The sequence below is a fragment of the Natrix helvetica genome, assembly GCF_964273705.1.
Source record: "Natrix helvetica genome assembly, chromosome: 5".
Lineage (NCBI taxonomy): Eukaryota > Metazoa > Chordata > Lepidosauria > Squamata > Natricidae > Natrix > Natrix helvetica.
In genome coordinates, this window is record NC_138551.1 from 142,988,195 (window position 1) to 143,059,633 (window position 71,439).

Below are 71,439 nucleotides of genomic sequence, written 5' to 3' on the forward strand. Positions count from 1 at the left end.
GGTTAGAAGCTAAGAGCGTTGATAAATTAAGACATGGTTGAAAGAGATGATACGACGACGTATCGAGCTGAAGCCAGAAATATTTCTGTTAGGAATTCTACCTGAATTTTATAATAAAGAGAATGTATATTTAATCCTTCGTGTATTAACTGCAGCTAGAATTGTATTTGCACAACATTGGGAAAGTGTAGGGATTCCTATGGATGAGAAGGTGATAAGGAAAATATCTGAATGTGCAGAAATGAACAGATTAACATTCGCAATGAAAGAGAAAGAGCAAAAAGTGAATATTATATGATTTGGGAAGTATTTTACCAATGGTTGGAGAATAAAAAAGGAGTTTGGAAATGAAGAAAGCTAAAGAAATAAGTAGAAAATATATTTAGAGACATAAAGAAGATGAAAACTGTTAGTATGTATGTGTAGGATGAGAATAAAGAGATGCTTAATGTTGATTTGATATTATTACTAGAGGATATTAAGAAGCAAAATGGAGAGTTCCGTAACGTTTAAATGCTCAACATATTATAATACTAAGCTTAGGGAAATCATGTTCATAAGAATGTGAAGGATGTGGCAAACGAGGAACGACGTGGCACAGAGATGTTTGTACCCAGATGACACATTGCATAAGGAAAGAGGGAATGTTTATTTTTGTAACTGAAAAATAATAAAACTCTTTTTAAAAAAAGAAGAAGAAGCTAAGAGCTTTGTTCTAGAGACCTCTGGAATCAATGGGGGGCGAGGGTCGTAACTTTCAGGGTAGGGACTAATGGAAAAAAAGAACTGGAGAGAAAAAGTCGGAAACTTTGTTACTACACATGTTGACAGCAGCCAGACCAGATGTGGTATTCAGCCGGTTCGGTCTGGTTCGGGCGAACCGGTAGCAGAGATCGTGGGTAGGCCTCCCCCCCCCACCCCGACTCTATGCTGTCCTATTTAGCCATGTTTTTGAGGCCTGGCACGTGCACAGAAGGTGCACACACAAAGAAAAGCACAGGCGCAAAAGGCCAGGTGCATGCACAGAAGGTGCGCGTGTGAAGTGAAAACATCAGTGGTGGATTGCAGACGGTACACCCCAGGACGGTCATAACGGAGCCTGCCCAATACCGTTCCGGTACGGTGCTCCAAGCTCCTTACCGGTCTTTTAAGTCTTTGGTGCTTCCGTGCACGGCGCGTACAGCGCCTGCGCGATGCACCGCTGAGCAGCTGGAGTGTCACGGAGGCTTATGGAGGCGCTAAGACGCAGGCGCACACTACACACGTCCATCTGGACGCCACCAGGCCTGTTCCAACTGTACCAATTGGAACAGGATCCGGTGCCGACCACTGGAGCACGCACACGGCAAAACGGTGGTCAACAAATGTGAAGCCCACAATACAATACAATACAATACAATACAATACAATAGCAGAGTTGGAGGGGACCTTGGAGGTCTTCTAGTACAACCCCCTGCCTAGGCAGGAAACCCTATACCGTTTCAGACAGATGGCTATCCACCATCTTCTTAAAGATTTCCAGTGTTGGGGCATTCACAACTTCTGGAGGCAACTTCTGTTCCACTGATTAATTGTTTTCACTGTCAGGAAGTTTCTCCTCAGTTCTAAGTTGCTTCTCTCCTTGATTAGTTTCCACCCATTGCTTCTTCTTCTACCCTCAGGTGCCTTGGAGAATAGTTTGACTCCCTCTTCTTTGTGGCAACCCCTGAGATATTGGAATACTGCTATCATGTCACAATAATTAGAAAGGAACTGGAATTTGTATAATGGAGAAAATGACCCCAGAGTTCAAAGAAAGAGAAGAATTGGATTTCTATAAAATATGGAATAGAATGTATAAGTGGCTAGAAAACAGAAGCCAAAAGAGGAAACAGAAGTTTGTGTTTGTTTTTTTCTAAACGAGCATTGAATAAAAATTAACCAAAGTTACTAATTACTATCAAAACGTAATGTGTTGCCCACAGTGTAAATATAATGGTGATATGAACAATTAATATTATTTGCGATTGTTACTGCACTCTTACAGAGGTTAAAACGACAAACAGGTATGCTGATGCAGAAGGCTGTGTAACTATTTCTATTGTTATGTTTGTCTTATTTTTTTTCTTCTTTCGTTGCATCTCCTCCCTCCCCCCGTTTTTATTTATTTTTTTATAATAATTTTTTATTGTTTTTGTCTTTTTATCACATATTACAATCTTTATATCAACAGTTTGTACAATGTTACATCGTCGTATCTATGTATGTTTTCCTCTCTTTACCATATATTACAATCATTATGTCATCTTATCTATACATTTTTATGATATTTTACATATTTACCTACTTTTATATACAGTTCTATGTTTATTTATGTATATTGTTTTCGGCTTAATTGTTTTTCTTATTTTCCAACCATTCATACCACTTATTCCAAATTTCGTAGTATTCTGATTCTTCTTTGTCCTTTAATTTTAGGGTTAATTTGTCCATCTCTGCACAATCCAAGGTTTTTTTTTATCACTAATTCATCTGGCGGTGTATTATTTTGCTTCCAGCATTGGGCAAAGGCAATTCTAGCTGTGGTTAATATATGTGTTAGTAGATATTTAATTTTTTGTGTGTAGTTCCCTTTAATTATTCCTAGTAAGAAGGTTTCGGGTTTATACTTTATTTGTTTCCCCGTAATTTCTTGTGCCCACTTCCAGATTCTTTTCCAATATTTTTGCGATTCCAGGCAGGTCCACCACATGTGGTAGTAGGTCCCTTGTGTCCCCCCCCCCCCCGTTTTTAAAGGTAAAAATGTTCGATAAAAAACTATTTCTAAAAAAAAAAAAAGCTGAGCAATGCACAAAAATGGGAAGACCCTTCGATACGCACCGCGGAATAATGGCTGCAGAAGTTGATTTGGCTGAAATGGGGGCTGCTCTGATTAAAGAAAAGAAACTCGGTGTGCTTTTGTCGCCGCGTGGAAAAACTGCTTTCTGAATCCCGTGCTTGGCGCGTGGAAAAGAATGCAATGTTGACTTTGGGTTTTATAGATGAGATTGATAGATATTTTGTTTTATAGATTCCGCATTGGCGACAGGAAGAGCAGCCGGCCAGTCACACGCTTGCTCCACTCAGTAGCCCAGACTGAAGGATTATGGGGTCATAAAAAGGAGAGGAGGAGGAGGAGGATGGATAGATTTTTATAGAAAGAACTCGTTCGTATTACTATGGAAAAGCCAAACGCTGTGATCCGATGTAAAATGCCTTATTTTACTACAATAGGGAGAGTCGGAAGTCAATGCTTCTTTTACTCTCATTTTCCCTATCTTTCCTCACTTCTCTTCCCCCTTTCTCTTTCCTCCTCCTTGTTCTTTTTATTTACTTTTGTATTTTATAATACTTAATAACCCAATAAAATTGTTTTAAAAAACAAAACTTTCAGGGTAGGGAGGTTTTCTCCTCTGGTGGTCTGAAGTTCATAGAAAGGACCTTGGAGGTCTTCTAGAGTTCATAGAAAGGACCTTGGAGATCTTCTAGTCTAGATCCCTTTCGGATCTCAGGGACCACTAAATCCATAATTTTAAATCCCACGGACCACTAATACGATCTGCCTAATGACCGGCTGGGTGGGCGTGGCTAGGTGGTCATGTGACTGGGTGGGCATGGCCAACGATGGCACTCACGTCGAGGGGCGCCTTGCCAGTCTCTACTCGCCACTCCTCGCCTGCCCGCCCGGGCTCCTTAGGACCCCAACAGGAAGCAGTTGCTGGAGCTAAGCAGCTACCAGGAGAAAAAGTTGGCAAAACATCTCGGTTCAAATTGGATCTGACCGAGAAGGAGGCTCAGCAGAAGCACCTCACTGAGGACTAGGAGCATAGGCTTTCCAAGCAGAGGGAAGACCTGCGGGAGTGCACAGGTACAGTATAGGTGGTACCTTGCTCAGTAGTAGTAACTGTGAGATGAGTCTTGGAGTCCTAGTGGACAACCATTTAAATATGAGCCATCCGTGTGCAGCAGCTGCCAAAAAAGCTAACACAGTTCTAGGCTGCATCAACAGAGGGATAGAATCAAGATCATGTGAAGTGTTAATACCACTTTATAATGCCTTGGTAAGGCCACACTTGGAATACTGCATCCAGTTCTGGTCACCACGATGTAAAAAAGATGTGGAGACTCTAGAAAGAGTGCAGAGAAGAGCAACAAAGATGATTAGGGGACCGGAGACTAAAACATATGAAGAACGGTTGCAGGAACTGGGTATGTTTAGCTTAAGAGAAAGAATGACTAGGGGAGACATGATAGCAGTGTTCCAATATCTCAGGGGTTGCCACAAAGAAGAGGGACTCAAGCTATTCTCCAAGGCACCTGAGGGTAGAACAAGAAGCAATGGGTGGAAACTAATCAAGGAGAGAAGCAACTTTGAACTGAGGAGAAACTTCCTGACTGTTAGAACAATGAATCAGTGGAACAGCTTGCCTCCAGAAGTTGTGAATGCCCCAACACTGGAAGTCTTTAAGAAGATGTTGGATAGCCATCTGTCTGAAATGTGTAGGGTTTCCTGCCTAGGCAGGGGGTTGGACTAGAGGACCTCCAAGGTCCCTTCCAACTCTACTATTGTATTGTATTGTATAGTGCAAGGCCAGGGACTGGTGCCTGGAGGCTCAGCGGGCTGAGATGGTCAGCCAGTTCCAGGCCATGATGCAGTCCCACTGGAACGAGGCCCTCCGGCTCTTTTGCCACCAGCGGCTCTTCCCTCCAGCCTTCGCCCAAAGCCCCCCACCAGGAGGCCGAAGCAGACCCCAAGTTGGAATTTCTGCCCCCCTCCGACCCACACAAAAAGACCCCGAAGGGGGAGACTCTCTGCAGCAACACAAGCCTTCATTGCACGTATCTGTCCCAGGGGCCGTAGTTTGAGGACCCCTGATTTAGCGCAATATTAAAAATTCGAATAATTTTTTCTGCAGACCCCCAAAATTTTCTCGCAGACCACCAATGGATGACCGCTGTTCTAGTCCAACCCCTTGCACAGAGTAGTAACCATCCTAGACCACTGTCTTCCTGCCATTGCTTGAAAAATTCCAGAGATGGACCCACCCAATACAATCGCAGGACCTCTATGCTCTTCCAAGAGTGCCTCCTAATTTCAAGTTTGAATCTGGAAAGCTTCCATCAATTGATTCTTTTCCCCTGGTCTAGCAAGGTCTGCTGGTTTTTGGATCATCTAAGGCCGTTTTCCCTCCACAGACGAACGGATTTGCTCCCTGAAATTCTCCAAAACGTTGAGCTTATTTTCGACTTTGCCCCAAGCTTTTCCTGAAAACAATGTTCCCATCAAAGACACGATGGATTCTACTGAAGCTGAAAATTTATTTCCCCCAAGTGACAGCAAAAAGAAGAAGAAGAAAAAAAGGGGGGGAGGAAAGGCTCAAAGGGAGGAGGAGGAGAGAAAGAAAAAAAGCATATTTCTGCCTTCATCCTGTATCTTAAATGGGAGAATTTTGCTTTGATTTTTATCAGCCGACGCGAAAAGAGTGCTCCCCTCCCTCGGAGGCCCCCAACTGGGTTCAAATGATGCTTGCTAATAAACGAGAATAAGACCTAAAGATATAATAACTAGCCTCAGAAAACAAGCAGATCAGTAAAGGTCTTTTTAAAAAACAACATGCATAACAGAGTAACAGAGTTGGAAGGGGCCTTGGAGGCCTTCTAGTCCAACCCGCTACTCAAGCAGGAGATGCTACATCATACCAGACAAATGGTTCTCCAACTCCTGGAAGTACAATCTTCTCCACCCTTGGAAACAGAGGCGAAATGTCCAAACTTCCTCGTTTTGGTGAGGAAAGCACGGTTTTAAAAGCGGTGTTTCTCAAATCTTAGCACGGGGAAGATGGGTGGACTTCAACTCCCAGAATCCCATGCTGGCTGCTGGGGAATTCTGGGAGTTGATGCCCGCCACTCTTCAAGGGGCCAACGTGGAGAAGCTGAACTCTGGAAAATGCAGGAAAGCCACTGACGCTCATCTGACACCTGAAGACCAGGTGTCAAATGAGAGCTCTTACTTGAGGTTTACTAGCACTATACAATAATACAATAGTAGAATTGGAAGGGACCTTGGAGGTCTTCTATCCAACCCCCTGCCTAGGCAGGAAACCCTACACCGTTTCAGACAAATAGCTATCCAACATCTTCTTAAAAACTTTCAGTGTTGGGGCATTCACAACTTCTGGAGGCAAGCTGTTCATTGATCATTGGTCAAAGGGCTCCCATTTGACCGGCTGGCCAGCCTTATGGGCACTGTAGTCCTACCTAGCCCACTTGGAATAAAGTCATTTACTCCCCTTGCGAAGAAATTACAAGGGGTCGGCAACCTTAAACACGCAAAGAGCCACAAGGGTCCTAACTGGAAGCCCGCCCCCCCGTTCAATTCTGGAGCCGACCGGAAGTCCAGTTCCGCCCCCCATAGAGTCTCCTCCTAGCACGGCATCCTTTTTCCTCTGCTGACCAGAAGTCTGGTTGCTCCACCATAGAGCCTCCTCCTAGCGCGGCGTCCTTTTTCCTCTACCTGTCCTAACCGAAAGTCCTATCAATTGGGGAGACGACAGGCGAGAGGGAGCCGCAGCAGAGGGATGGAAGGGCCACATGCGGCTCCCGAGCTGCAGTTTGCTGATCCCTGATTTAGGCCTTGAGTTGGGGGGGGCGCCTGGAAGTCAACCTCCCAGTTTTTGGGAGACTCGCCCCATTTCTGGACTGAAATTCATTCAGGGAAATTCAGGCCAGGAATCGTCAGCTTTAAGGCTGCGGCACCCCTGAATCTGACCACCCACTCGCGACCCTAATCCTGAGCTCTTCGGGCCGGGGATGATGGCCGCTTTACGGGGTGCAGCACGCAGCCACGTCGATTTACTCCCTGAGTACCAACAACCTGAAATCTTTTCATTATCCGGTTCTCCTCCTGCTTGCTGCATTCAATCTTTTGGCGCGGGCTGCCCTCCTTGCCGGCTGTTTGAAGATCTCAGCAGAGTTGGGTCCCCTGGGAGCAACTCCAGCAAGTAACTGCCCCCCCCCCAAGTTTTGCTGCCCCCCACCTGCCACAGGCCCCTTGACGCCAGGGTCAGCCCGTGCCCCTTTTGACCTCCTCCGAGGCTTTCGGAAAGCGTGTTAAATGTAGCCCTGGCTGGTTAATTTGAGAACGGTGCCTCTAGCTGCGAGGGCTTCTGGTTTTACGTTCAATCTCCTTCCGCCTCCCCCCCCCCCGCCACTTTGCCCTGTTCCCAACCTTCCTCAACACCGTCTTTTAAATATATATATATAGCCTCTCTTTGCCCTGGCAATTGAGACCTTGCTAAGGTCACCTCTCCAGGGGGAAGAGGGGGGTGGTGCCCCTTGTCCCTTTTAAAAGTGCGAAACACAGGTTACGAGGGTCAGATGTCAAATATCTCCCCCGGGGAATGTTGGGCGGCTTCAGCCAGCCATGAAACAGCTACTGTTCTAGGCAGGAGGAGGAGAAGAAGGATGATGGACTTTCCTTCTCAGTTCTCCAATGCCATCCCTCTGTTTTTTCAATCTGGGAAAAGACCCTTCTCTCTCTCTCTCTCTCTCTCTCTCTCTCTCTCTCTCTCTCTCTCTCTCTCTCTCTCTCTCTCTCTCTCTCTTCTTCTTCTTCTTCTTCTTCTTCTTCTTCTTCTTCTTCTTCTTCTTCTTCTTCTTCTTCTTCTTCTTCTTCTTCTTCTTCTTCTTCTTCTTCTTCTTCTTCTTTAATTTAACCCCCAAAGACACACGGTCTTCTATTTAACAGACACAACCAAGCGCTTTCTGAATTTTCTCTCCTTCCTGATGCGATGGTTGGTGCGATTTTGCTTCTTCAATTTGGGTGGGTGGGACAAAGCTGTCCATGTCGTCTTCCAAGGCAGGTTAAGCCTGGTGTGGCTCCAACCAGGGGGGGGGGGGGGTGAAATTCAGCAGGTTATGACAGGTTCTGGAGAACCGGTAGTAGAATTTTGAGTAGTTCGGAGAACCGATAGTAGAATTTTGAGTAGTTCAGAGAAGAGGTAGTGGAAATTCTGAGTAGTTCAGCGAACAGGTAGCGGAAATTCTGAGTAGTTTGGAAAACAGGTAGTGGAAATTTTGAGTAGTTCAGTGAACAGGTAGCGGAAATTTTGAGTAGTTCGGAGAACTGGTAGTGGAAATTTTGAGTAATTCGGAGAACCGGTAGTGGAAATTTTGAGTAATTTGGAGAACTGGTAGCGGACTTTTGAGTAGTTTGGAGGACAGGTACAGGAAATTTTGAGTAGTTCAGAGAACAGTTAGTGGAAATTTTGAGTAGTTCAGCGAACAGGTAGTGGAAATTTTGAGTAGTTTGGAGAACAGGTAGTGGAAATTTTGAGTAGTTCAGCGAACAGGTAGTGGAAATTTTGAGTAGTTCAGAGAACAGGTAGTGGAAATTTTGAGTAGTTCAGCGAACAGGTAGTGGAAATTTTGAGTAGTTTGGAGAACAGGTAGTGGAAATTTTGAGTAGTTCAGTGAACAGGTAGCGGAAATTTTGAGTAGTTCAGTGAACAGGTAGTGGAAATTTTGAGTAGTTCAGCGAACAGGTAGCAGAAATTTTGAGTAGTTCAGCGAACAGGTAGCAGAAATTTTGAGTAGTTCGGAGAACCAGTAGTGGAAATTTTGAGTAGTTCAGCGAACCGGTAGCGGAAATTTTGAGTAGTTCGGAGAACCAACAAATGCCACCTCTGGCTGGCCCCAGAGTGGGGTGGGAATGGAGATTTTGCAGTATCCTTCCCCTGCCACGCCCACCAAGCCACGCCCACCCAGCCACACTATGCCCACCAAGCCACGCCCACAGAACCGGTAGTAAAAAAAATTGAATTTCACCACTGGCTCCTACCCACTTTGAATGAACTTCGTGAATTAACCAGGACTAGCCGTCCTATCCCCCATCTCCTCCAGAATGGTATCTGGCCCTAGTTTCCTCTAACACGTTTCAAGCCTTCACATTTCAACTATCTATCACATCCTTGAACCCACTTTCAAGCATGGAAGGGGACAATTGCAAACCTCTCTTCGCTGGTTAAAAAAAAAAAACAACGCCCAGAATTTGTTCTGACCGAGGCTTCCCAAAAGCACGAAGCCGACTCCTCGTCCTGATAAAACCCCTTTTATTTAGATCAAAGGGAATTCCTCTCCAGCAAAGTCCCGGCCAACAGTCTTTCAAGAGATTTCACAACTACAGACCTTGATCAGGCTTGGAGAGCTGCCAAGCTGATATCTTCTAAACTCCATGCTGTAGCAGCAATTCCTCGGCAAGTAGTCAGGAACAGATCTTCACTCTAATGAATTGAACTACCGTATTTTTCGGAGTATAAGACGCACCTTTTTCCCTCAAAAAAGAGGCTGAAAAATCTGGGTGCGTCTTATATACTGAATACAGCATTTTGGGGCTCCTGAAGCCCCGCCCCCTTCAACAAAATGGCCGTGCATAGCCTTTAGGAGGCTTTCAGAGAGCTCTTGGGGGCTGGGGAGGGCAGAAATGAGCAAAAACGTGGCTGTTGTTTGCTCAATTTTGCCCCCCCTCCAGCCTCCAGGAACATTCTATAAGCTTCCTAATGCCTTTTTTTTTTTACAAAAAACAGGCCCTTTTTTGCAAAAAATGTGCTGTTTTTTGCTCGTTTTTGGCCCTCCCCCCACCCGAGCACTCTACAAGTCTCCTAAAGGCTATTCATGCCCTTTTTTGGGGGAAAAAATGGGCCTGTTTTTGCGAAAAACAGGCCATTTTTGGCAGGTTTGCAGAGTGCAAAACCTTTTTTTTTTCATTTGCATCTTCAAAAACTTGGTGCGTCTTATACTCCGGTGCGTCTTATACTCCGAAAAATACGGTGATTGTCTCCTGCAAACTCCCCTCCCCTTTCGCTCCTCTTTATTCCCTATGGGAGGGACCATTCACCGTCTACCTGTGCCTTTATTCCCGAGTCGACCCCTGTTCTTTAGCTGTTCCCTTCGACTGGAAACTTTGCGCATGCTCACACTGGGAACAGGCTCCAGCTGTTCCTCTGCCTCACTGATGTCTGACACTGAAGGCAGCTGATAACTGGCATATGGCCCTGGCCCTCTCCCTGCTTCCAACATAGGGCCCTCAGCAGAGCCTTCCCCAGACTCCAGGACTGGCCCATCTTCCTCCCCAACCTCCTCATCTCTGCTCCTTCCGCAAGAAACTCAAGACCCACCTGTTCCAACTAGCCGGCCTGGCTCAACTATAGCTCTATCCTCTAATCCCCCTGGCAATTTTAAATTTTAGGGTATTTTAATGTTTTTTAACTCTATTATTATTGTGTTATTTTATGAATTGTAATAATTGATGTTGTGAGTTTTTTATACCTCCTCCGTGCAACATGCGATATGTATTTTTTATTGTACGCCGCCCCGAGTCCCTTCGAGGAGAAGGAGCGGCTTATAAGCCTAATAAAATAAAAAAATAAAATAAATAAATCACTGTCCGAATCTGCAAGCCACAACAGAATTCTGCAAAAAACAGATTCTCAAGCCTTTCTGTCCGAGACCAGAAACTTATTTGAGGTCTACCTTCTCGGTTGGATTTTCTCGCCTTCTGCTTAGGACCTCGGCGTTTTCAGAGGAAACATACTTTCCTCTGAAACAGACCAGACATACTTGGGTCTTTAACCATGTTGCATCTTCCCACGATTCACTCAATATTTTCAACTGGCTCAACGCTAGCCTTGTTTGGTGTGGTTTCTGAGTTTGCGTGTGGCGCGTTGCATGGCAAGAAGCCACCACAACTGTCTACGTTCCTACGGGGTAGAAGCTCAAACATGAGTTAATTCCACTAACCAGAGTAATTTAATGCCTTCCGAAATGTGGTTAGAATATAGAATAACAGCGTTGGAAGGGACCTTGAGGGTCATCTAGTCCAACTCCCCTGCTTAGGCAGGAAACCCTATACCGTTTCAGACAAATTATGGGGAGTACTAGGTACTCCCATGTGACACCGTTCCTGCGCGAGCTGCACTGGCTTCCTGTGGTCTATCGGGTGCGTTTCAAGGTCTTGATAACTATCTTTAAAGCGCTCCATGGCTTAGGACCTAGTTACTTGCGGGATCGTATTCTGCCCCATACATCCCTGCGACCAATTCTCTCGCACAGAGAGGGGCTCCTCCAGGTGCCGTCCGCTAGACAATGTCGTGGGGCGGCGCCTAGGAGTAGAGCCTTCTCTGTGGCGGGCCCAGCCCTGTGGAATGACCTCCCTCCGGATATTAGGAATACCTCTGACCTCTGCTCCTTCCGTATTAAGCTTAAGACCCACCTATTTCAAGCAGCTGGCCTGGCTCAACTTTGATCTAACCATATCGCTCCTGACGGGTTTTTAACTGGGTATTTTAATTATATTTAATTTCTAGGGGTTTTATATACTGTATTTTAATTGTTTTTATCAATCGTCCTCCTCCTTGTGTATGTTACAGTGTATGTCTTTACTATATGTTTGTTTCGTTTACATATTTATTTCGTATGTTTTGTTGTACGCCGCCCCGAGTCCTTCGGGAGAGGGTGCGGCTAAGAAATAAATATATTATTATTATTATTATTAAATAGCTATCCAACCTCTTCTTAAAGACTTCCAGTGTTGGAACATTCATAACTTCTGGAGGCAAGTTCTTCCGCTGATTAATTGTTCTAACTGTCAGGAAATTCCTCCTTAGTTCTTAGTGCTTCTCTCCTTGATTAGTTTCCACCCATTGCTTCTTGTTCTGCCCTCCGGTGCTTTGGAGAATAGCTTGACTCCCTCTTCTTTGTGGCAGCCCCTGAGATATTGGAAGACTGCTATCATGTCTCCCCTGGTCCTTCTCTTCACTAGACTAGCCATGCCCAGTTCATGCAACCGTTCATCCTATGTTTTAGCCTCCAGTCCCCTCATCATCTTGGTTGCTCTCCAGTCCCCTTGTAAGTCAAGGATTCGTACTTACATAGCTGTTTCATCCTGAAGGCCAGAAGGAATAAGTATGAAATATAACCTTTTATCCTCCCTTTTTTTTTTGAATGTTTCCTCTAAAATATGAAAGCATCAACAGATCTCCACAGGACGTTATGGCACTCTTATCATCTTGAGGAGGTTGAGATATTATCTCGTATTTATTTACTTTTTAAAATCGCACTTATATCTCACTTTCCCCCCGCCCCCAAAAACCCTCCCAAAATAAACCTCTTAAAAACAAATGCAAGATAAAATGAGACGGCAATTTGGTATGAAAAACAGATGTCGGGCAGCCATCCCCATCACGCCCCCAAAGCGAGCTACGGTTGAACAGCTGGAGGGCTTCGTATCAGTTCCTGGAAGAAGTGAAGTATTCGCCATGGAGGTACCAGACATGGTGCTACAGAAAGTTGAAGGGGAGATGTTCCACTTGGTTGGTGGGCCTACTAACTCCGTCAAGGAGTGACTTATGACCATTTTTCACGCAACCATTGCAGCATCTCCGCAGTCACAGGATTGAAATTCAGACGCTTTGTCAACTGGCTCGTATTTACGACGCACGCAGTGTCCCGCAATTCCCCCTTTTGCGCCCTTCTGACCGGCAAAGTCAACGAGGAAATCAGATTCGCTTAACAACCGTTTTGCTAACTTGGCAACCGCAGCGATTCGCTGAACAACGGTGGGCAAGAGAGATCGTAAAATGGGGGGGGAGGGAGGGAGGGAGGGGAATTGACTTCACAGCTGTCTCACTTAGCCACAGAAACGTCAGGCTCAGTCGTCGTCGTAAGTTGAAGAATACGTATGCGTGTTCTTTCTGTATCCACGGCCGCAAAGGTGCCAAGGACGGATGGGCAAAAGGACAGCGTTTCAAATTGCCGTTACCTGTTTTCGCTAAAAATCACAATGAAGTAACCAACTTTCCTTCCATCCCATTTCCAAAACAGAGAGCTGAGGTGGCGCAGCGGTTAGAGTGAGGTACCGCAGGCTACTTCTGCTGACTGCCAGCTGACTGCAATTTGGCAGTGAGAATCTCACCAGGCTCAAGGTTGATTCAGCCTCCCATCCTTCCAAGTTGGGCATAATGAGGACTCAGGTTGTAGTTGGGGAGGGGGGGGGAGAAGATGCTGACTCTATAAACCACTTAGAGAGGGCTGTGAAGCACTGTGAAGTGGTTATATAAGTCTAAGTGCCCTTCCTTCCTTCCTTCCTTCCTTCCTTCCTTCCTTCCTTCTCTTCCTAACAATATTGGTTAGAATGCAGTTATTGCAGGCTGACTCTGCCCACTGTCAGGAGTTCGATCCTGACTGACCGGCTCCAGGTTGGACCCAGATTGTTGGGGGCAAGATGCTGACTCTATAAACCGCTTAGAGAGGGCTGTAAACGCACTATGAAGCAATATATGTCGAAGTGCTCTTCCTTCCTTCCTTCCTTCCTTCCTTCCTTCCTTCCTTCCTTCCTTCCTTCCTTCCTTCCTTCCTTCCTTCTCTTCCTAACAATATTGGTTAGAATGCAGTTATTGTAGGCTGACTCTGCCCACTGCCAGGAGTTCGATCCTGACTGATTGGACCCAGATTGTTGGGGGCAAGATGCTGACTCTATAAACCGCTTAGAGAGGGCTGTAAACGCACTATGAAGCAATATATGTCGAAGTGCTCTTCCTTCCTTCCTTCCTTCCTTCCTTCCTTCCTTCCTTCCTTCCTTCCTTCCTTCCTTCCTTCCTTCCTTCTCTTCCTAACAATATTGGTTAGAATGCAGTTATTGTAGGCTGACTCTGCCCACTGCCAGGAGTTCGATCCTGACTGACCGGCTCCAGGTTGACTCAGCCTTCCATCCTTCCGAGGTGGGTAAAATGGGGACCCAGATTGTTGGGGGCAAGAGGCTGACTCTGTCAACCGCTTAGAGGGGGCTGTAAAAGCACTATGAAGCCGTATATAATGTAAGTAAGTACCCTTCCTTCCTTCCTTCCTCCCTTCTTTCCTTCCTTCCTTCCTTCCTTCCTTCCTTCCTTCCTTCCTTCCTTCCTTCTCTTCCTAACAATATTGCTTAGAATGCGGTTATTGCAGGCTGTGAAGCAGTATATATTGTAAGTAAGTGCTTGCCCTTCCTTCCTTCCTTCCTTCCTTCCTTCCTTCCTTCCTTCTCTTCCTAACAATATTGGTTAGGATGCAGTTATTGCAGGCTGTGAAGCAGTATATACTGTAAGTAAGTGCTCTTCCTTCCTTCCTTCCTTCCTTCCTTCCTTCCTTCCTTCCTTCCTTCCTTCCTTTCCCTTCTTTCCTTCCTTCCTTCCTTCTCTTCCTAACAATATTTGTTAGAATGCAGTTATCTCTGCCCACTGTCAGGAGTTCGATCCTGACCGACCGGCTCCAGGTTGACTCAGCCTTCCGTCCTTCTGAGGTGGGTCAAATGAGGACCCAGATTGTTAGGAGGGAGGAAGCAAGAGGCTGACTCTGTAAACCGCTTAGAGAGGGCTGTGAAGCAACTGTGAAGCGGTCTATAAGTCTAAGGGCTGCCGTCACTGCCCCGCCGTGCAGGGTACCCTCTGCGATATTCCTACCAGGGAAATGGCAGGGTTTATCTGGCTGCCCCGCCACGACACGATGACAGGGTGGAAATTTGGGGGAGCCTGATGGGGAACATATGGTGGAGGAGAGAGGTTTGGCCTTGAGGTTGGGGAGGGGAAGGGCGTCCGGAGAAGAGAAAAACGGGGGAGGGGGTGTTTCACTGCCCCCCTTCCCTTCTCCAAAACTGCAGATGTCCATTAATGCAGGAGCCATGAAGGGAAGGAGCCAGAAAGGGAGGGAGGGCGGGAATTCAGAGAGAAAAGAAAAGCCGTACTTTTCCTCCCCCCCCCTTTTTTTTGGGCCTTGTCACTCCAAAGAAATGCAGTCATTGAAAACTACTCAGGCGTCGCTCTTTAAAGCGGACAATGGACCCGAGTCTATAAAACAGACAGGCCTGTGCCAAACCTCTCCGCCTTTGTTTTCGGCTCTCTTAATAAACTTTTTCGGAGAGTTAATCAATCCAGTTGAATAGTCGATACTCTCATTGTCAAAAGACCAACAGAAGGTCTGTTTTATATATATATACACACACACACAAAACAGAGGAGGAGGAGGAGGAGAGAAATTTCTGTATGTATAAAAAGAAAAAGGAAGGAGGGGGGGGGAGAAGTCTTGAAAAGGTTCAGAAAAGCCCAGCATCCTTTAAAAAAACAAAACCAAAGACTTGCGTTTTCCTTTCACAAGATCTTTTCTGCAGAGAGATGTGTGGAGATAGAATTAACAATCAAGCAAAAGAGAGAGAGAGAGAGAGAGAGAAGGAAGGAAAGAAGAGAGAGAGAGAGAGAATGGAGGAAGAAAAAGAAAGAAAGAGAAGGAAGGAAGGAAAGAAAAAGAAAGAGAAATACACACAGAGAGATAAGGAAGTAAAGAGAAAGAAAGAAAGAAAGAAAGAAAGAAAGAAGGAAGGAAGGAAAGAAAAAGAAAGAGAGACATAAGGTAGGAAGGAAAGAAAAAGAAAGAGAGAGAGAAGGAAAGAAAAAGAAAAAGAGAGAGAGAAGGAAGGAAAGAAAAAGAAAGAAAAGAAAAAAGAAAGAAGAAAGAGAGAGAGAAGGAAGGAAAGAAAAAGAAAGAGAGAGAGAGAGAAGGAAAGAAAAAGAAAAAGAGAGAGAGAGAAGGAAGGAAAGAAAAAGAAAGAAAAGAAAAAAGAAAGAAGAAAGAGAGAAAGAAGGAAGGAAAGAAAAAGAAAGAAAAGAAAAAAGAAAGAAGAAAGAGAGAGAGAAGGAAGGAAAGAAAAAGAAAGAGAAAGAAGGAAAGAAAAAGAAAGACAGAGAGAGAGAAAGGGAAAGAAAAAGAAAGAAAGAAGGAGAGAAAGAAGGAAAGAAAGAAAAAGAATGAGAGAAAGAAGGAAGGAAAAAGAAAGAAAGAGAGAAAGAAGGAAGGAAGAAAAAGAAAGAAAGAATGTGTTAACAGGAAAGTTGACTATCTTATTTATTTGAAAAGAGGAGATTTCAGGAAACATTGTAAGGGAAACAGAAATATTTCACACGGCAGTATTCCCTCTGATATTTTTCTTATTGGCTACTTTCTTTAATTTTTCTTCAGTGAGGGAAAAATAAAAATTAAATTCAGGATTGCGTTAAGAGCAATGCTCTTCATTGATCCCTCTAGTTTATCACTCTATGTTAGGGATAAATCACTATTCTTTCGTTATTATAAAGATTGTCTGCTCTCAATTCTAGGATCGTTTGACTATCAGGCGTTTCTTTTCTCTCAGCTATTTTTCTAGCTGCAATTCGATTTTAAAAAACAACAACAAATTCTTATTTGGCTCCTGCAGGCCTGGAGACATCTGTAGGGGAGAATTGGGCAGCCTTATAAAATGTGTTTAATAAATACATTTCATAAGTAAAACCGACCCAAAGGAACTCCGTCCCTACTAGAATTCAGGGCAGTCCGGTGTCCAGCTCAATGTATCCCAACCCACCATAATATCATTTTTAAAAATCCATCTTAGCCAGAATTACTTTTTAAAAACAAAACAAAATAGATTTGGTCCTCAATGAAGTTTCTAATCGGAGACTCGGCAGTCTATCGTACGCAAATTTATCTCACCATGGAAAAGCAGAAAAAGGGATCTTATTTTACATAAGACCCAATTTTCTCCTTCAATTATCCCCTTGTACATATGTGCTAGCTGTTCCCGACTCTAGGGGGCGGTGCTCATCTCCGTTTCAAAGCTGAAGAGTTAGCGCTGTCCGAAGACGTCTTTGTGGTCACGTGGCCGGCATGACTCAATGCCGAAGGCGCATGAAATGCTGTTCCCTTCCCACCAAAGGTGGTTCCTATTTTTCTACTTGCATTTTTTTACGTGCTTTGCAACTGCTAGGTTGGCCGAAGCTGGGACAAGTTGCGGGAGCTCCCTCCGTTACGTGGTGCTAGGATTCGAACCGCCGAACTGCCGACCTTTCTGATCGGCCAGCTCAGGGTCTTAGCCACTGAATCACCTCTTTCCCTGCCCCAAACGAACAGCAGCCCTTGAACAAAGCACAGTCAAACGACAAACCCCAAAGAGACATTTGAAGCAAGTCTAGAAATATTCCGATTTCTTTTCCTAACGATGTTGGGGCATCAGAATATCAGGCCAGTTCACCCCCAGAGCTTAGCGAGAATCCCATCCGAGACGCACGCATGCATTTAGCCAGGGGTGAACGGTTCGCCAGCCCTGTAAGATACACACAGACCCACACACAGACACAGACACACACACAGAGATATTAAACCAGTGGTTGGTTGTGTTGACTGTAAAAATGTCTGTTCCTACAAGACAACCGCCGTTAAAAACAACTTTTGGAACGATTGCTTCGCAGGGCACATCTGTGGCTCACTTCCTCGTGTTTGGCACACACATTCCCCCCCTCCCGCCCCCATGCCACACAACATTCCTGTGTGAACCATTGAGCAAGGCAGAGAGAGATAAAACCGCTGCCTGGTTTGTATACGGAATATTAAGAGACACGGAAGAGGGACAATATTTGGACAGGGTTTTTGAGGCATTTCGATGCTTGGATTTTGGCAGGTAAATTCTGGAGAGGTTTTGAAGCGGGAAAACCTGTTTGCATTCCTCTTTCGAGCTAATTTCTCTCTCTCTTTCTCTTTCTCTCTCTCTCTCTTTCATTCTCCCTCTTTCTCTCTCTTTTCTCTCTTCATTCTCTCTTTCTCTCTCTTTTCTCTCTTTCTATATCGCTCTTTCTCTCTTCCTTTCTCTGTCTCCCTCTCTCTTTATCTCTTTCTCTTTTCTCTCTCTTTCTTTCATTCTCTCTTTCACTCTCTTTTTCCCTTTTCTCTCTCTCTTTCTCTCTCTCTTTCTAGCTTTCTCTTTCTCTCATTTTTCTCCCTTTCTCTGTCTCTCTCCGTCTCTCTTTCTCTCTCCTTTCTCTTTTCTCTCTCTTTCTTTCATTCTCACTTTCTCTCTTTTTTCTCTTTTTTCTCTTTCTCTCTCTCTCTACCCTTCTCTCTCTATTTCTCTTTTTCCCTCCTTTCTCTTTCTCTCTCTCTCTTTTCTCTCTCTTTCTTTCATTCTCTCTCTTTCTCTCTCTCTTTTCTCTCTTCATTCTCTCTCTCTTTTCTCTCTTTCTATATCTCTCTTTCTTTCTTCCTTTCTCTGTCTCCCTCTCTCTTTATCTCTTTCTCTTTTCTCTCTCTTTCTTTCATTCTCTCTTTCACTCTCTCTTTCCCTTTTCTCTCTCTCTTTCTCTCTCTCTTTTTCTAGCTTTCTCTTTCTCTCATTTTTTCTCCCTTTCTCTGTCTCTCTCCATCTCTCTTTCTCTCTCTCCTTTCTCTTTTCTCTCTCTTTCTTTCATTCTCACTTTCTCTCTTTTTTCTCTTTCTATCTCTCTCTACCCTTCTCTCTCTATTTCTCTTTTTCCCTCCTTTCTCTGTCTCTCTTTCTCTTTTCCCGCTCTTTCTTTCATTCTCTCTCTCTTTCTCTCTTTCTCTCTTTTCCTCTCTCTCGCTTTCTCTCTGTTTCCCTTTTCTCTCTCTCTTTCTCTCTCTTTCTTTCTAGCTTTCTCTTTCTCTCTTTCTTTCTCCCTTTCTCTGTCTCTCTCCGTCTCTCTTTCTCTCTCCTTTCTCTTTTCCCTCTTTCTCTCATTCTCTCTCTCTTTCTCTCTCTTTTTCTTTTCCTCTCTCTCTTTCTCTCTCTTTTTCTTTCTCTCTCTTTTTCTCTTATCCTCTCTCTCTCTCTTTCTTTCTTTCTCCTCTCTCTTCTACTCTCCTTTCTCTCTCTTTCTCTCTCTTTTCTCTCTCTTTCTTTCTCCTGTCTCTCCCTCCCTCTCTCCCTCTCTCTCCTTTTCATTCCCTGCTCCACAACGGGAATTGTCTTTCTTCCCCAGCAGCTCCACGGAGCTATTCCTCTGGTTCATCGTTTAAAACACTTAATGAGTGTTGACAAGTTTAATGAGTTTGTTTTAACGGGGGGGGGGGAGAGAAACACCACCAAGCGGGTCAAGATTTCCGAGTCAAGTCCATTAGGGTGTCTCGTTCCAAAATACACTGACAGCTTGGCCAAAGGCAAGCTTAATTGAGCATTCACAGCCGGCCCAGACGCAGTCCCCCCACCCCCTGTTTGCAGACAGAAGCCGAGATCGAGCCCAGGAGGGTGACTCAGGCTTGTGACCATCTGAATCCTTTTTGGTAAACGCTAAACGCACGCCCCTATTTATTCTTCTAGAGACGACGGAGAACAAGGACTTTAGCAGCCATTGTTAGTTTAACAAGAAACCTGGACTGTCGGAAGAGCTCCGTAAATGAGTTCAAAGAAGGAAAGAGGAAAAATCTAAGCCCCCGAGCCCACTGTAACAGCATTGCCAAAAAAGGCATTAAGAGTTGTTAACCTAATTTTGAGAAGCTTCTTCTCCCGTAACATTGTACTGCAAACTAGGGCATACAAAACCTTTGCCAGACCAATCCTCGAATACAGCCTCGTCTGCTTGGAATCCACACTGTATATCGGACGTTAATACAATCGGGCGAGTCCAGAGGTATCTCACGAGAAGAGTCCTCCACTCCTCTGCTCGCAATAGAATCCCTTATGCCACCAGGGTTGAAATTTGGGCCTTAGACAACTTAGAACTACGCCGCCTACGGTCTGACGTAAGCGTAGTACACAAAATTGCCTGCTACAACGTCCTACCTGTCAACGACAACGTCAGCTTCAACCGCAATAATACACGGGCAAACAATAGATACAAACTCAAGGCAAACCACTCCAAACTCGATTGCAGAAAATATGACGTCAGCAACAGAGGGGTCAACGCCTGGGATGGTCTATCAGACTCCGTTGTTACTTCGTCTAACCCCTGCAGCTTCAATCTCTAACTGTCTACCATGGACCTCACCCCCATTCCCAAGAGGTCCGTAAAGGGGGCGTGCTTAAGCGCACCAGCATGCCTACCGTCCCTGTCCTACTGTCCCTATCTATTTATACTCATTTCCTCTGTTCCTGTCCATGTTTATTCTTATTCCTATGATCTCCTACATGTTTGACAAACTAACCGAATAAATAAAATAAAAGGGAGGAAAACTCCGGCTGAGCAGCACCAGAGCTGCCGAGTTATCTTGATGGAGCAATTAAGATAAAGGGATGTTAAACACTCCGGATTTATTTTTCCTGGATACCGGCGGGAAGCCTAACTAAACAGCCCCCTGGGAATGGCACAATAGATCCCCATGTTTTTGCACACTGCAATTATGAGCGACAAAAAAAAAATCCCTCTTGCTTTTTAAAAACACCCCTTGGGGTATTTAAAAAGTGCTTTTTGGAAAAAAAAAAAAGAGAGAGAGAGAAGCTGTAAAGGACTGCAGGCTACGTTGGGGTCTTGGTGACCCCAGGAGCTTCCTGAGGAGTGAGTTTGGGGAAGCAAACCCACCCTTCTGATTGGCACCTACTAATGCTTTAGTGCCAGCAAGTCTTTATTAGTAAAATCAAGATCACGTGAGGTGTTAATACCACTTTATAAGGCCTTGGTAAGGCCACACTTGGAATACTGCACTCAGTTCTGGTCGCCACGATGTAAAAAAGATGTGGAGACTCTAGAAAGAGTGCAGAGAAGAGCAACAAAGAGGATGAGGGGACTGGAGACTAAAACATATGAAGAACGGTTGCAGGAACTAGGTATGTCTAGCTTAAGAGAAAGAAGGACTAGGGGAGACATGATAGCAGTCTTCCAATATCTCAGGGGTTGCCACAAAGAAGAGGGAGTCAAACTGTTCTCCAAGGCACCTGAGGGTAGAACAAGAAGCAATGGGTGGAAACTAATAAGGCGGGCCAAATCGCCGGCTTCCATTCTGATTTTGGGTAAAGGTTCCCCTCGCACATATGTGCTAGTCGTTCCTGACTCTAGGGGGCGGTGCTCATGTCCGTTTCAAAGCCGAAGAGCCAGCGCTGTCCGAAGACATCTCCGTGGTCACGTGTCCTGCATGACTCAACGCCCGAAGGCGCACAGAACGCTGTTCCCTTCCCACCAAAGGTGGTCCCTATTTTTCTACTTGCAATTTTGACCTGCTTTCAAACGGCTAAGTTGGCAGAAGCTGGGACAAGTCACGGGAGCTCACCCCATTACGCGGCGCTAGGGATTCGAACCGCCGAACTGCCGACCTTTCTGATTGACAATCTTAGCATCTTAGCCACTGAGCCACCTAGGTTCCCGTCCTTAGGGTAGAAATAAACACCTGGAATTTTGACTCAGCTTGCAACCCACAGCACAGGAGGCTGGGAATTGTAGTTCCCGATCAGAAAAAAAAACTGTTAATAAAGGATGGAGAAGGACGGGCGGCAAATGCCTTTTTTATCCGCCATCAGAGGAAAGAAGCCAAATGACTCGGAGAGAAATTAAATCTGCTTTAACCAACGTTCACATCGTCGGAGTTTCTCTGTCTTGTCTGCCCTTTGAGCTTTTCTCCCGTTCGCCCCATGGAGACCTCTGCCCTCTTTATGCTCAGAGGGGGAATTTCATTAATGGGATTGGGGGAGGGGGCGGTTTTGTGCGAGGACACGCATGCAATCCCCCTACACATACACACACAGACACACACAAACACACACAAATTCAACCAAGGAATGGAAATGACTTCAAGTTGGGTTTTAAGTCCCGCAGACTAACTTTATGAACTTTGACTCACGCTGATTAGGAGGGGTGTATGTGTTTCCTTTTTTCAATCTTGTGCTACTTCCTACGGCCTCTCCATTGTCCCTGCTACAAAAACAACTGCTAGCAGGAGTAATCTTTTGGCAATCGGGGGGGGGGGGCAAAATGACACCGTAGATCGCCTGGCTGGTAGCTGAATCAAGAATCAACAAATTCAGCCTCATCCCAAACACGGTTCGCCCTTCAAGTCTCCCGCTGGTCATTGGTGTTTGTGCGAGACCCCCTCACAAATCAAAATTCCAGGTATTTCAACCCCCCCCCCTTCTTAGTGGACCCCGTAAAAGGTTAAACTCTCTGATCTCTTGGGATTAAAGCCAAACATAAAGAATGGAATGGCCAGGAAAAGAAAAGGGAGACTGAACCGTGCGAAAACACGAATTAAATACCTGAAAATCAAGAGACGTTGAAAAGAGGGGAGAGTGGGGGGAAGAGGAAGCACAGGGGAGGTGGTTTTTAGGGTGCTCGGTGAGGCCCCCTGCACTTGGGGAGGGGGAGAAGACACTGGAAGAGAAGTCTTAGCCAATTGCTCCAAAAGGCCCATCCAGAAGTTAAGCAGGGACTTTGATTAGATTCTCATCTTAGCATACTCGGTTCTACCTAAAGAGGAGATCAAAACTTGAACCTGAGACCTTGAGGTTAGAAATTATGGAGTCTGGGGGACCTCCTGACTCCACCCCACTTTCTGTCATTCAAGGAAAGGACCCTCTTGGGCAGAAGCTCCCACCTTCCCAACTTCTGCTAAAAGGTAAAGGCTCCCCTCGCACATATGTGCTACTCCTTCCCGACTCTAGGGGGCGGTGCTCATCTCCGTTCAAAGCTGAAGAGCCAGCGCTGTCCGAAGACATCTCTGTGGTCATGTGGCCGCCATGACTCAACGCCGAAGGTGCACGAAACGCTGTGACCTTCCCACCAAAGGTGGTCCCTATTTTTCCACTTGCATTTTTTAAAGTGCTTTCGAACTGCTAGGTGGGTAGAAGCTGGGAGCTCACTCTGTTATGAGGTGCTAGGGATTCGAACCGCCGAACTGCCGACCTTTCTGATCCACGTCTTAGCCACTGAGTCACCTTCTGCTAACTTCTGCTAAGCAACCTCAAAACATACAGTTGGACAAAGCTGGAGCCAAGAAGCCAAAGTCGCCGTTGTCCTCCGAAATCCAGCCCTGGTTTTAAAAAAAACCACGAGGACCAACAGATAGATTTGAGAGTCGAAGAGACCCCTCAAATAAAGCCCCCAGCCTCACGTTTTCAACTTGAGGGTGCTGGGTCCCAGCAAAGTCCCATCTTACCTCTCTCCACCTGGCCAGTTCCCCGCGCCCCCCCCCCCCCATCCCTCAGGAAGGGAGGGGAAGAAAAAAGGATTCTTACATCGCGTGGTTGAAAAGATGCCAGCTGGGCACATTTTTCTACCTTTCTGTTGGCGGAACCTCTGAATGGCATTGTCAGAAAATTCGGACTTCGGTATCCTTTGAAAGTCTTGCCTTGCTTTGTATCTGTCCTGCAATCTCTGCTCCCTTTTATTAGTTTATTTAAGAGTTAATCCCTTCACAATTGAGGGCCCGGGCTGGGAGCTGCCCCCTCACGCCTCTTGTTTACATCTAATTATGGCTCTGGCCAAAAAAAAAAAACCCGCTACCGCTAAATCCCCTCTTCCCTCCTTTGGTTTTTCCTGTCTTCTTCCTCCCTTTTTTCAGCTTTCAGGTTGCATCCATCAATTAAGTAGGTTTTCCCTTCTCCGTTACTGTAAAACTCTCTTCGGAGGAACTACAAGTCAAGGATTCAGGGAAATCCCCAAATATGGATGAGCCGTTCAAGATCAGGTTTTGTTTCAACTTCTACCCCGCAAAAACGGACGCTATAGGGCACTGCACACCAGAACAACGAGACACAAGGACAGTTTTCCCCCCAAACGCCATCACTTTGCTAAACAACTAATTCCTACAACACTGTCAAATTATCTACTAAGACTGTATTACTATCGTTCTTCTCTTCCTTCCGAGTACCTATCTCTTCCCACTTATGGCTATAGCCATGTTGCTTGTATCTTTACAATTGATATTGTCTTTAATTGTTTCCTAATTCGATCTCTTATTAGTGCCTTGACTATCACTAAGTGTTGTATCTTTTGATTATTGATAAATGCGTTTTATTCTCCTTACGTAGACGGAGAGCTTATGCACCCAACACAAATTCCTTGTGGGTCCAATCACATTTGGCCAATGAAGAATTTTATTCTATTCTATTCTTAGTTCCTGCCGGAAGCACAGAAGGACTGCAAGGTCCAGAATGCCGAGTCCGTGTGCTAGCTGGGAATCCTGGAAGGTGTAGTACCTCTACAGTCAGTAGGTGGAATGTCTGGCTAGAATGATGCACTCGAATGCTATGGAGGCAACTTTTGGTAACTATTCCATGGAGTTCAGGAGGACTTTATTTGTACATGACAGAAACCTACCTATTTCTTGCTCAGTTAAGAGAAGAGGGACAAAGATGATTAGGGGACTGGAGACTAAAACATACGAAGAACGGCTGCAGGAACTGGGAATGTCTAGTTGAATGAAAAGAAGGACTAGGAAAAGTAAGGTTCTACATTTAGGCAAGAAAAAACGAAATGCACAGGGACAGTATAGGAGGTACCTGGCTCAATAGCAGTAACTGTGAGATGGATCTTGGAGTCCTAGTGGGCAACCATTTAAATATGAGCCAGCCGTGTGCAGCAGCTGCCAAAAAAGCCAACACAGTCCTAGGCTGCATAAATAGAGGGATAGAATCAAGATCACGTGAAGTGTTAATACCACTTTATAATGCCTTGGTAAGGCCACACTTGGAATACTGTATTCAGTTCTGGTCGCCACCATGTAGAAAAGATGTGGAGACTCTAGAAAGAATGCAGAGAAGAGCAACAAAGATGATTAGGGGACTGGAGACTAAAACACATGAAGAACGGTTGCAGGAACATGCGTGTGTCTAGTTTGATGAAAAGAAGGACCAGGGGAGACATGATAGCAGTCTTCCGATATCTCAGGGGTTGCCACAAAGAAGAGGGAGTCAAGCTATTCTCCAAAGCACCTGAGAGTAGAACAAGAAGCAATGGGTGGAAACTAATCAAGGAGAGAAGCAACCTAGAACTAAGGAGAAATTTCCTGACGGTTAGAACAATTAATCAGTGGAACAACTTGCTTCCAGAAGTTGTGAATGCTATAACACTGAACGTTTTTAAGAAGATGTTGGATAGCCATTTGTCTGAAGTGGTGTAGGGTTTCCTACCTGAGCAAAGGGTTGGACTAGAAGACCTCCAAGGTCCCTTCCAACTCTGTTATTCTATTCTATTCTATCCTATCCTATTCTCCAAAGCACTTTCCTATCCTATCCTATTCTCCAAAGCAGGACAAGAAACTAATGGATGGAAATCAATCAACGAGAGAGGCAACCTAGAACTAAGGAGAAACTTGCCAAAATGTAACAATTAGATAGATTTGTTTATTTTCTTATTTTTGTATTAAAAAGTTTGTTTTAATTAGAACTTGTTACTGGATCTTACTTTCGCTTTCTTGAAGATATGCTGTTTGGAAAAGCCGTTGGTCTAAGACCTCATTAGCTCAGGGTGAAATTTCCCCTGGCAATAGAGGACAATTAACTAGTGGAACAGAAGTTGCCTCCAGAAATCTTGGGCGCTCCATGACGATGTTTTTCAGACGAGTCTAGAGAGTCACTTATAGTATAGGGTCTTCTGTTGAGCAGGGGGCTGGACTAGAAGACCTCCAAGGTCCCTTCCAGCTCATTCTATTTTATTTAAGATGGGTGAAGCTCAAAGAAGGTCAACCAGTTGGAAGACGAAGGGAAGAGAGACGTTTGGAGAAGGATGACTTCTCCCTCTGCTTTCTGGATTGGTTGCCCCCTATTTTTTCCCCCTCCCAAGCCCACCTCCTCCCTGCTTCCCCCATTTCTTTTTTTCTTCCTTTCTTTAAAGACCCCAATGTGTTTGCTTTTGACTTCACCCACAAAGTCAATCGTTTAAAAGGCACCCTCCTTCTGCAAATCACGGCTTCCTTCGCCCTCCCTCCCTCCCTCCCTCCCTGTTCCTCTTTTTTTGGATAATGGTGCCCTTTTGTGGATTAATCAAGCCTCCCAAGCGGTTGGAGACAGATACAGATTTTCCACATTTGTCGGTCAAAATGAAAGATAGATTAGCCGATGGTGGCTGAGCATACCATGGTAAGAAACAGACAACTATTTCCCCCCTCATTCAAAGCCCTGCACACTTTCTCGGGAGTTTAGAAAGTTGTTAAAGGCGAAATGCAGCGGGCCAGCGTAGGCGAAGAGAGTCGCAGGCCAATGAAAAGGAAAGAAAGAGGAACAACAACAAAAAACAAAAACAAAACACCCCCCCCCCACACACACACAAAAAAAATACCCTGCACCATTCAGGGAAAAAGAGCAACATTGCAAGATGTACCGTCTCCCTCCCCTTCCTTCTCTACAAATGCAGCGAAAGGTTATTTGTGATTTTTACCTTATAAAATATATAAGGTCAAGGTTCCCCTCGTCCATATGTGCTAGTCGTTCCCGACTCTAGGGGGCGGTGCTCATCTCCGTTTCAAAGCCGAAGAGCCAGCGCTGTCCGAAGACGCCTCCGTGGTCACGTGGCCGGCATGACTCAACACCGAAGGCGCACGGAACGCTGTTCCCTTCCCACCAAAGGTGGATCCTATTTGTCTACTTGCAGTTTGACGTGCTTACGTGCAGCTAGGTTGGCAGAAGCTGGGACAAGTCACGGGAGCTCGCTCCGTTATGCAGCGCTAGAGATTCGAATCAATATATATATACTTCAAAATTAAAGCCTTCTTCCTTTCTTCGTATGTCTTTGGCTTTGTACAGTTTTAACACTGTACAGCCTCAGCACTATCAAACTATTTACTAAGTCTGCATTACTATTATTATGAATCTTCTCATCGTTCCTATCACCCATCTCCTCCCACTTAGGACTCTATGACTGTAACTTAGTTGCTGGTATCCTTATGATTTACATTGATTGTTTCCTAGTATGATTTGTACCCTATGACTATCATTAAGTGTTGTACCTTATGATTCGTGACAAATGTATCTTTTCCTTTATGTACACTGAGAGCATATGCACCAAAGACAAATTCCTTGTGTGTCCAATCACACTTGGCCAATAAAGAATTCTATTCTATTCTATTCTATTCTATTCTATTCTATTCTATTCTATTCTATTCCTATTCCTATTCTTTCTTTTTCTATTCTTTCTATTTCTTATTTTATTCTATTCTTTATTCTGATATTCTATTCTATTCAATTCCTATTCTATTCTATTCTGTTCAATTCCTATTCTATTCTATTCTATTCTATTCTATTCCTATTCCTATTCCTATTCCTATTCCTATTCCTATTCTTTCTTTTTCTATTCTTTCTATTTCTTATTTTATTCTATTCTTTATTCTATTCTTTATTCTGATATTCTATTCTATTCAATTCCTATTCTATTCTATTCAATTCCAATTCTATTCTATTCTATTCCTATTCCTATTCCTATTCCTATTCCTATTCCTATTCTATTCTATTCTATTCTATTCTATTCTATTCCTATTCTATTCTATTCTATTCTATTCTATTCTATTCTATTCCTATTCTATTCAATTCCTATTCCATTCCCTTCCCTTCCCTTCCATTCCTATTCTCTTCCTATTCTATTCTCTAACCTATCCTATCCTATATGTTGAAGTTAAAGATCTATTTAGACATTTCTGTCTCGCCAAAACAGTGACCCTTGCGATTTCGTTCCAAAATAAATTTATTAAAAGTTGTAAAGAACCAGGTGGATAAACTTCATCCTCTCCTTCCTATTCGGGGAGATTTACCTGAGTAGGTAAGGGTAAGGTTTGGCATTTCTTCAGCTGAAAAAGTGGGGGCGATTTTGGTGATGGGAAATGTATATGATTTAATTCAGGTAGATATTTTAAATGCCTCCCTCTCTTTCTCTCTCTCTCTCTCTGTCTCTCTGTTTTTTTCCCTAAAAACTGTGAAGGTGGTTAGAATTCACGGAGTCTTTTGAGAGGGGAAAGAATAAGCGAGAATACATAAATATATAAATGCTTTTCTTTCAAGGTTCTCCTGCCTAAACGCAGAGTTTGAAAGACGGGAATTGAGGCCTTCCCGCTGTGTGTTTGTTCAACAACACACTGAGAAGAGAGAGAGAGAGAAAGAGAAAGAGAGAGAGAGAGAGAGAGGATGCTCAGCCAGAGATTAAAATAATGGAAGGTTTTAGAGAATTTTGTGCAGATTCAGCATTTGCCCCTCAAGGGCCCTTGCCCCAGGAGTCCAGGGCTGAGAACCCCGGAAATTCCCCCTAGGACAACTTGTTGGCAATAAAAACTTCGCTTTTTTTGAAAATAAGAATAGAATAGATAAAATAGAATAGAACAGAATAGGGAATAAAGTAGAGTAGAGTAGAGTAGGAGAAAGAGGGAAAGGAATGGAACGGAACAGAATGGAACAGAACAGAACAGAACAGAAAAGAACAGAACAGAATACAATATAATAGAATAGAATAGGGAGTAGAGTAGAATAGGAGAAAGAGGGAATGGAATGGAACAGAACGGAACAGAACGGAACAGAACGGAACAGAACAGAACAGAAAAAAACAGAACAGAATAGAATAGAATAGGGAGTAGAGTAGAGTAGAGTAGAATAGGAGAAAGGGAATGGAATGGAACAGAATGGAACAGAACGGAACAGAACAGAAAAGAACAGAACAGAACAGAATAGAATAGGGAGTAGAGTAGAGTAGAATAGGAGAAAGAGGGAATGGAATGGAATGGAACGGAATGGAACAGAACAAAATAGTATAGAATAGGGAGTAGAGTAGAGTAGAGTAGAGTAGAGTAGAGTAGAATACAGTAAAGTAGAATAGGAGAAAGAGGGAATGAAATGGAACGGAACGGAACAGAAAAGAAAAGAACAGAATAGAATAGAATACAATAGTATAGAATAGGGAGTAGAGTAGAGTAGAGTAGAGTAGAATACAGTAAAGTAGAATAGGAGAAAGAGGGAATGAAATGGAACGGAACAGAAAAGAAAAGAACAGAATAGAATACAATAGAATAGAATAGGGAGTAGAGTAGAGTAGAGTAGGAGCACAAATACAACAGATTGATAATATGAAACTTTATACAAATTGTAAGTGAGGACTATGGAGAGGATGCTTAAAAGCCTTGTTATTAAATATAAACAATGTTTATATAGAATATGCTATAAAGATGTAATATTATTGGATGATTTTAGGAGGATGTAATGAAATGCCATAATAAAGACTTAACTATAAATTTAGAATGTTTTATATAAAAGGATGTAATAACAGTTGGATATACTGGATTGATGATACGAGAATCTGTGTAAATTATAAGCGGGGACTGTTGTGAGGAAGCCCAAAGCTTTGTAACCCATCGACATACTGTATGTAACTGGAGGATGGTTTTTATGTATTGTGTGTGTCTATGTCTGTTCGTTTTATGTTTGTTTAAAAATAAACAAGAATTTTTTTAAAAAAAAGAAATCTGGTGCTCAATGGAGTGGAGGAATGGCTGACCTAAAACTCGCTTTCCCAACCCCGCGTGGCTCCCACAGCCGTTTCACAAAGAAAATAAAACCAATGCTAATACGGTTGAAAAAGCTAGTCAACATTGTTTGTTTAACAAAATAATAAAAAATAGATCGGTTGGAACAAGGTGGTGGAAGGTTGACCCAGGGACGGTGAACGCTTGGAGTACCATCAAGGTTCTTGTCTTCCAACAAAGTAGAAATCATCAATGGTGGCAAAGAGTTTCTCCCCCATTCGCTCCATAACTTTGGTCGCAAACCAATTTGGTCACCTGACCCGAACCTAAGTTTAGATATCTGGCGCTTACGAAAGACAGCAGCTCCGTTCCCATTTTAAGCCCAAGCCCGAAGATGGCAGGTGAGATCTTGCCGAAACGTTGCAAAGACAATCTCAATCCTACACGGGAAAAGACCCGAATACAACAAAACCAGCATATATATATATTCGTATATATATCCACACACACATACGGAAGGGGAAAACCCTGGATTATATCTTTGTAGGAAACACTTAAAGGATCTGAGTTATGTCAGCCTACGAAGATGGAGGAGAGATTGAAAGGAGGCAGGAGAGGACTTCCTACTTTGGACTGCCCACCATCATCTCCTCCTCCTCTTCTTCCTCCTCCTCCTCCTCTTACTCCTCCACTTCTTCTATTTCTTCTTCCTCCTCCATTCCTCCCCCCTCCTCCTCCTCTTCTTCTTCCTCCTCCTCCTCTTCTTCTACCTTCTTCCTCTTCCATTCCTCCTCCTCCCCTCCTCCTTCTCCTCTTCTTCCACTTCTTCTTCCTTCTCCATTCCCCCTCCTCCCCTCCTCCTCTTACTCTTCTCCTTCCTCTTCTTCTTCCTCCTCCTCTTCTTCCTCCTCCTCCTCTTCCTCCTTCTTCCTCCTCCATTCCTTCTCCTCCCCTCCTCTTCCTTCCACTTCTTCTTCCTTCTCCATTCCTCCTCCTCCCCTCCTCCTCCTCCTCCCCTCCTCCTCCTCTTCTTCTTCTTCTTCCTCCTTCTTCTTCCTCTTCCTCCTTCTCCTCCTCTTTCTTCCTCCTCCATTCCTCCTCCTCCCCTCCTCCTCCTCTTCCTCCTCCTCTTCTTCCACTTCTTCCTTCTCCATTCCTCCTCCTCCCCTCCTCTTCCTCTTCTCCTTCCTCTTCCTCCTCCTCCTCTTCTTCCTCTTCCTAATCTTCCTCCTTCCCTCCTCCTGCCCCCTCCTCCTCTTTCTTCCACCTCCTCTTCTTCCTCTTCTTCCTCCTCCTCTTTCTCCTTCTCTTCTTCCTCCTCCTCCTTTTCTTTCCCCTGCTCCTCTTTTTCCTCTTCCTCAGGTCTTAAAGTTGTCACGGTTGGACCCCCTCCAATGTAGACTGTTGGCAAACAAACTAACCCTGCCGTGAATGTGGGCAGCCCAATATACCCAAGCTTGTAGCTTCTCAGTCCTTCATCTTTGGTGCAGTTGGACCAAGGTCTGAAGAGTTGACATCATAACTTTGGATCAAGTTTCCTTGAGGGGGGGAACTGTTGGTTTTTGGAGCACCCCTGTTGGTCTAACACCCAAGGTTTGTGGATGCTCCATTAGAAACTGCGCCAAAGACCTCCTGTCCGAAATTTTGCCCTGGCCTTTTTCCAATTGGGCGTCCAGCGGAGGGTTAAAAACTGAGCCACCGGTTCTGAAGCGGAGAGCATCTAATAAACCATTTTCAGATGTATCCGTCAGACCTTAAGAGGGTTTGCCATGCTCCTTGCCTTAGGCGGGGTGTCTTTTTAAGTAGAAAGCAGAGGCCTTTTTTTCCACCCTCCCTCCCTCCTGGGACCTCCCTGGGCCCCCCTCCCATTTCTAAAATTGGAATGAAGCACTTGGCTTGACCCTTCAAAAAGAGGATAGCGAGCAATGAACTCTCTTTTTTAGGGCTAGCCCACTCATTGCCTCCTTTGTCCAAAGGGCCTAAAGTTCACAGATCAAAGTGACCTTTGGTGACCTCTTCCTCTACAACAAGAAGGGGGGGAGGAGGAGGAATGGAGGAGGAGGATGGGAGGAGGAGGAATGGGGCAGGAGAAGGAAGAAGAAGTGGAAGGAGGAGGAAGAAGGGGAGGAGGAAGAGAAGGAGGAAGAAGGGGAGGAGGAGGAAGAGGAAGAGCAGGATGAATGGAGGAGGAAGAAGAAGAAGTGGAAGAGGAGGGGGAGAAGGAGGAGGAAGAAGAGGAGGAAGAGGAAAAAGAAGAGGAGACAGAAGAAGTAGAGGAGGAGGAAGAGGAAGAGGAAGAAGAAGGGGAGGAGGAAGAAGAGGAAGAGGAGGAGGAGGAAGAAGAGGAGGAGAAAGAAGAAGTGGAAGAGGAGGCAGAGGAAGAAGAAGAGGAGGAAGAGGAGGAAGAGGAATAAGAGGAAGAGACAGAAGAAGTAGAAGAGGAGGAGGAGGAGGAAGCGGAAGTGGAAGAAGAGGAGGAGGAAGAAGAGGAGGAGGAGAAAGAGGAAGAAGTGGAGGAAGAAGAGGAGGAAGAGGAGGTGGAGGAGGAAGAGGAGGAAGAGGAGGAAGAGGAAGAGACAGAGTAAGTAGAAGAGGAGGGGGAAAAGGAAGAGGAGGAAGAAGGGGAGGAAGAAGAAGAGGAGGAGGAGGAAAAAGAGGAATAGGAGGAAGAAGAAGAGGAGGAGGTATATTCACCACCCTGAGTTATTCATAAAAAGATAAAAAATAAAGGTGGGATGAAAAAAAACCCTACAAAAAATTAAAATGAATGAAAGGAAGAGAAAAAAAAGGGGAAATTCCATCTGTGTTTGCTGGATTCTATTCTCCTTTTAGCCTTCTGCGAATATTCAGGGATCGGGTTCTTTCTGATCCTGTAGACATTCGAGAGAAGAGCTAAATCGGTTAAGGTTCCATTTCTCACCGGACACCACCGCTGTGAAGGTCGGACGTTGGCTGCTTCAAGAGGGGTTCAGACCGAGGTTTGAGAAGACGCCTCTTCTGACCCTTTGCGCTTTTCCGTACCTCCGATCGTTTCGTCACTGCCGCTTTGCCAATAAAGGCAGCGCCACCCAAAACGGGAGATGCCAAGACACGCGGCATCCTTTGGCAGGAGAAGAACAGGGGAGGGTCTCTGAAAAAACTTTGCCTCCGTACCTCTTGGCCAAATCCTGCTCCAGGATTGGAAAAATGGGAGCTGAAGGTGGGCTGGGTGGGAGAACGGGTGTGTGTGTGTGTGTTTGAGGCTTCGGAACGGATACGCCATTCCTGATTCCCGCCGGCCTTTATTTTTTCAGCCCTTCCTGAAAAGTTATAACGTTTATTTCCTCTGCGCTGGAAGGGTTGCTAATTCATAATGGGATGCAGGCTTTCGAAGCCCCCTCCTCAACCTTAATGCAAGACCTCCCACTCCCCAGAAATTTAGAAGAAAGTTACAAGGCTCGCTCCACCACCGCGGGCACCCCTCGACTTACAAACATCCATTTCGCGATGGTTGGAGGCAAACCACGGCACGGAGAACGTGCCGTACCACCAGTCCTCGGACTTAAGAAACGACACAGCATGGACCCGTGGTCAAAATGCAGGCATTGAGTAACTGGAATGAATCTATGACGGTTGCAAGCATCCCTGGGTCACGGGATCGTCATTGGCGACGGCTTCTGACCAGCAAGGCCAAGGGGGAAAGGTTAATGATGTGATTCACTTAACAACAAAAGTTGCAAGGCTGTGCTATCTGCCCTCCATCAGAACAATCACCTCTTGGCCGCCTTTCTCTGCCCTGGAGCGCAGATCAGTTCGCTTGGGACTCGCTTTGCATGCACAGCTGTCTATAAATTGTTCTACGCATGCGCAGGACTAAAAAAAAGGACTACAAAAGGACTAAAAAGCATGCTGGAGGCAGCATGGGTGACCTGGGAACTGATTCAGGGGTGTGGCCAGCCTGCTGTCTGTACCGGTTCGGCGATCAAGTCACAATTTCCCCAACCGGTTCGCCCAAACCGATGCGAACCAGTAGCAACCCACCTCTGGCACAGATGCCATAAACAGTTGGCAATGAACTCAATTCTTAAGTGGCATCGACCGCTCCTGCAATCCAAAGAGAAACGGACGTGGCACCTTGGAATTAGTAAAACCAAGTGGCCTTCAATTGCTTTGAAGAACAATACACGGTGAGCGACCGTATTTTTCAGACTAAGGCTTAATTTTGAGGTATATATATATTGGTTCGAATCCCTGGCGCCGCGTAACGGAATGAGCTCCCGTGACTTGTCCCAGCTTCTGCCAACCTAGCAGTTCGAAAGCACGTTTAAAAAAAATGCAAGTACAAAAATAGGGAGGAAAACAAGAAAAAAACAAACCCTGCCTTTGCCTCCCAGCATCCATCTGGTGTTTTCATCTGGCCCGTTTGCCACAGCCCGTTTGCCGCCACGGACAGTTCAGCGCCGCCACCGCAGCCCGTTCGTTGCGGCCCATTCGTTGCTGCCGCGGCCCGTTCTAGAACAACTGATTGGCGTCGCATCTCACACACACACACACGCTGCAATATTCACTGTATAAGACACACAGACATTTCCACCCACTTATTTTTTTGGGGGGGGAGTGTGTCTTATACTCCGAAAAATGTGATACTTTATCCCCCCCCCCCCAGTAGCAGGCGAAAAAGAAAAGAAGAAAACGATAAGGAATCTAGCCAGGGAGATTTGATCTCACCCTGTCCCAAATGGGCATCAGATTCTGATGCTCCTTGATCTGAAACAGAGGGACAGGCAGGATCCAAAGAGAGTAAATCGTGACGTTGGCACAGCTATTCATTCAAAAAATCTGGCCAAGCTTCTCCCCTCCAGCTAAGGCCTCGTATGTCAACACCTCATCCCATTATGCCCGCCTACCTATTGACCAAATTTCTAGACGGGCCCTGCAGGCCGAGGAGGGGTCCCTATCTATTCATCGAACGGTGCTGGATTAAAAAGAGGAACGGCTACGGATGTTTTTTTTTTTTAGAAAGAGGTGTTTGGCATTTCCTTTCTTGAATTTTACCAACAGGGGGAATTTGTGAATGAATTCATGGCCGCTGGAGATTTCCTGCTGCTGACACTTTAGGACAGGGGTGTTGAACTGAATTTTATTGAGGGGGCCGCATCAGGGTGGGTTATGTTTGACCTCAGAGGGGCCATGACATGGGACTTTTGTCAGGGGCACCTGTGGTGGCCAAGTGCTAAGGCAGGACTTCCCTGAGACCCTTCCTCACTCTCATTATAATCTCCTTCCTTCCTTCCTTCCTTCCTTCCTTCCTTCCTTCCTTCCTTCCCTTCTTTTTTCCTTCCCTCTTCCTTCCCCTTTCTTCTTCCTTCCCCTCATTCCTTCTTTTTCCTTTCTTGCTCTCTTCCCAGCCTCCCTTCTTTTTCTTTGCCTTTCCTCTTTCCCTTTCTCCTTTCCTGTCCCTTCTTACATGCTCAAATGCAAAATGGGAACACATTTCTCCTATTGTTTTGATAGCCCTCAACCGGTGAAAATGGAGCTGGGGGGGGGGAGCGCATGCGGCTGAATACGAGGTGCGGCCGAGGTCCGTTTTCACTGGCAGAGTCACTGTGGGCCGATGCTTTGCTGTTTCCAGGCTGGTCCCGTGGGCCGGATCTAAGCACTCCGAGGGCCAGCTGCCTTGAGTTTGAAACCTCTGCTTTAGGGAAACCCCAAAGGTGAGTCTACCTTACAGGGATGTTTCGAGGATGTTGAAAAAGGTGGCCATGACAAAAAATTTGGCCAGGGAAAGAGAGACAAAGCATGGTTTTTTTTTCAGGGAATGTATTCAAGGTAAAGGCTCCTTGATTTTTGAAGAGAGGAATCTATTACTGTTATTGTTAATTTTCAATTCGATTTGCAATCTGGGATTTGGAAAAACTTAACAGTTTAAGTCCAAACCAAGGACCTAGGAGCCCTTAAATGCCTGAGTATGTCGGCAGTTCTGAGTAAGGTAGTTTTATTTTTATTTTTTTGCAAAGTCAGGATATTCAGGTCTGATATGTTCGAAATTTCCACGTATCCAGGCAGCCCTTTGGGGTATTGCTCCAAGGGCCCCTTTTTACTATTAGTGCAAATGCTGGTTCCTTCCCCCCCACAATTGCTCAACTTCAATTTGCAGGTTGCGGTATTTCGATATTGTTTTCCTAGTTCTTTCTCTTCAATTCGTACAATCGCCTGGTATTAAAGAACCAGAGGGGTTTTTTTTCTTTTTCTTTTCCGCAGTAGAGATGTCAGGCGTGTCGCGGGCCAGACGTCTGTCTGTTTGGATCCGAACGCCCTTAAATTATTATTATTTAAGATGTAATCCTCAATTTGATTTACCAGTTCTGGGATGGGTAAAAGCTTACCAGTTCAAGTCCCAACCCAGGACCTAGGAGCTGTTAAGGTAATGTCTGAGTATAGAGGCAGTTCTGAGTAAGATGGGTCAACTTAGCCAACTGTACATTTAAAGATGTGTCACAAATACCATCGACTGGTGCTAAGATACGGGTTGCTGCCAGTGTCCTAGGTATCAACCAAGCATCTTATTGTTATTGCTGTTATTTTTGTTGTTTTTCCTCCTCCTCCTCCTCCTCCTCCTCCTCCTCCTCCTCCTCCTCTTCCTTTTCCTCCCCCCCCCCTCCTTCCTTGGTTTTATCCTTAACACCCAAGTAAGTCTCTTTCAGCTTGCAGGCTAAAAAAAAAAAAAAAAGGGGGATATGCGTTAAAAACCCTTCTCTGCAAATTCCACTGGAATTTTTTATTTCTTTTTTTGGAAAAGGTGGTGGGGAGGAACTGAGCTGAAAGACGGCAGAGGGGGGAGGCTGGGGGGGAGGAAAGAGGAGGAGAGGAAGGGGGGGTTAATCCGAGTTTAATGCTCTGGTGCAGTCTACAACGAGGAGGTTCGGTGGCGTTATCTCTGTTCAACATTTCGGTTTCCCCGTATTTTACCCAGCCAAATGGCTGTGGGGGGGGGGAGGTGTTGTGTGTTGTGTGTGTGGGGGGGGGGATTGCGAACTGTGGCAACTCCTGACGCCTGCAGGAAAATATGGCTTTTAATATCTAAATAACTTTAAATTCCCCCTTTCCGTTCCCCCCCCCAATACAGCTTCTAATAAATCTCTGTTTTCCCCCCAACTCAAGAGACAACGATGATGGGGTTTGTTTGAAGTATTTGTCTCGTCTTTTGAAGCACCTCTTCCTCTTCTTTCTCTTTTAAATAACCAAGAAGCGAATGGCAAAGGAGAGAGGGAGAAGAAGGCAAATATATATATATATATATATATATATATATATATATATATATATATATATATATATATATATATATATATATATATATATATATATATATATATATATATATATATATATATATATATATATATATATATATATATATATATATATATATATATATATATATATATATATATATGATGAGAGCTAAATAGCTTGAAATGGATCCATACTAGTCTCCCTTTATTTATTTATCAGCACAAATACAACACACACACACACACACACACACACACACACATATTTGTGTTGTATTTGTACTGATAAATAAATAAAGGGAGACTAGTATAGATCTATTTCGAGCTAATTAGCTCTCATCAGCTAGCCATACCCTTACTGGGATTTGAACCAGGGGTTGTAACACAAACACACACACACATACATACATACATACATACATACATTTTTTTAAAAGCAAGCTACCTCCAATTCCTTTTCTTGTCTAAAACACAGAGGAGAGGGGTGGGGGGAATGATTGACTTACAGGAAAGAAGATGGACTCAAATACCCGCTTTGCACTACAACGCCCAACCTGCTTGTCCTGTCCTGGCTGAGGAAGATGGGTATTGGTTCGAAGGGCAACATCTCCAAGCCCTTTTGATCTGTTTTATTATAAAATACTTTTGGTGGCAACGTAAAATTCCTTTTCTCTCTTTTCTGGCCCCTGGCCGAAACTTGGAAGCAAACAGGACTTTGAATAAGCAAATGTATATTTTCAGCCCCAATTCTTGGGTGGTAGATTTTAGGAGAAACCCTCCCATACGACCACACTAGACAACACAGTATCAGCAGGAGAGACCTTCAAGTTTCTAGGTTCTATCATATCTCAAGACTTAAAAATGGACACCTGACATCAAAAACGTCGCCAAAAAAAGCACAAGAAGGAATGTTCTCTCTGCACCAATTCAGAGAGTTCAAACTGTCCAAAGGAGCTGCTGATTCTGTTCTACAGAGGAATGATGGAGTCTGTCCTCTGCACCTCCATAACTGTCTGGTTTGGCTCTTCAACCCAACAAGACAGACACAGACTTCAGAGGATAATCCGAACTGCAGAAAAAACAATTAATGCCAACCTGCCTTCCATTGAGGCCCTGTACTTGGCACGAGTCAAAAAGAGGGCAGTGAAAAGATCTACAGATCCCTTGCATCCGGGACAGAAATTGTTTCAACCCTTACTCTCAAAACGATGCTATAGAGCACTGCACACCAAGACAACTAGACACAAGGGCCGTTTTCCCCCATGCCATCCCTCTGCTAAGCAAATAATTCCCACAACATTATCAATTATCTACTAAGACTGAATTACTATTCTTCTCATCCTTCCTAGTACCTATCTCTTCCCACTTATGGCTATAACCATGTGGCTTGCATCTTTACAATTTATATTGTTTTTATTTGTTTCCTAGTACGATTTGATCACTTATTAGTAACCTGTGACTATCACAAAGTGTTGCATCTTTTTATTCTTGATGGATGTATTTTTATTCTCCTTATGTACACGGAGAGCATCTGCACCAAAGATCGTGTCCAATCACACTTGGCCAATAAAGAATTCTATTCCATTCCATTCCATTCCATTCCATTCCATTATTCTATTCTATTCTATTCTATTCTATTCTATTCTATTCTATTCCATTCTATTCCATTCTATTCCATTCTATTCCATTCCATTCCATTCCATTCTTCTATTCTATTCTATTCTATTCTATTCTATTCCATTCCATTCCGTTCCATTCTTCTATTCTATTCCATTCCATTCCATTCTTCTATTCTATTCTATTCTATTCTATTCTATTCTTATTCTATTCTATTCACCAAGCCAGTTTCATTAGCTCTTATTAATTAAAAATATTTTTTTTTTAAAAAAAAGGTTTTAGGTCTGGCTAGTCTATTCTATTCTACACAACCGGTTTCATACCAGAAGGGGTGGATTTACTCTATGAACACAACTGAGCTGGCAAAATTCAGATGTGGTTTTCTTAAAAAGGGGCACCATCCTGCTAAATGCAACAGAGCTGAGCTAGGCCTATGGATTCTGAGCGAAGGCACCCCCATGGCGAAAAGAAGGGGCAGGGCTTGCCCCCAAAGGAAGGTGAAAAGGGCAAGCTTGCAGCATTTTCTTGCAATCCACCCCACCTCCTCTCTGAATGCAACTTGGTGGGGTTTCTCTGACACCCATATCTGCACCCAATATTGTTATCTTCAAAGGTAAAGGTTCCCCGCGCACCTATGTTCTAGTCGTTCCTGACTCTAGGGGGCGGTGCTCATCTCCGTTTCAAAGCCGAAGAGCCAGCGCTGTCCGAAGACGTCTCCGTGGTCATGTGGCCGGCATGACTCAACGCCAAAGGCGCACGGAATGCTGCTCCCTTCTCACTAAAGGTGGTTCCTATTCTTCTACTTGCATTTTTACGTCCTTTCGAACTGATAGGTTGGCAGAAGTTGGGACGAGTCGCGGGAGCTCCCTCCGTTACGCGGCGCTAGGGATTTGAACCGCCGAACCACCGACCTTTCTGATTGGGAAGCTCAGTGTCTTAGCCCCTGAGCCACCGCGTCCCTTACTATCTTCAAAACAAGCAAGCAAACAAACAAAAAAGCATTCTCACAACCATTTCCCCCAATCATTCAGTCCCCAATTAGAGTTGGCTCCTCAAATTCTGCAGTTCTGCAGTTTTGCTGAGGGTTAAAATGTGTGAAGCTGCAGAGTTTTTGGAGAGTGTTTCATTCCAAATTGGAACCATAACTTCAGCTCCAAACGAAATACAAACATCCAGGAAAATAATACATTTTCTTGCTGTTTGCTCAAGCCACCTTTCCTGCCATCCTGGTCTATTTTAGGGCGGTCTCCCCACATGTAAAAGGTTGGGGGATGAGCCCTGTATTCCTTTCCCCCCCCCCGTTTTCTCTTCTCTTCCTTTTCTCCCTCTCTCTCTTTTTCTCTCTTTCTTTCTCTCTCTCTCTGTCTTTCTTTCTTTTTCTCTTTCTCTCCTCTTCCTCTTCTCTCTTTTTCTCTCTTTCTCTTTCTCGCTTTCTTTTCCTCTTTCTTCCCTCTTTTCTTTCTCTCTCTTTCTTTTCCTCTTTCTCTCCTCTTCTCTCTCTCTCTCCTTCTCTCTCTCTCTCTTTTCTCTTTCTCTCTCTCTCTCTCTCATTTTCTCTCACCCCCTCTCTTTCCATGCATGTGACCCCAAGGAAGTCTTTGTGGCCACAGCGGATTCGTGAAGATGCCTTATCTACACACACACACACACACACACACACCAATTAGCTTATGCAACCTTGCAATACTGACACCCTTTTTGCACCCCCAAGTATATTGCCATTCGAAGTTTCCAAGTTTAGGAGGGAAGGGGAAGGGGGATTTGGTGGGGTGCAAAAGACCCCCTTGATGGGGGCATACCATTGGGTTGGGTCCCTGTTGCCCTTGGCTCTGAGACCCACACCCAATCCTTTCCCTCCTTCCTGTGTGCCAACCTTGCTGCTCCCTTGGTTTCCTTCTCCTGGGGGGGGGGTTCTTTCCAACTTCCCTCTCTTAGGGTCTCCAGGGGCTTCTTACCACAACTTGCTAGCTCTGGGGTCAGTGTTAAGGCTCTCCATCGGAGGTGTGAATGGAGCAATTGGGAGAACTCCAGCTGCTTTCCGTAAGGTTCTACCAGTGGTTTTGAAATCGCTCTGCCATCCCGGCTGGGGATAATGGGCACTGCAGTCACATCTCTGGTCCTCCCCCCCCCTCCCCTGCCTGCCTTTGACCCACCCATCCAATTCAGACTTCTTGTTTCTTCCTCGGCCATCTGATCAGATCTGGCTCTAAATGCAGTGAGAAGCCAGGGAGAAGGGCTTGTTGCCCTTCAGTTGGGGAGGGGCTCTTGACAGCCCCCTCCCCAGCCCTCCCTTTAGGAGAGAAAAAGACAGCCACCAAAGAAGCCTCGCAAAGGAATCCCCCCCCCTCACCCTTTTGCAGAAGAAAAGAGATCTTGGATGTCTGTTTAAAAGCAGGGAACTTAGAGCCTGCTCTGCACCAAAGCCACTCTTCCCCAGCCTGTGGACTGTGGAGGATGGGCATTGTGTTCCAAGGCCACTGGGGTTTAAGGTAGAGGAAAAAGGGGCCTGGAAAGACAGGCAGGTTTGGGCGTTTCCCTTCCTTGCTTTGGAGAATTGTACAGAGCTGAGGGGCAGCAGTTGCCCACCCCAATTCCAATCTCCTTTTAAAACAACCAGCCCAGATATGCATATTCTGGAGAATAAACAAGCTGGCATTATGAGACCACAGATCGGACTTGTGGGCCAAGGAGAAGGGAGCGTGAATCCAGTTCACCAGAGGTCCAGAAATGGACAGAGACAATTCCAATGGGGGAAGATTTCTGGACCACTGAAAGAATTTGGAAAGGAAGGGGCAGGTGTGTGTGTGTGTGTGTGTGTGAGAGAGAGAGAGAGAGAGAGAGAGAGAGAGAGAAGAAGAAGAAGAAGAAGAAGAAGAAGAAGAAGAAGAAGAAGAAGAAGGAGAGAGAGAGACAGAGAGAGAAAAGGGAAAAAGAAAAAGAAATAAGGAGAGAGGAGAGAAAGAAAAAGAAAGAGAGACAAAAGGGAGAGAGAGAAAGAAAAAGAGAGAAAGGGAACGAAAAAAGGTCAAAAGAAAAAGAAAAAGAGAGGAAAGGAAAAAGAAAAGAGAGAAAGAAAAAGGGAGAAAGTGAAAGGGAGAGAGAGAAAGGGAGAGAGAAAAAGGAAAAGGGGAAAAATAAAAAGAGAGAAAGAAAAAGGGAGAGAGAGAAAGGGAGAAAGAAAGAAAAAATGGAAAAAGAAAAAGAAAAAAAGGAAGAGGGAGAAAAAGAAAAGAGAGAAAGGAAAAGGGAGAAAGAGAAAGGGGCAGAGAAAAAGAAAAAAGGGAAAAATAAAAAGAGAGAAAGAAAAAAGGAGAGAGAAAGAGAGAAAGAAAGAAAAAATGGAAAAAGAAAAAAAGGAAGAGGGAGAAAAAGAAAAGAGAGAAAGGAAAAGGGAGAAAGAGAAAGGGGCAGAGAAAAAGAAAAAAGGGAAAAAGAAAAAGAGAGAAAGAGAGAAAGAAAAAATGGAAAAAGAAAAAGAGAGAAAGAGAGAAAGAAAAAGAAAGAAAAAGAGAGAAAGAAAAAGGGAGAGAGAAAGAAAAAATGGAAAAAGAAAAAGAGAGAAAGAGAGAGAAAGAAAGGAAAAAAGAAAAGAAAGAGTGTGAGAGAATGAAAGAGAAAGAAAGACAGGGAGAGAGAAGGGAAAAAGAAAAAGAGAGAGGAGAGGGAGAGAAAGAGAAAGAGAAAGAGAGAGAGAAGGAATGAAATTTTCAAATCAGAATTGATTTTGCATCCTCTTCCATCTCCCCCTTTTCCCAAGCGGGAAGGATGCTGCGGTCCTCAAGGCAGGTGGGAGAGAGGAAGTCCAAAAACTTCGCTGGAGAAGCCCTAGCAGGAGGGGGGGCTTGAAACTGGAGGGAAAAAGGGGTTTTCTCGCGAGAAAGCTCTCCTGCCTGCTTTCGGGGTGCTCCCCCACCCCAAATCCCCCCACCCCCGTTGCCCCCCACTCGCCGTTCTCCTTAACATCCTTGGACGAAGGAAGCAGAGTCCATTTATTTACGGGGCGGCTGGAGAGGAGCCGAGAGCCGCTGGAGGGAGGATTCGGGGGGGAGGGGGCGCTTTTTCTCGAGGGGACACCCCCCCAAACGGATTGTCAAATGGGGAGGGGGTGATGGAAGTATTGGGCACATTATAATGTCATATATAACCACCGTTCGGTTTTTTCCACTTTTCTTACGAACCGATTGCGCCTTCGGGAAAGCGCATGGAGGAGAATCGGGGACCCTTCTGAAGCCCCCCTCCCAAAAAAAGGCGGCTTGGGGGGAGAGGGGGACCGTGCAGACCCCCCCCTCCAGACTCGAGACTCGAGAAAAGAGAGAAAGAGAGAGAGAGAGAGAGAGAGAGAGAGAGAGAGAGAGAGAGAGAGAAAGAGAGATGCCCGGGCGGGTCCGCGCACAAAGGCGCCTTTTGCCGGGGCGTCTCGGCGGCCCCCGGGCGGGCGGGCTGGGGGGGGGGCGGGAGGAGAGAGAAAGCGCCCCCTCTCCACTCCCGCCCCCCAAACAGACGGCGCGGGCACTCGGACAAAACGGTGGCGGGGGGGGGGGGGTCGCGCGGAATAATTTACTTCCCTTTCTTTCCCCTGGCTTTTGTTCCCCAACTTTGCTCCGCGCGAGCCTTTGAATGAGAATCAGCGCGACCCCCGTGATCTCCCCCCACCCAGCCGCCCGCCGACCCCGCTGCGAGAGTGGGAGGTGGGGTGATGGTGGAAAGAGACGCTCCCGGGCCCGCCTAGCCTCCCGCTGCCCCAAACAGCCGACTCGGGACGCCCCTCGCCCCGAAGTTCAACAACCTGGCGGCGGAGGGGAAGGGGAGAGGAGACCCCCGAGGAAGAGGAGGGGGAGCTCGGCTGCCTCGAGGCTCCCCCCCCTCCCCGATGGGCCCGGAGAGACCCTAATGCCGGATTCGCCTCGCTTTCCGACCGGCCGCAAATCGAGAGTAGAAAAGTCACCGCGGGTCGTAGGGGAATTCCTTCCCCGGGGGTCGTTTCGAGCCCGACCCGTCCGGGAGAGTTTCAGTCGGTTAAGCAGGGCTGGTTTAACTGCCCAGACGGGACGGAGGGTCGGTTGCAACGCTAGACTTTCTCGCCTTTCCCGACGCGGCGGCCGCTTCTTGGCGAGGGTCCCGGCGGCAGAGAGAAGCCCCCCGCCCTGCCGCGGCTCCCGACTCGGCTGCCGGGGAAGGGCGCCGCAGCTCAGCGTGACTCGTGAACTCCTCGGCGGCCAGGGGAAAAAACCTTCCCTCGCCCACCCGCAAAATCCCTTTCGCGAGCCCCGGCTCCGGAGGGGTCGCTCCGGGTATCCCGTAAGGGGATTTTTTCCCCCCCAGCCACGCCGCCCGCCCGGCGAAACGAAAAAGGCCGGCCGGGCAAACGCGAAATCGCGACGACGCCTTCCTTCTCTCTCTTCGCTCGCTTCCCCCATCCCAAACGAAATATGGAAGGTGCGTTTTTAAAAAGGCGGAAAAAAGAGAGAAACGTTATTGTTGTTTTTCTTAAAAAGTAGTTTCCCCCAAAAAAGAAAAAGAGCGAGAGCGAGAGACAGAGATAGACAGACAGAGAGAGAGAGAGAAGAGAAAGAAAGACACACAGAGAGAGAAAACAGAGAAAGAGAAAAAAGAGAGACAGAGAGAAAGAAAGAGAAGAGAGAGAAAGAGAGAAAGAAAAAAGAGCGAGAGCGAGAGAGAAAGACAGAGACAGAGACAGAGAGAGAGAGAGAAAAGGGAAAGACACACAGAGAGAAAACAGAGAAAGAGAAAAGAGACAGAGAGAAAGAAAGAGAAGAGAGAGAGAGAAAGAAAAAAGAGGCAGAGAGAGAGAGAAGGGGAAAACGAAAGACACACACAGAAAGACAGAGAGAGAAAAAGAGAGAGAGAAGGGGGTTGCGGTTCCATTCGATTGCAAGACGACCCCCCCCTTAAATTCGTCTGACCTCCACCCCCCCCCCCCATGCAGGCAGAAATCCGTTTTCTTTTGTTGTTGTTTTTTTAAGAATTTAACGGGGGTCTCTCCCGGATTCCCTCCCTCCTCCGAACGATATTCGCGAATAATTGAATCTGATGTCTGTGTCCCCCCACCCCGTCCCCCAACCGCATCCGTCAGCTGTCACGGGAGGTTTCTGGGGACCGTTTAAAAAGGGGGAGAGAAACAGGCAGCGGCATTGATCTCTCTAACAGAGCCATTTAGGCAGGCGCGCGCGGCGGCTCTCAAAGCAAGTGATCCGTAGTGACTCCGCTTCCCAGCCGAGCCCCCCCCCCCGCCGCCCTCTTCTCCCTTTCAACTTTTTTTAAAGGGGGCTTGAGTCTGAATCCCCTCAACCCCTCTCAGGGGTCCGTCCATCCCCCTTCGCTGGAATTATTTTATAAACACCCCTTTTAATTATTTTTTATTAGAGGCGTGCGGGATTTGTCTTTAAAGATCAGTCAAGCTTCCCCCCCCCCAAAAAAAATTAAATAAATAAAAAGGACAGAGATTTCCCTCTGGGGGGCAATTTGCGTCTCTCCCAATTTTATCTGTCATTCTCGGGGTGAATTTGTGGGGAAGGGACAAGCGCCTTCTTTCCCAGCCTTCTTTTTTTCCTTTCCGCTTTTTATTTTATTTTTTATTTTGGAAAATAAAAGACTTACTTTATTTGGATTTTGAAAAATAAACTAAACGACTGGGATTTGATTTATTTGAAGACAGGTTGCAATTCTCAGCGGTTGCAATTCTCAGCATCAGGTCAAATGTAGTTCCGATCCTGCCTTCTGAACTGTTTTATATGATTTATTGTTTGGGGGGGCTTTTTATAAAGAAAACTAAGGTGGAAGTCCATAGGAAAAATCGTGCCTGCCGTTTGTGCGTTTGTTAATATCTAAAACTTATCTCACGATCTGTGTTTTCTCTCCCTCTGCCACTCTCCCTCCCCTCCCTCCCTCCCTCCTTCCCCCCCTCTCTCCCACATTCAAGACTTTGAGAGTTTATTATAGAGTTTATTATAAATCTTTAATTTTGTTGGTTCTCCATCATTATGAAGTCAAACATGATTTTTAAAGTGTGAAATAGATTTTTTTAACCCCCCCCCCCCGTTTGTGGGCTTTCTGGCCTAGAACTGGGAAAGGAAATGTAAAAATTTCTAAAATTCCAAATGTTTCAAGAACTTATACAGTGCCCCAGTTGAGCAAATAAAGAAGTATGCTTAATAACTCAACCGCCAATGCAAAACAAATTATAAAATAAGTAATTTTTATTTAAAAATGTATTAATTTCTGCTAAGGGTTTGCTTTTCCTGTTTAACTGGAAAATATACTAACCCTGATGATCTAGAATATGAAACAGGTAGAGAAAGAGGTAAATTGATCTTAAATATACTGTGGGTTTTTTTTTAAAAAAAAATCTGATATCTTAGAGCTTTAAAATATTGGGAAAAAGCCTTGTATAGATATTACCCAAGATTTTGTATAGTTCCAATTTGGTTAATATTTAGTTAATGCCTTAAAGGTGTCAGAAAAAGACAGCCAAGATTTTATTACTTTCTCAAAGGTCTTATTCTAGTTTAAATGTCACCTGCCTGAGAATGTCTTCATAGATTAAAGCAAACAACTAATTCCCTCAAAGGACTAATATATAACATTTTTCAAACTGCACATCCAAATTGAAAAACACACCCCTACGCATAACTAAAATAAACATAATTATTCTTTTTTATCGTTTTAACGCAGACTTCTCTTTCGTGAATTTGTAAGCCGCTTGGAGCAGAGACTCAGCCATTCCTATCTGGTTTAAATGAAGTTGAACTAGCCACCAGGATGAATTAACACTTGGAAACAAGTCTACTTATTTTTGTTTAAGTGCCACAACAATACAACAACTTCAACATCGCTACAAAGACATAAAGCATTGGTTTCTTTGTGTGAAAACTGCCTCTTCTCCAATCACAGAAAACTAGCCTCTCAGAGAATCCAGTAAAAGGAGAAATCTACAGAACCCAAGAGAATTTAATGTAGACTAAGGGCAAACTGAATAGAATACAAAACAACAGTTGGAAGGGACCTTGGAGGTCTTCTAGTCCAACCCCCTCCCTCAGGCAGGAAACCCTAGACGATTTCAGACAAACGGTTGCCTCCATCCATTGCCAAATCAGCAGGGGGAAAAAAAAAACCTTAAGTTTGTAAAAGTGCAGATTTCTTTGCAAAGAAAAATCGCGAATATATCCAGGAAACAGACGGTTATAAAATTTCCACCGATCATTAGGAAGAAAATAAATTAACAGAGTAGAGAAAAGTAGAGCGGCATATATACCGTGTTTCCCCGAAAATAAGACGGTCTTATTTTCTCCCCACCCACCCCCAGAAAAAGCATTTGGCCTTATTTTAGGGGAGGTCTTATTATTTTGGAGGTGCAGGAGACGCCAAGCATGGTCACCTCGTGGCTGCTGCTGTGTTGCAGTATTTTTGGGGAGGGCTTATTTTCAGGGGAGGGCTGAATTTTAGCCCATGCGCTCAAAAGCCCAGTTAGGCTTGCTATCTAGGGAGGTCTTATTTTGGGGAGGAAACAGGGTAGAAAGCCATGTGATGTGAACTTCATTGACTCAAGGAGAAACGGTGCAGGGAGATAGAAAAGGGGGACCTCTAGAGATTGAGGGTTCTCTTTACGCAACGCCTTACCTTTGTCACCCAAGATACCGTCGATGCTATGCTTGGCCTTCTTCTCGCAGTCTTCCTCCTTCTTCTCGTGGTCCTCCTCTTCCTCTTTCTTCCCGAACTTGATTCGGAGCACACGGCTAATCGAACTCACTAAACCTCGGACAGCCAAAGACAGAAGAAGAACATATAAGCTGCTTTGGAAAGGGAAGGGGGACACGGAAGAGCCCCCCGCTCCCCCGCCAAAAAAAACAATGGCCTGGAACTTGGAGAAAAGTTAAGGCAAAAACACCACAAGATTCCAGCTCGATCTAGAGATTTGAGATGGTCACAGCATCTTCTGGGTCAGGGGTTGGTAACCTTAAACCTTAAACCTTAAAGTTCCTAAACGGAAGCCCCCCCCTTTAATTCTGGAGCCAACCAGCAGTCCAATTCTCCCACCATAGAGTCTCCTCCTAGCGCAGCGTCCTTTTTCCTCTGCCTGTCCTAACTGAAAGCCTTATCAACTGTGGAGCCCACCAGCGAGAGGGAGCCGCAGCAGAGGGATAAAAGAGCCACACGAGGCTCCGGAGCCGCAGATTGCAAATCTATGTTCTAGAGGTGCTGGTTTGTCCCGTTACGCCAGAAACATTTAACATGGCTGACCAATCTGGGGTTGTTGGGCTGGCAGCTTGTGGGATAACAAGGCCTGTCCTCTAGCTGAAGATCTGAACCAACCAAGGAATGTGTTCCATGGCCAACCCAAATGGATTGGTCCCCTTCTACTCCTGGTCCCCTGCCTTCCTGTCCAGAGGCCACCTCCAAGACCCCGTGAAAAAAGCAGGACACCTCAATCCATTTGGCTGGAGGCCACCTTCTCTCAGAAGCCCATCATTCTCAGCTAGCATGCTGACTGAAAACAATTCCATGCCAAAAAAACAACAACGAACAAACCACGATGCATTGTTTAATTCATCCATAGCATTTCCTAAAATGACCGTGTCTGGAAGCTGAGGAGATACTCCTACAAGCTAGTTGAAGAGAACCCACTAGGTTTGCTCCTGGTTTGGAGGCTTTATGGAGGCTTCCATGAATGCAGAGAACTTCAAGGATGCCACCAGACTCTAAGGTTGTCGTTTCAGTGACACCCAAAGATTTTAGAATGTACTGAATATCATCCATGCCTCTTTGGAGACTCCTTCACCCTTGAGAGTTACAGAGAACTTTCCTCGACAAACTATGGCCCAAATTGAGGTAAAATCCAGCAGGTTCTGACAGGTTCTGGAGAACCAGTAGCAGAAATTTTGAGTAGTTCAGAGAACCAGCAAATACCACCTCTGGCTGGGCCCAGAGTGGGGAGGGAATGGGGAGTTTGCAGCATCCTTATCCCAGGAGTGGGGAGGGAATGGGGAGTTTGCAGCATCCTTCTCCCAGGAGTGGGGAGGGAATGGAGAGTTTGCAGCATCCTTCCCCTGGAGTGGGGAGGGAATGGGGAGTTTCCAGTATCCTTCCCCTGGAGTGGGGTGGGAATGGAGATTTTGCAGTATCCTTCCCCTGGAGTGGGGAGGGAATGGGGAGTTTGCAGCATCCTTCTCCCAGGAGTGGGGAGGGAATGGGGAGTTTGCAGTATCCTTCTCCCAGGAGTGGGGAGGGAATGGGGAGTTTGCAGTATCCTTCCCCTGGAGTGGGGAGGGAATGGGGAGTTTGCAGCATCCTTTTCCCAGGAGTGGGGAGGGAATGGGGAGTTTGCAGCATCCTTCACCCAGGAGTGGGGAGGGAATGGGGAGTTTGCAGTATCCTTCCCCTGGAGTGGGGTGGGAATGGAGATTTTGCAGTATCCTTCCCCTGGAGTGAGGAGGGAATGGGGAATTTGCAGCATCCTTCTCCCAGGAGTGGGGAGGGAATGGGGATTTTGCAGTATCCTTCCCCTGCCACACCCACCAAGCCACGCCCTCCAAGCCACACCCACAGAACCAGTAGTAAAAAAAATCGAATTTCAGCCCTGGGCCAAATGTTGAATTCAGAATCCCTGGAGGGAGGGAGGTGGGCAACCAATGGGAACATATTTTGACTTCTGTGTTTTGTAATTCTGTTTTATTTAATTTCAACCGAGTTGCCCCATGGAATTTGTATGCCACTCAGAGTTCACGCTGCAGTCACACAACTCCAGAGCCTTCAAACCTACATGCATGCGCAGAAGAAAAAGCGTTGCTCCAGATGCAAACAACTCAAAAGGATGAGCCAGGAACAAAACTGGATAGGTAAACAAAGCCCACTGAAACTCACGCCAGGCCTAAGAGCTGCGGCTGCCCGTTTAATTGTGATGGATTAATACACGCCCGCACTTCTATAAACGCCCTTATACATTGCTGTTTAATCCCCTGCCGTGTTGAAGGCTAATTCCTTCTGAGTCAACACGGTGCTTTCTTGGACATTACAATATTATCTCTTCCTGTGTCAAGAGGCTCAGGAGGGTGCGCTTATTTATTTATTTGCGTCGCCCAATTAATAGTCCAGCTGCAACGCTAACGAAGGAATGGATGGCAGCAACAGGAGTGCCTGGTTTGAATGCATGGCAGCCCAAACTCTCCAAAGTGAATCTTTTTCCCCCCCAACAAGCTGCTTGCTACAGGATTCCCCCTGCCTGCAAGTGATTATTTTCAGGATAAAAAGCAGAACCATGAAACAAACTGGGGAGGTGGGAGGGAATGAAGACCCCAGAAGGGCTATCAAGGCCTAGAGAAAATTGGAAAAAAACCAACAACAACAACGACAGAGATCTGTAAAAGCTTTGGAGCATCGCAGAAAACTCTTCCTGCCTTTGCAAAACTTCGTCCTAATAAATACATCAGCGGGATGGAGACCACAAGTGGCTTTGAAATGGTTGGGGCTCATATTTTTGGCTGTCAGTTAAGATTACTGTTTTTTTTTTTTATTAAAGAAAAAAAACATTCTGCTTACTGTCGACAGGTAAGATAGCTCTGCGTGGATCACCGAACACCTAGATTAATAATCAAAAGAGTTTTATTTTCCTGTTTCTTAAGGGTGTTGGGAAGCGAGCGATCCATCTTTAATTGTAAAACGTGTGAAATATGCACGCTGTACAGAGACCTGTTCAGCAGACCTAATTTCCTGCGAGGAAATTATCTTGAAACATTATGTGTGGGATGTTTGTTTGCATCAGACTAAGACTGGACTTTAAGACAGCTTTGCTGATGGTCAAGGAATGATCTTGACCATCAAGTTGGTGATGTTTGTTTGCATCAGACTAAGACTCAGTTTTCCCAGCCAGAACATTTCTTAACTTAACTTTAAGTTAAGCTCCCAGAAATTTCCTGGGCCTCTTTCTCATGCCAAGCCTGCTCTTCTTTCAACGATTTCTCCTTTTTTTCTTTATTTCCTTTTCTTACAAGGAGAATGAATTAAAAACATGTTAAAAGGAGGTTTTTGTTCCCTGCAAGGGCTTTCTTCTAATGGCTGTGATAAAAATTCTGGTGGTGGTGGGGAAATCTTGCCATTTTGATATACTGCACTGATGTTCAGGCTAATTGTTGGCCATTTAAAATGTCATAACCACAACCAAACTTGGTCTTTTTCAATAAAGAAGAAGAAGAAGAAGCTGAAATGATTTCTTCAGATGTTAAGAGTCATGTCTGAAAGCTGCCTTATGCCAGGTCTACCAAGAATTGTCCCAGTTTGGTCCAGGGATGTGAACCTCACCAGAAAATCTACGGCTAAAGGAAAATGCTACCTCCCACGCTGAAATGGTACAGCCCAAATCTGCAGTATACCTATATTGTTGAATCATCCTCATTGCATCAGCTTGCAGCTTACAACCTTACATCAGTTGGCAGCTATTAAATACTCATTACCTGACATCTTCAATTAACCCAATATTCGGAGCCTACCCAAAATTAAACACATGGTTTGGGTTAGTACACAAAGTGAACTTCCAGAGGTGCAAACCCAGTTCTCATGGCTTGTTTAGACTTGGCCTAAAGTCACAAAGTTTGGTTAAACGGAGTGAAGTCCGGTTACAAGGTTTCCTCTTTAAGCTGAAGGATGTTTGCCACTGTGAAGCTGGGCCAGGAAATACAGAATTTAAAAGCCTTGTGGTCTGGCTTCCTTCTCACCTGAAGGGACCGTGGTCCTGTCACAGTGACCGTCTTTGAGTAGCCGGTCTCGGATCTCCCAGCTAAACATGCCAGGATTCTCTCGCTTGTATTCCTCAATTTTTTTCTCCACGTCTGGAGTGGCAACCTGCTTTTGGGGTCAAGAGGAAGGAAGGAAGGAAGGAAAGAGTAAAAGAGGGAGAAACAAAGGGAGAACAGGGAAAAGAGGAAGGAAGGAAGGAAGGAAAGAGGAAGAGAGGGAGAAACAGAGGGAGAACAGGAAAAAGAGGAAGGAAAGAGTAAAAGAGGGAGAAACAGAGGGAGAACAGGGAAAAGAGGAAGGAAAGAAGGAAGGAAAGAGGAAGAGAAAGAGAGGGAGAAATTGGGGGAGAAAAGAGAAAAGAGAGAGGAAGGAAGGAAGGAAGGAAGGAGGGAAAGATAAAGAGGAAGAGATCGAGGGAGAACAGTGAAAAGAGAGAGGAAGGAAGGAAGGAAAGAGGAAGAGAAAGAGGGAGAAAGTGAGAGAGAACAGAGAAAAGAGGAAGGAAGGAAGGAAGGAAGGAAGGAAGGAAGGAAAGAAAGAAGAAGGGGGAGAAAGGGAGTGAGAACAGAGAAAAGAGAGAAGAAGGAAGGAAGGAAAGAGGAAGAGAAAGAGAGGGAGAAATTGAGGGAGAACAGAGAAAAGGAGAGGAAGGAAGGAAGGAAAGAGGAAGAGGGGGAGAAACGGAGGGAGAACAGAGAAAAGAAAGAGGAAGGAAGGAAGGGTGAAGTGGAAGAGAGGGAGAAACAGAGGAAGAAGAAAGAAAAGAGAGAGGGAGGGAGGGAGAAAGGGAGGGAAGCAGAGAACAAAAATGCACTTTTAAATTCAAGTTCTACAGTTTGCCGATGGACTGCCAAGCTGCTTTGATCTCGGGAAGTCCATTCCATGCTCAACCTTAGAAGGCCAACTTCTCAAGAAGGTTGGCTAGCAACGTAGGGGATGGAAGCAGGAAGCTGTTCCATCATCTAAGCTTATCTTCCTCCAAGGGCCACTGGGTGACAAATTCCCCAACTCTCCCTGCCAATCAAAGGCGAGGAAGTGGCACGAAATCCAGAAGGGCCCCCTCCTCACCTGGCTGCTCAACTCCTGGGGCCATTGTCCGTCCCCCCCTTCCTGGCGGGCTTCCTACTCCCTCCCTTCACTCACCCTGGGCTTGCTGCCTCCGATGGCTCCCGGCCGGATGGATCCTGTCTCTTGGTACCGGCAGAGGATCTTGGAGACGCAGCCGTGTGAGACCCGCAGCTGGCGAGAGATGACACAGGGCCTGATGCCGTGGTGCGCCATCTCTACGATCTTATGGCGGATGTGGTTGGGCAGGGGGCGCCCATTGATGAAGACGCCTCCAAGCTGGTTGACGCGCCCTTGGCCCAGCGGGGTGGAGACTGCGGGGGGGGGGGGGGACAAAGGGGAAAAGGAGGTCAAGGTGTCACCTGCCCAGTCAACAAGGGCTGCCCCCTTCTTAGCCCTAGACTACCCCCACATCAACCACCCCCAACCCCTTGGCAAAATCTGTCAGGTTGACAATTGGTAAGGAGAGGCTGCTTCTCCAGTTGGAGATGGCTCTGCTCGCTCAGCTTCTGGCCTGAGAATTGGGGAGGGGGTCCAGTTGAGACACCGGAGACCCCTTCCCCTTGCACCGGGGAAGCCTCCTTCTGAAGACCACACCACCTCTCTGCCGGTGGGCTTCCAGCTCAATCATCTTGCGGCAAAACTGATGATGGACACCCGAAGCAAGACCCCTCCTGGAAACATTTGCTTCCCCCTGCCCACTTTTACCGGTGGTGGGTGGGTGGGTGGTGGGTGGGGTGTTTGTCAGCTCTTCCAGGTGGAAAGCTACAAATGGGGGTGGGGGGGTCTCCTCTCCCCTCTGCTCCTCCTTGGAGGGATTCTCCAGCAAGAAACAGGGCCGAGAGGAAGCAGCTGTGTCCTCACCAATCCTTGGGAGAATGAGAGGGGGCAGCTTAAATTTCCAGAACGCCCCCCCCCCCGCCTGGTTTGGCTACCCGGTTTCTGCTAGCTGTGTTTCCCATCCCCTTGCCCCCCACACACTTTGCATTATCTTTTTGGGAGGGCAGAACGGAGTCCAGGCGCTGGAGACCAGTAACCAGCACTGGCTGTATCAGGTGGATGCAGATCGATCTCTCTCTCTTCTCTATCCTTTCTCTCCTTTCTCTCTCTCTTTCTCTCTCTTTCCCTCTCCCTCCCCTTTCTCTCTCTATTTCTCTCCCCCTCTCTCTTTCTCTCTCTTTCTCTCTCTTTTCTCTCCTTTCTCTCTCTTTCTTTCTCTCTCCCTTCTCTCTCTCTTTCTCCCTCTCTCTTTCTCTCTCCTTTCTCTCTCTCTCCTTTCTCTCTCTCTCTTTCTCCCTCTCTCCCTCTCCTTTCTCTCTCTCTTTCTCCCCCCTCTCTCTTTCTCTCTCCTTTCTCTCTCCTTTCTCTCTCTCCTTTCTCTTTCTTTCTCCCTCTCCCTCTCCTTTCTCTCTTTCTCTCCCCCTCTTTCTCTCTCCTTTCTCTCTCCTTTCTCTCTCTCCTTTCTCTCTCTTTCTCTCCCCCTCTTTCTCTCTCCTTTCTCTCTCTCTCCTTTCTCTCTCTCTTTCTCCCTCTCTCCCTCTCCTTTCTCTCTCTCTTTCTCCCCCCTCTCTCTTTCTCTCTCCTTTCTCTCTCCTTTCTCTCTCTCCTTTCTCTTTCTTTCTCCCTCTCCCTCTCCTTTCTCTCTTTCTCCCCCCCTCTCTTTCTCTCTCCTTTCTCCCTTTCTTTCTCTCTCTCTCTCTCTTTCTCTCTCTCTTTCTCCCTCTCTCTCCTTTCTCTCTCTCCCTCTCCCTCCTTAGAGGGAACGGGGATTAGAAACAATTGGGGGATGAGGGGGGGGGCTGCGCAGTTGCAGTCATTAAAAGCCCCCTGATTAATGGCTTGGGCGGGAGGGTGGATGTCTCCCCTCCTTGCTCCCAGGGGTCTCCTCTTCCTACCATACACAGAGGAGGGGGGGGGACGACCCCCGCACCTCAAACTCTTGTGTATGCCGTCCCCTTCCAGTCTGCTTTTAAGAGTTGGCGCTCCGGGTGCGACGGCGGAGCCCTGGCAATTCCGCCATTCTTTTTCCCTGTTCTTTTTCCATGGGGGTCCCACCGGAGGAGCTGCAGGGGAGGGGAACGCGGGGGGGGGGGCGGCGTGTCTCCTGTCTGTCCGAAGTCTGTTTTAGGAGAAGAAATCTCACATCGGCATCCCGTTAAAGTCAGCCGTGTGGAGTCTGAGGGACCCTCACACGAGAAACGCAGAGCTAGCCATGGGGGGGGGGGGCAATCCACCAAAGCTGGTAGTCCGGTGCGCAATGTGTGTGTGAGAGAGAGAGGGAGGGGGGGGAGCATCCAGCCGCTGAATCGACAACAACAGGGCACAAAAAAAAAAAAAAAAACCCAAACGCGTTGGAGGAGTAAATTGGTTGATTTGCTAATTTTTTTGCAAACACGGGACCCACGGACCGGGCATCAATAAACGGGAGCGTGGAAGCGTAAACGTGGCAAAATAGATCTCCCCTTTCAAAGAAAAGGGGTGGGGTGGGGTGGGGGACCGATTCTGTTTGCTTTGCAACCTGCAATGAAACCCCCCCAAAAACCCCAACATCTTTGGGAAAATTAAAATGCCCAGTCACATCTAAAAAAGGGGGAAATTGTGAAAACTTTCTGCCACAAGTAGCTTTTCTGGCATGCGATCCCTTATGATGATAAGTCAATAATAATAATAATAATAATAATAATAATAATAATAATAATAATAATAATAATAATAATAATAATAATAATAATAATGAAAAAGATAATGTGGAAAAAGAAATTGAGTGTTGTCCCAATTGTAATTGGAGCCCTTGGAGCAATACCTAAAGGGCTACCTCGCTATTTGGAAATTTTAAATTTATCGGACTTGAACGTTCTCATTTTACAAAATAACCACCCTACTTGGAACAGCTTATATCCTCCGACGTAACCTTAACGGTTCCTAGGTCCTTGGTTAGGACTCGAGCTGTTGAGCTACCAACCAGCCCCAAAGGCTGTGAATCTCACTCAAAGATTAACCAAATAATAATAATGTCATAATAATGAGTCAAAATAACAAGTCAAAATATAATAATATCTGATAGAAAACGACATGTTATTGGTCATAAGTCATAATAATAAGTCATAATATAATAATATCTGATATAATATGACATATTATTAGTTATAATAATAAGATAATAAGTCATAATATAATATCTGATATAATGTGACATATTATAGTTATAATAGTAAGTCATAATAATAAGCCATAATATCCAATATATGACATTATTATAACATTATTATTATTATCTCTTTTATTCATTAAACATGAAACTCAGTCAACTGAACATCTGATATAATAATATCTGATATAATATAATTGATATAATAATATCTGATATATGACTTATTATTATTATAACATTATTATTATCTCTTTTATTCATTAAACATGAAACTCAGTCAACTGAACATCTGATATAACAATATCTGATATAATATAATTGATATAATAATATCTGATATATGACTTATTATTATTATAACATTATTATTATTATTATTATTATTATTATTATTATTATTATTATTATTATTATTATTATTATTATTATTATTATTATTATCTCTTTTATTCATTAAACATGAAACTCAGTCAACTGAACATCTGATATAATAATATCTGATATAATATAATTGATATAATAACATCTGATATATGACTTATTATTATTATTATAACATTATTATTATTATCTCTTTTATCCTTTAAACATGAAACCCAGTCACCTGAACATCTGATATAATAATATCTGATATAATATAATTGATATAATAATAATATTCATAATAATAACTGCTTCCATTCTGCGACGATACCTGTAACACTGTCAAACATCTAGATTTGCTTATCCCACTAGATAGGTAGACAAAAATGCCAAATATTGATAATGATGATGATAACAACAACAACAACAACAACAACAATAATATTCCAGGTCGTTGGGAAGGACTCAATAGGTGGGCAGAATTCAGTCTAAACATTTGGCTGAATGTATCATGGGCCATTACTTCGCCTCACTTTATGCCAGAATGCTGAATGCTCTTATGTCCAAGATGCTCACTCTTTTAACCAGCGTGTAAACTGACCACCACCTAGTTTAATTGATGTGAGTGTGTAAAACTGCCTTTTCACGGGTCCCTCCACTACCCTAGAGTCACTTTGGTTGGTGTCAGCCCTGTGGGTGTGACAGAAATTCAACCAAGTGTGATTTATTTAAGAAACGCCCGTTAAGTATCTGGTGTTTTATTGCCCTCTCCCTTAGCATCTCCCGCTCCCGCTTTTCGCCTAAATATAAAGGTTTATAAAGGTTTTCCTTCGGGGTTCCCCCCCCCTTCCTCCAGATGCGCACCCAGGGTTTACATCTGGCTGCTGTTTTTTCTAACACCTTGTTCGCTTTCCGGTGGAGAAGTTGGACATCCTAAAACACAAAATGAAAAAGCTTTCCCTCAATCTCCGGATACAATTCCGCCCCCCCCCCGCCCTAAATATTTGAAAAGAATCTTCTTGTCGCTCTAAAATCTTCCCTCGCCCTGGTTTTTTTCTTCTTCTTCCTAACTTTAGGCGCAGGAGAAAACTAGCAAAAGCGCACAATTTTCTTTTATCCCGGCTCCGGTTTAAAAACAAGATTTCCCTAACCTTAAAACTCAAGATTTTCGTAACGGCTTTCACTTTCTTATTTTTTCTCTCTCTAAAATTAAAACGGACGGCCACATCATCAGCGAACAATTAAAATAAATTTAAAAAACCGCCACGGAGCCTAACTTCCTTTCTGAATTTTTTAAGGAGAGCTAGGGAGACTCCCCCCTCCTCCTTTCAGAGTTAAATTTACCCCGTGTTGTGTGTGTGTGTGTGTGTGTGTGTTTTCATCCAAACACGGGAGAAATCTCGATTTTTCCACCCCTTTGAGATAGAGAAAGTCTGTCCGATTAATCGAGCGGCTTGTTCATAATAATAATAATAATAATAATAATAATAATAATAATGATAATGATAATGATAATGATAATGATAATGATAATGATAATGATAATAATAATAATAATAATAATAATAATAATAATAATAATAATAATAATAATAATAATAATAATAATAATAATCTCAGTTAACTGAAGTTTTAAAATGTGGTACAAATACCATTTATTATTATTATTATTATTATTATTATTATTATTATTATTATTATTATTATTATTATATACTTTATTCATTAAACATTGAATGTTCAGTTGACTGAGTTTTATGCTTAATGAATGAAGTATATAATCATCATAATCGTATTTGTGACACATTTTTAAATGTTCAGTTGACAGTTTCATGTTAAATGAATAAAAGAATAACAACAACAACAACAACAATAATAAAAACTCAATCACCTGAACATTTAAAAAATGTGTCACAAACACCATTGATGATTATTATTATATACTTCATTCATTAAACATTGAATGTTCAGTTGACTGAGTTTCATGTTTAATGCATAAAGTATATAATAATAATAATCATCATCATAATCATCATCATAATAATCATAATAATATAATCATAATAATAATCATAATAATCCATGGTATTTGTGACACATTTTAAATGTTCAGTTGACTGTTTCATGTTTGATGCATAAAGTATATAATAATAATAATAATATTATAATCATAATAACCAATGACACATTTGTGACACATTTTAAATGTTCAGTTGACTGAGTTTCATGTTTAATGCATAAAGTATATAATAATAATAATAATAATAATAATAATAATAATAATAATAATAATCATACTATCATAATCATAATAATCAATGACACATTTGTGACATTTTAAATGTTCAGTTGAATGAGTTTCATGTTTAATGCATAAAGTATATAATAATAATATCATAATCATAATAATCAATGGCATTTGGGACACATTTTAAATGTTCAGTTGACTGGATTTCATGTTTAACGAATAAAAGAAATAATACTAATACTAACTAATAATCAAAATATTTTTTTTAAAAAAAAGAAACGACGGTTTGTGTAGGGGGGGGGTCGTTTGTCCCGCTGCCCCTTTCGACGCACGCACAAAGTCGGCGTCCCCCCCCCCCCAGCCCCAGACCTCGCGCGCCTGTTTAATCAAGAATCACGCGCCACTAATTCGAAGTCACTCGGAGTGATACCTCATTAGCCACGGCTAAGCCTAGAGTGGACTGGCGACGCGCGGTCATTATTCTCCATCACGATGTACAAATATTTTGGTAATCCTTTGATCCCCCTTCTCTTTTTTTCCACCCCGGACTGTTTCCCTTCCATTCGCTACAGAGAAGAGCCACTTCACGCCAATCCTCGCGCCGCCTGTGGGTTTTCGAAGACGGCGTGGCTCCCCTCCTTTCCCGGCGCCCACTTGAGCACGCTTGAGGAGCACCCAATTTGCTTTAATAAATGCAGAAAGGGACGCCCGAGTTTGTTTTAATTCCGCAGCGGAGCAAGCAGCCAAGAAAAGGTTGGGAGGATTTATTTTTTTTATTTTTGGGCCGGGGGAGAAGGGAGGAAAAGAAGCGAGGGGGGGGGGGCAACAGGAAAAGTTCTCCTTCCGATTAATTAATATCCCCCCCTCTCTTTTTTTCTCCAGGTCTTTTTTTTTTTCGGAGAGAGGGAAAGCCGGGCGTGAAAACGAACTGCGCTTTATTTTATTTTATTTGGGGAGGGGGAAAGCCCCCCGCGCGCCGCCTTTGCGCTCCGTTTCTTGAGCCGTCAAAGCAGTCAAACAAAATCACAAACGTTATCAATAAACACTATCGCGGGGGGGGGGGGAATCGCCGTTGAGAAACAGATGAGCAGCAATCAAAACTCTTCTGCGTCTCCGTCTTGTCGTCCCCCCCCCCAAAAAAAAATAAGCAGCCAAGGCAAGGTTTTTGCGCATCCCCTGCGTTCTTCTCACCCGCCGGAATCGAAATCAAGCAGCTCAGCTCGTCTAGAATGGGCAGGAAGAGGGGCTCGGGGAGAGCGTCCGAAGCCCAAAGCTGCCCCTTCCCCTCCCAGGTTGGAGAGACCCCCGTTGTCCCCGAGAAGAAGCCCACACCGGCTCCCCCCCCCAAAAGCAGCGGGTTTTCCCGCGGCTTCTTCGGGAGTCCGCTGGGAATTTCGAAGGACGCGCTAACTTTTTGGGGAGTTTTCTTCCCTAAGAAGTGGAGGGGGGGAGGACTCGGCGCCCCCCCTTTCCCTGGCCCATTTGAGGAGCGAAAGGCCGGTTGCAGAAGCAAAAACTTGGGAAGGGGCTTCTCCCACCCCCCACCCACCCCTCACCCGCCCCGGAGTTCGACATACCTTCCAGAGGGAATCCGGTGCGGGGATAATTCTGCCCGGGCGTTGGGCGCACCATCCTGGGTACGGTCCCGGGCAGGGCGGCCATGCTCCAGTCCAGATTGCCGGGTTCGGTGGAGAAGCGTCGGGGAAGGCGAAGAAGGCGAAGGCAGCGCCGGAGTCTTGGCCCCCTAGTCGAGACGGAGTGGCGAGGCGAGGGTGGGGGGCTGCAGAGCGACCCTCCCCGAGACTCTTCCCTCTTCCCAGCGCCAGCACGGGCGGCAGGCTTTCCTTAAGCAGGTGGGGGGGGGAGCGCCCCAATTCAGCAGCTGGCACCGGGGGCGCACCCAGGAAAAGAGTGGGGATCGCGCACACGCAGCCCCCCGCCGGTCTCTCTCTCACTCTTTCTCTCTCTCTCCCGAAAAAAAGGCTCCCCGCGCTCGGCTCTCTTTGATTTTGTGCTACTTCGGGGGCGGGAGGCGGGAGGGAGAAGCGGGGGGGGGGGGGACTGCTGAAAAAAAAAGAAAAAGCGTGGTCGGGAAGGGGAGAGGGGAAAAACTTTCGGCCAGGCTGGGCGGTTGGAGGAGTCTGCCGGGATGGGCGTCCAGAGGTTGCCTCTCCTTTCTTGCCCCCCCCTCTCTATCCAAGCCTCTTTTTATTCATGAGCTGAAGGCAGGGAGAGATGGCAGCGAGAAGCCAAGGGGGGAGGGTGCAGGCTAAGGAGGGCGCCCCCCCCCCCGTCCCCGTTTGCGCCTTCCTCTGCAGGGCTGCCCCGAGATAGCGGATCTCGCTTGAAGGAGACCTCAGCGGGGTCTCCCCCGTTTATCCCCCCGCCGCCGCGCCCGGCTTCTTCTGGCAAAGTTGAGGCGGCGGGGACGGGGAGAGGGAGGGGGCCTTCCCTCCCTCTCCCTCTCCCCCCACCCCTCCCCTCCCCCAAAGCTCAGAGGGAGGGGGAGAATCAGGAAGAGGCCGAGGCGCAGCGGTGCCTGTTCTCCACCCCGGAAGGTGTCCCCATCATCCGCAGCTCAGCTGCGGAGGATGGGATCTACAAAGAGACGCCTCCGAGGCTGGGGGCTCTGGGCTGCCCCCAGAGTCTTCTTGGGGTCGGTGGGGCTTGGGGAGGGTCTGGCTAAATAAAGCCCATCTTGTGACGGGTTAGCTTTCCCTCCCCCCCGAGGGAAGCCCCACGGGGCCTGGGACCCCAATTGGCGGTTCAGCTGGGATGGGGGGGGGCTTTTCCCAGCAGGCTCCTTCCTGGTCGCGCAAGACCCCCTTTCTCTTCCCCAAAAGGAAGAGGGTCGGGGGCGACTGGGGAGCGGTCGGTGGGGTGGGGGTGGGAAGGACGCCCGCGGGCGCTTTCCCGAAGACTCAGCCCGCTCCTAGGGCTCCTTTTCCTGCAAGGAGGCGCCCCCCATCCAAGACCGACCCCCGCCGCAAAGTGGGCGCTCAAGGCAGACCCGGCGCAACCTCCACTTTCGCTCAGCCCATCTTTCGCCTTGCGCCCATCCAGCGCAGCCCAAAACTCCGGGGAAGGGAGAGTAGGTGCGCTCCTCAAATCTCTAACCCCCCCCCCGTCTGCCGAGAGGAGCAGCGGGGGTCAACCTCCCTGGACGCTCACCCCCTCCTCCCCCACTCCCGGGCCCTCCGTTTCCACCTGGGGGTGGGGAATCTCAGTATTTGACTTCCCTTTTCCAAAGGGAAGGTGAGTGGGAGACCCTTCTTGCTGATTTGGGATGGGGAGAGGAAACGAAAAGCCCCCCCCCATGGGCATCCTCCAGGGGTCCGGCCTCCCCACTTTAAAAACCGCAACCGAGAGCGGAGAAGAGGTTGAAGGAGGATGGTGTGATGATTTAAAAAAAAACATTTTAAAAAAAAGCACCTTGGCTGCTACAAACGCTTCAAAATTTGTTATGCCTTCCGAACAAAACCAGGGTGGGTGGCATGTTGCTATCCCCCCCCCAATACTAAATATATATCTATATGGAAGAGGACTAGAGGCTGGCCTGGCCTTTAAGGTAGGCAGGAAAGGACTGAGCAGGATAGGTGTGGAATCTGCAGAGAGGCGGTAAAAAGAGGTTCCAGGATCTGGCAGTTTTTCTGCCTTTGGGGGGGACAACCCTGGGGCCCCATGTTCCCCAGCCGGCGTGGCCCAGACTCTGTTCTTGAAAAGCCCAGCATCTCCTGTCGCCCTGCCCCTCCTCGTATGGCTCCAGGGATCCCAGCAAGAATCATTTTCCCCCTTCCCCAATTTTCCATAAACTGGATTGGAACTCCATGGGAAAAGGGGTGAGGCCACCCCATCCCACTCCCTTTCCCATCAGCCCCTGCTCCCCTGGTGGAGCAGGAGGAGGATGGGAAATGCAGTCGCAAACCCTCCCCTCCCTGTACACATAGACAGACAGACACACAAACACACACACACACCACACTCCATAGGATACAAATCCCTCCTGCAGTCAAAGCAAGCACCGGGCAATAAACCAGATCTGCGGATAGCTGTGTTGAAGGAGGCTCAACACACTACACACAACGGAAGTAAATTCCTGGCACGCACAACCCCATCTTTCAAACAACTCAATGTACAACATCAGCCCCCCCACCGCTCCTGCTTGCCCTCCCCACGTCTGACCAAGACAAGAGTCCTTTTACCTGCAAGAGAAAAAAAAACAGCCATCTACTCCAGGCCAGGGGTCCTCAAACTACCGAAGCCATAAAATTTTGCCATTTGATCCTGTCTTTTTTCCTCTGGGAGGGGCCATTCATCGTCCACCTGTGGCCTCCCTCCCAAGTCGACCCCTGTTCTTTAGCTGTTCCCTTTGTCTGGCCACTGCGCAGGCGCACACTGGGAACAGGCTCCAGCTGTTCTTCTGCCTCACTGATGGCTAGCTTCGAAGGCAGCTGATAACTGGCATACGGCCCTGACCCCGTCTCTGCCTCCGACACAGAGCTCTCATCAGAGCCTTCCCCAGACTCCAGGACTGGCTCAGGTTCCTCCCCAACCCTCCTCACTGTCGGAATGTCTGTGGGCCACAACACAGACAAGTCTTCTGTAGATTTGCAAAGAGATGTATATTTATACCCTCGGAACCTTTGAGCCAAGCACTGTTTTTCACCAAACCCATTAAATTGGGGAGGGGAGAGGAGGGGAACATGGGCTTGGAGATTTCTTCGGGATGCCGTTGAGATGCTCAGAACCAGATGACTTTCCCTTCTCTAGAACAAGGGTCACCCACCTTTCGGACCTCAGGAACCACTAAATTCATAATTCTAAATCCCGCCGACTACTAATAGGATCTGCTTAATGATCAGCTGGGTGGGCACAGCTGGGTGGTCATGTGACTGGGTGGGCATGGTCAACTCGATGTCATTCAGATGACAGCCTCTACTCACCCCTCCCCTCCCAGCCACTCCTCGCCCGCCCGGGCTCCTTAGGGCCCCAACAGGAAGCAGTTGCTGGAGCTAAGCAGCCGCCAGGAGAAAGAGTTGGCAAAACAGCTCAGTTCAAATTGGATCTGGCCGAGAAGGAGGCTCAGCAGAAGCACCTCACTGAGGACTAGGAACATAGGCTTTCCAAGCAGAGGGAAGACCTGCGGGAGTGCAAGGTCAGGGACCGGCTCCTGGAGGCTCAGCGGGCTGAGATGGTCAGCCAGTTCCAGGCCATGATGTAGTCCCACTGGAATGAGGCCCTCCGGCTCTTTGCCACCAGCGGCTCTTCCCTCCAGCCTCCGCCCAAATCCCCCCACCAGGAGGCTGAAGCAGACCCCAAGTTTGAATTTCTGCCCCCCTCTGCCCCCCACAAAAAGACGCCAAAAGGGGGAGACTCTCTGCAGCAACACAAGCCTTCATTGCACGTATCCGTCCCAGGGGCCGTAGTTTGAGGACCCCTGATTTAGTGCAATATAAAAAATTGCGAATAATTTTTCTGTGGACCACCAACATTTTCTCACAAACCACCAGTGGTCCATGGACCACCAGTTGGTGACTGCTCCTCTAGAAGATCTGCCATATGTGGCTCCAAAGCTTGTTCCTTTTTTGGGGGTAGAAAGACTATTTATGGTGATAATCCTTCCCTCGTTTCCATGGTTTCCTCACCTGTTCATTTCTAGGGGAACCAGAGGTGAAATCCCATCCCTACCAACCTCTTTGAGATGTCCTCCTAAGTTTTTGGCTCACCTGGGAGAAAAAGGGACATCCTTCCCGTGGCTTCCTTGACGACGGATGGAGTAGAGATGGATTCCTCTCATCATCACCAAAGACCCTTTCGAGAAGAAGAGGTTCTCAGCACCCTCCACCTTGGACGTTGGCCAGATAGACATGGTGAAAGTTGGAAGCTTCAAGACATAGAAGATCCTGGTTGGTCATCCTCTGGGCAGGGAAGTTGGGTGCAGCCAAAATTGTCTCTTAGATCTACCTGATGGTCTGCTGACATGAGTCTCATCAGCAAGAAATGGAGTTTTCATGGTGAGCATCGTTCTCCTTTGAACCTTCTACCACCAGTGGCACAGTACCAGAGTTGGGTACTGCAGGCTCCTTCTGCTGACTGTCGGCTGCCTGCAATTTGGCAGTTCGAATCTCACCCGGCTCAAGGTTGACTCAGCCTTCCGTCCTTCCAAGGTGGGTAAAATGAGGATCCAGATTGTTGGGGGGAGGGGCAAGATGCTGACTCTGTAAACTTGTTAAAGAAGGCTGTAAAGCAGTATATACAGTAAGTCTAAGTGCTCTTGGTGGCTAACTCTGCCCCACTGCCAACAGTTCAATCCTGACCGTCTGCAGGTTGACTCATCTTTCCATCCTTCCAAGAGGGTAAAATGAGGACCCAGATTGTTGGGGGCAAGAGGCTGACTTTGTAAACCACTTAGAGAGGGCTGTAAAAGCACTCTGAAGCGGTATATGAGTCTAGCTGGAGAATCATATGACTCCCCCTCTGGAGCGGACAATTGCAGTACCACCCTCCAGCCAGGGGTAGTGCTAAAGTGCGAGCTTGTCTTGGTTTTCCTCTTCATCCTTGTCCTCTGTGGCATGCCCTCTAGGCATGCTGGACTACAACTTCCATCCTTCCCAGTGGCACATTTCTCCTCTGCTGGGCGTTTCATCTGAAAAAAAGAGGAGGAAAATAAAGACAAACCATTATTTTATGGCCGTAAACCCTAACGAAAGACACACCACAAAAACCAGATTTGAATATTTGCAGGTATATTTTAAAAAAATACAATTTCCAAGGACTTTTGTAGTCTACATTAATGCGTTTTATTAGATTAAAAAAAATAGGGCCTTTTCCTGGTTACAGAGGAATTTCCCCCATCAATTTAAAATATCAAGGAATATTATAAAAGAGAAATATTATTTCTCTTTTTATATTTAATTCACTTGGACTCAGTTCTATTTTATTTTAGGCTTTTGGACTTTCGTTCTTTCATTGTGGGAAAGGAAATTAATTCTCTTTCGGGGGAGTTCAGAGAGATCAAAAAACCTGCACAAAAACATTTTTTTCCCCCTACACCTCGTCTGCTCCATCACTGTCTCATTATGTCCTTCACTCTCTTGTGTCTCCAGGAGGATACCCCCCTGCCTCCCTCCCTTCATTTTAGGCTAGAGACGGCTTTCATATTTCCTAAATAGCAAAGAGATAGGAAAGGAAAAAGATGTATTTTAAGAAGGGCCTTCCTCATTAGGGACTAGAAGCATGAGAAGGCCCTTTAAGCTGGCGTACAAACCAACAGAGTCAGGAGAATGTTGATTTTCCCTTTCCTCAGGGTTGTCAAAGACACAAGGCGGTACGAATAAGTGGTTGGAAACTATTTTATGCCACTGAAAAATTCCAGGCAAGGTAGTCCTTGTTTAGCGACTACCTCGTGCCCGCAACTGTTTATAGTTATAACGGGGATTCAAAAGGAACTTTATGACCCATCCTCATGTCGACGACCTTAGGAAGGCTATAAAACAAAGGAAGGCAGCTCATAGGCACAGTTGCAGTTCCATTTAGCAACCGATCACTTAATGACCAAATTCTCAGTCCCCAACAGTGGTCGCTAAACAAGGAGTACCTGTAGTTTTCTTTTTCCCCCTTCTTTCTAATCTAGAGTTTGCTTAGATGCATTCAAATATTCCAGTGGTCTATGGGTATTCTTGTTTCCTGTTTACCTGTTTTATTTTCCTATGTACACTGAGAGCGTCTGCACCGGAGACAAATTCCTTGTGTGTCCAATCACACTTGGCCAACAAAGAATTCTATTCTATTCTATTCTATTCTATTCTATTCTATTCTATTCCATATATCCTATCCTATTCTATCCCATCCCATTCCATATTTTCTATTCTATTCTATTCTTCATTCCATTGCATTCCATATTTTCTATTCTGTTCTGTTCTGTTCTATTCCATTTCATTTCATTCCATTCCATATATTCTATTCTATTCTATTCTATTCTATTCTATTCTATTCTATCCTGTCTTGTCCTGTCCTGTCCCGTCCCATCCCATTCCATATGTTCTATTCTATTCTATTCTATTCTTCATTCCATTGCATTCCATATTTTCTATTCTGTTCTGTTCTGTTTGTTCTATTCCATTCCATATATCCTATCCTAACCTAGCCTGTCCTGTCCTGTCCCATCCCATCCCATCCCATCCCATATGTTCTATTCTATTCTATTCTATTCTATTCTATTCTATTCTTCATTGCATTCCATATATTCCATCCTATCTTATCCTATCCTATCCTGTCCCATCCCATTCCATCCCATCCCAGTCCATATGCTCTGTTCTATTCTATTCTATTCTATTCTATTCTATTCTATTCTTCATTCCATTGCATTCCATATATTCTATTCTATTCTATTCTATTCTTCATTCCATTCCATTCCATATTTTGTATTCTATTCATCATTCCATTCCATATATTCTATTTTATTCCATTCCATATTTTCTATTCTATTCTATTCTATTCTATTCTATTTTTCTTTCCATTCCATTCCATATATTCTATTTTATTCCATTCCATATTTTCTATTCTATTCTATTCTATTCTATTCTATTCTATTCTATTCTTCATTCCATTCCATATGTTCTATTCTATTCTATTCTATTCTATTCTATTCTATTCTATTCTATTCTTCATTCCACTGCATTCCATTCCATAATTGAAACAGAAGTAGAAAACCCAGCTGTTTTTTTTCAAATCCACATGTTCCCCCACCCCCACCCACCCCCAAAATTGGAAAACTGAGCATGTGCAAAGAGTGGGCTTCTTGCTCTTAAGGTCTCTTCCAACCTGGCAAACAAAATCAGCCTTTCCCCAAAAACACACCAAAGTTTTGGTTCCCCGCAATGCCTGAGTGCAGCTGTTTTCCCAACTGTCCTACCTAAAAGGTTTGTTGGGCGACCACTACCAAGCCCCTCCCTGGCAACTCTCTGGCTTCCTGGTCCAAGCCACTTTTCACCAAGCGGGAAGTTGGGAAGTTAAAATCACACTCCCGGCAAGAACTATTTGCAGAGGAATTGAATTCCGACGTTCCGAAATTCTCCAAGCAAAGGATAAGCCAAGAGAACAGCCTCACCTGTGCCTGGATTTCGTTTTATTTTAGCCCAGGCCTTCCAGATGTTGCTTGAACTTCGACTCCCAGCATCCTTCAGGGTTTAGAAAGGCCGGCTGGGGTTCGTGGCCCGACACATCTGGCGGCAGGGCAGGGCGCTCACATCTGACCAAGTTTCCAGAATGAATTCAAGGCAGCAGGAGGAGAAGTTTTTGTCCCTTCTCCCCTCTCCCTTTATTTCTCTCCTGGAAATCACTTTCCTGTAAATTAACTCACCCAAATCCTCTAACAGAAATTTAGCCCCAAATCTTCTGTTTTTCATATGCGCAAACTCTATGCTTCTGAATAATGTTCCTAAAATTTGTTTCTGAGGCTTATTTGTCCCACTGCCAGCAAACGTTTCTGATCGCTCTTGATTCCTTGCTCAATGTTTTCCTTCCTTCCTTCCTTCCTTCCTTCCTTCCTTCCTTCCTTCCTTCCTTCCTTCTTTCTTTCTCTTTCTCTCTTCTGACTTCCTGACTTTTCTTTCTTTCTTTCTTCCTTTTTTCTTCTTCTTTTCTCTCTCTCCCTCCCTCTCTCCTGACTCCGACTTTTCTTTCTCTCTCTTTCTTTCCTCCCTCCTTTCTTTTTCTCTTTTCTTCCCTCTTTCTTTCTCTCTCTTCTGACTTCTTTCTCTCTCTTCTGACTTCCTGACTCTTCTTTCTTTCTCCTTTCTTTTTTTTCCTCCTTTCTTTTTCTCTCTCTCCCTCCCTCTCTCCTGACTCCTTGACTTTTCTTTCTCTCTTTCTTTCCTCCCTCCTTTCTTTTTTTCCTTTCTTCCCTCTTTCTTTCTCTCTCTTCTGACTTTCTGACTTTTCTTTCTCTCTCTCTCTCCTGACTTCTCTTTTTCTTTCCTTCCTTCTTTCCTTCCTTCCTTTTGTCTCTCAAGAAATAATGCATGCGTTTGCCAATTGAAACTTAACTCTCTTGCTGCAATATCAATTTATTATATGGAATGTCAAATGTCCCTCCCTAAATTGGAACAAGCATGGTATCAGAATATCATTCCATAAAAGTGACTGTGCCCAGTCTCTTCTTTAAAGTGATGGAGTGCCCACAATTTCTGGAAGCAACTGCTGTTCCACTGGTTAATTGTCCTCACTGTTTGGAAGTTTCTCCTTCATTCCAGGTTGCTTCCTTCTTTCCTTGATTAGTTTCCACCCATTGTTTCTTGTTCTGCCTTGAGGTGCTTTGGAAAAAACAAGTCCACCCCCTCTTGTGAGAGTCTCTCAGATATTGGAAGACTGCTATCATGTCTCCCCTAATCCTTCTTTTCATTCAACTAGACATACCCAGTTCCTGCAACCGTTCTTTGCATGTTTTAGCCTCCAGTCCCCTCATCGTCTTTGTTGCTCTTCTCTGCACTCTTTCTAGAGTCTCCACATCTTTTTAATATCGTACATTTGGGTGTGCTGCCATCAAAGGAGAAGCACAGGCAAAGACCCCATGGCTTTACAATACAATAATACAATAGTAGAGTTGGAAGGGACCTTGGAGGTCTTCTAGTCCAACCCCCTGCCTAGGCAGGAAACCCTATACCGTTTCAGACAAATGGCTATCCAACATCTTCTTAAAGACTTCCAGTGTTGGGGCATTCACAACTTCTGGAGGCAACTTCTGTTCCACTGATTAATTGTTCTAACTGTCAGGAAATTTCTCTTTAGTTCTAAGTTGCTTTTATCCTTGATTAGTTTCTATCTATTGCTTCTTGTTCTACCCTCAGGTGCCTTGGAGAATAGTGTGACTCCCTCTTCTTTGTGGCAACCTCTGAGATATGGGAATACTGCTATCATGTCTCCCCTAGTCCTTCTTTTTCTTAAGCTAAACATATCCCCCTTCTTTCTTTCTCCCCCTTCTCTGGCTGAGAGGAAGAGGAAAGCCCTTCCCCACCCCGTCTTGAAGGTACCCCATAGGGAGAACTTCAAATTTCTGGGTCCACTTCCTTGCTTCTGGCAAGCTAATTGAGAAACCCAAGGGGTTCCCCATTTAATTCTTTTTTTTTTTTTTGCAAAGACACTAATTAGGAAGGGCGAGCCCCTGTTTGCAGTTCATCCTGGATTAGGACATTTCCCTCCTTTAGACACACCTATCTACTCTTCCACTTTAAACCCCCAGCTGTTTGAATCTCCCCTGAATAAGAATAGAAGGGCGATTGGCTTCAGAGGGAGCCTGCCTGCCCCACCATTTCCAGCCCAGCCCTCCCTTTGAAGAGGCAAAAAAAAGGGGGATAAAACCAGAGACTTTCATTTGCAGGAACACGGAAGGTTTTAATCAACGGCCTGAAAAATCTGGTCCCTTTATGTCCAGGGATAATTAAATTTCAAACCGCCAGATTATCAGTTTTTTTTTTTTTTCCTAGACGCTGTCATTTGGAAATGAGTGTCCTTGGGTAATATTTCTGCTGACAAAACCTACTCAACGTGTAATCCTTAATGGGTCTAAGTCTACATGGAGGGACCTAAGCAGTGGAGGTACAACAAGGTTCCGTCTTAGGCCAGGGACTCTTCAATAGCTTCGTAAACGACTTAGATGTGGGAATACAAGGGGAACTTACCAAATTTGCAGATGATGCTAAGTTGGCAGGAATAGCCAACACCCTAGAAGATAGGCTCAAAAGATCCAGATGGATCTTGACCGACTTGAACATTGGGCCCTATCTAACAAAACGAAATTCAATGTAGGGAAAAGTAAAGTCCTACACTTAGGCAAGACAAAAACCGAAAGTACGCATACAGACTGGGTGAAACCAGGCTTAATAGCAGAGACTTTGAGAGGGATCTTGGAGTCTTAGTGGACAACCAGCTAAATAGGAGTCAGCAGTGTGCAGCGGCAGCCAAAAAAGCCAATATAATCCTAAATTGCATCAACATACAATCAAGATCAAGGGAGGTGCTAATATCACTCTATAAAGCCCTAGTAAGACCACACCTAGAGTACTGCATCCAGTTTTGGTCCCCACACTATAAAAAAGGTGTTGAGATTCTAGAAAGAGTTCAGAGAACAGCAACCAGGATGATGAGGGGACTTGAGGCTAAAACATACGAAGAACGGTTGCAGGAACTGGCCATGGCTAGTCGAGTGAAGAGAAGGACCAGGGGAGACAGGAGAGCAGCCTTCCAATATTTGAAGGGCTGCCACAGAGAGGAGGAGGGGGTCAAGCTATTTTCCAAAGCCCCCCGAAGGCCAGACAAGGAATAATGGACGGAAACTGAACAAGGAGAGATTCAACCTAGAAACAAGGAGGAATTTTCTGACAGTGAGAACAATCAACCGAAGGAATAGAAGTTGCCTTCAGAAGTTGTGAGAGCTTCATCCCTGGAAGCTTTCAAGAAGAGACTGGGCTGCCAACGGTCAGAAGTCGTGTAGGGTCTATTGCTTGAGCGGGGGTTGAGTGGGTTAGACTAGATGACCTATATAAAGTCCCTTCCAACTCTTGTTAATTTGTTAAAAGATTCTTCCTGTTTCTCCCCTCCTTGCTCCGCAGGCCCCCAAAGTGGCAAAGTTGAAAATTAAAGGAATAATTTCAAGCCAGCTTGCCGATTTGGGGATAGGTAGGTTCTCAGTTGCTCAAAAAGTCCATTTTCCTTCAATCGCAATTTCTTAATTCTAATCAGGGAAAGCTTAAATTCTTCCCATCCTGTCCATGGAAGACATTTGCGTGCTTAGATTGCTTCTCGCACAAGTAAGCAAATTAAATTCATCTCTGTCAGTCCAAATGCTAAAGGGAATAATGAAGAAGAGACTGAACAGCTATTCCTCTCTAACGGTCTAGGCCTAACTGTCTCTAACTGTCTCCTGCTTGAGTAGGGGGTTGGACTAGAAGGCCTCCAAGGTCCCTTCCAACTCTGTGTCTCCAATTCATTCTCAGCGTGGAAAAAGTTTAAGCCACCATCAGCTAGCCAGGAAAAAACAAACTTGTATTATGACTGAATATACGGAAGATCTGAATTTTGAAGCACACCTAACAACTCTTCCACTTACAAGGATAAAGGACAGTTTGTCTCTTCGCTTGCAAATCGATATTTTCATTTTAAATGTCATACGTTTCATTCGTGATAACTAAAAACACAAATACCAGGGCAAGGTCCCATGTACAAAGGAGGCCAAAGCTAATTTTCACCCAGCTCTTGCATCACAAAAGAAAAAGAAAAGGATAGAAATGTATACATTCCTTCAAAAGGCAGGTAGGAAAAAAAACCTAAAGGTTTGTAGTGTCTGTGGAGATTCTCCTGGTTCCTGTAGTCTGCAATTTTTCCCAATCCTGAAATCCCTTCCTCCTCCCCCACCATTCCAAGGGTCCTCATCCCAAATTGTGTAGCTAAAAGTCTGTAGAGATTCTCTACAGGTGCTTTTTCAGGAGGCAACTGGACTCTCCTGTTTTTTGTTTTTTATTTCGAAGATGTTCCACTTCTCATCCAAGAAGCTTCTTCAGCTCTGCCTGGATGGTGAGGAACGGAAGGATTTATACTCCTTGCAAACTGCTGGTCCTTTGCATCCTTTTAGAGGGTCCTTGAGGCCACTTGGAGGTTTATCTCCATCCTCAGGGTTATTTGAGTGGTGCAAATGGATGTGGAGACTTCTTGGCCGCTCTTTTGAAGACAGCAAAGTCCACATTTTGGAC

The 71,439-nt window shown here is 45.4% G+C and overlaps 1 protein-coding gene across 1 annotated transcript; it reads right to left on the bottom strand.

Moving 5' to 3' along the window:
* Positions 1-32,197: 32,197 nt before the first annotated feature.
* Positions 32,198-59,356, bottom strand: LOC309392730 (paired box protein Pax-7-like; the record flags this gene model as incomplete). The annotated part of the gene is made up of 7 exons (XM_081954156.1): positions 32,198-32,329; positions 33,937-33,975; positions 34,776-34,903; positions 46,746-46,886; positions 50,846-50,975; positions 52,011-52,246; positions 59,272-59,356. The coding sequence occupies 7 exons, from the start codon at positions 59,354-59,356 to the stop codon at positions 32,198-32,200; spliced, it is 891 nt and encodes a 296-aa protein (XP_081810282.1).
* Positions 59,357-71,439: the final 12,083 nt, after the last annotated feature.